Raw genomic sequence first — 72,089 nt, 5'->3', positions numbered from 1 at the left:
AAGCATTTCATACACACATATAGATATCACAATTGCATCACATCCTGCACACAACACATGTAAGGAATCTTACATTTTTATCATGTAAATAGTTCTTTGCATTATCATATTCATTTGCATTTCATACATTCACATTTGCATTGGCATAACATATTAAAAACATAAAAGAACAAAAAAAATATTGCATTTCATCATGTACATATTCGCATCCATATCACATACAACATAAAACATATAGAAGCATCACATAGGTACACATGCATATAGTTGCTGCAAGGATGAATCATCTCATATATATATATATATATATATATATATCTCAAAAAATCATAAATGTCATGATACAATGATGTCAAAATACATATGGCTACAACCAATCCTCGTGTCGCCCTGTCCGGACATAGGAACCCACTAATCACTCCTACCAACACTGACGGTAGTGCCAATATTATCCATGTCATGGTATCCCATGCCACGTGTCCAGCCTTCATCTCCAGTCTTGGATCCCAGAACACTCATCTTAGTGCATCCCTATCTTTGTCTCGATCATAGGGTATCAACTCCCCATCAATCGGTATCCTCAGAATCCTGTACACATCCTCTAAGGTGACTATCATCTCACCCATCGACAAATGAAAAATACAAGTGTTTGAGTGCCATCTCTCAGCTAAAGCTGTCAGCAATCTCATGTTCGCCTGAAACTCAGGCACATCCAGAATGAATCGCAGACCCATAACCTCAATCGTTGCTCTATCCTCAAAAGTCAGCTCCGGTCGTAAACTCTAAGTCGATGGGAATCTCTCCCGTGACTCCAGCATAGGTAGGTACTCCTGCAATCAAGCAAATCAGTCCGTGTCAGTCAAAGTGGCATTCCCTGTTCATCACAAAATGCTACTTTTTATCCTAAGTGTTTATGATACTCTATCCCAGTGACACTCACTGCTCATCACAAAGTGTTGTTGTTTATCCTAGTGGTACTCCCTATTCATCACAAAGTACTACATGTTTTGCACTCCCTGTTCACCACAAAGTGCTGCTCTTTTTAGTACTCCCTGTTCATCACAAAGTACTATATTTTGGTACTCACTGTTCATCACAAAGTGCCTCGATCCTATCCTAGGGCCTCTGCTTGAGTGTATCCTCTTGAGTAGTTTCCTAATTGGCAACATATGTTTTATCACATAATTGTCAATCCTAGCCCTATCTGCTATCCTAGTCTTCCCTAGAGGACCTGCTTGAGTGTATCCTCTTAGCAGCTTATCCAATCAACAACGTATGTTCATCACAGAACTACCGATTTGACCTTGAAGACATAAACGCACCTGCACAACACAGACGTGCTCGCATTTGACATAAATGCGCATGACACAGACACACTTTGACGTTTTTACCCCGCTTGACATTTTTTCTAGACATACCAAAAGCGCAATTATTGCACTACCTAACATGTATTTATGACAACAATTAATGCAACAAAGTACAAGGATGTTTTGTGATACTTACCGGCTCTCCTACATCTACTGGCCTTTGAAATCGGCGAACGCGATCGAATCTATGCACCAATGCCATCGCTGCTGACTGTTGCTGCTCTATTTTCTCTCTGCACTCTGATCTCTTGGATGTGTGGATGACAATGAGGATGTTTTCCCCTCGTGGTCTATCTTGTAGCCTAGCCCTACCCTAGCCCTATCCCTCATTTCCTAAGTCTGTCTTCTTTATCCCGTGACTCTGTCACTTTACCTAGTCAGTCCATTCTAGCCTTTCTTTCTTATTGAGAGATTGTCTGCGATCTTTTCAGACATTTTCATCCAATCTCTCGAGGGGGCATATCATTCCCATCTTGGGGCAACTTTGTATCAGTTCATATTATCTTCTTTGAAACAACGTGACAAGCTGCATTGTCTCAAAGAGGGGCAAAATGTAGACACCTAAAATTGTCATGTCTAATTAAATAAATATTTTATTTATTTAATTACTTTAGCCTAATTCTTCTATTAATTGAATAAATCTTTATTTATTTAATTAATTCATTTATCCTCTTCTAGCCTTATTTCTCATTTAAATAAATACATTTATTTATTTAAATTATCCTTTTCTTAAATTAAATAAATATCTTATTTATTTAATTGATCCTTATTCTTCTATTAATTAAATGAATCTTTATTTATTTAATTAATTCATTAACCTTTTCTACCCATGACACATGTCATTCATCTCTTAATTCCTACACTACCCACCCTCTTATTATTTTCTTATTTTCTCTACCTACCCTCTAATCATAGCCGACCTCTTTTACACCTCTCAATCTTATCTCTCCATTTCATATAGTGTCTTCTATATAAGAGGATACTTCCTTCATTATTAACCCTAATCAATCTATGCATCCTAATCAATTGATTACACTCACTATGCATTCAGCCCCAACTACGCTTTCGAACTTGCATATGCAATCAAGCCTACTTGCAACCACATTTCCGTTCTTTGTTGAGCTCTTGTGCACATATAAAATCTGAGAGCAAATATATCAAGCAAGATCAATGGAGATAGGAAGAATGAAGATCCAAACCCTATTGGACATGTGATGGTATAATCTTTGTGATTTCATTTGATTTGCATTGTCTTAGGTAATCTTCATATGTTATGGTGGATCTTTGTTGTTGTTAGGCTAGGGTTTTGTGGTTGAATCCATTTAGTCTTTCAATATTGTTAATCCACTTTCACCATAAACACATATTTTTTAAATTGCTTTGATATATTATGTATAACAAATTGCTATGGTTACAAATTGCTTTGATATGGTTGCAAATTGCTTTGATATATGATGTATAGCAGATTGCTATAACCGAATTTTTGTGCTATACTCTTGGATCCAATACTCATGATTTTGGATTTTAGATAGCATGCCTCGATAGATTACTTTGGACTATAGGTGTAGATTCATTGTGGTTTATGCTAAAAGAATTCAAACAATTGTACATAGTTTATGGGTAACTTCACTTAAGAAACTCACGTCTCATCTCAATTATGTTCAATTACATTGTCAATTTGAAGATTTGGTCAAGTTTGAGGTAGGAACTCAAATTACTCCTTTGTTTTTCAATTTAATTGATTTTAGTTTGTTGCAAATGAATTGAGTGAATGAAAGTATTCTTCCAATTTAAATTGAGTGAATTAAAGTATTCTTCCAATTTAAATCTCTCCATTTGGATGATTATATGATTTGTATGAACCAAATTAGGAAATTATGAGTATATATGAGGTTATGCTGTTCAATTCTATTTGGGATGTTGTAATGACAAATAGAGGGAGTATTGTATTGTTGATTTGATTAGAATCAAAAGGATATTCTTGCATTTTCATTTTATGCACTTTGAAATTTCAAGGTTTTTGAGGTCCATCAGTTAAGGGTGTTTGTCTTGGTCCCATAGACTATTTAGTCTCGTGGATTTCATTAAAATCCTTCATTCATTCATTCATCAATGGTAATTGGCCTCATGACTAGTTTTTGGTCCAAACTTGGGAATTATTGAAAAGTGGTATTTGATGATTTTGAGATAATATTATATTATGGAATCATGATAACATATATGTGAATTTTGATAAGGGATCAATTGGGATCCGTTCTCTTGGTGTTGTGCCCAATTGAGTATGTCTTGCTTATGTATGAAAATGACATTTTGCAATTGAGACAATTTGATGTATTTGAGATGTCTTGCATTTAGATATGGCACGAGTTTATACCTAGAGTGAGTCTAGGGAGTGGCTCCCACTTGTGTCCCTCGTCTGAAAGTGGTACACTTGGCATTCATGTTTGGAGATTGATGTAACTGAATGTAATTAATATGGTTTATGCTAACTTCACTTAAGTATATTATGGGCCCATAACCCATAGGTCCCAAGATCAATTTCATAACTAGAAAATAAGATATCTAAATGAGTTGAAATTTTTTAGGAGTAAACATGTGGGCATGTTTAACTATATAGGGGGAGAGATGACCTTTAAAATTTTATTTTTTTATACCAAAATTTAAATTCAAATACCCTAGTTACTTAAACAAAAGAAAGGTTGGTTATAATGCATATCAAGTGTTTTGTGGGTTATATCAAGTGTTGGTGGGTGGTCATAATGCATTTCTATTTTCTTTTAAGATGCTAGTAACATTATTTTTAGTACTATCTTTACCTATTGTACTTTGCTATTGGACTCGATCAACCCAATAACCTTGTACATGTGTTTCCTTTTATTAAAGAGGATATTAATGTAGTCTGGAATGCATGATTATCATCTTTGAATATATGTTGAATATATAATAACGAGTGACTACTTAGTATGAGATATATACATGTCATTCAATAGGTATATGTCATGTATTGACATAGGATGACACTTTATATGAGATTATCAATTTGGGATATACTTATAAGAAAGATGTGTATATATAGTAGATAAATTCATTTCATGTATATATATAGTAGATAAGTTTTGGTAGATCCCAAGAACAACTAACTTAGTTAAGGTAGATAAAGTCATTTCATCTCCCTGATTGGCTTTAAAGGCTCTTGTATTTGGGTTAGCTAATTCCCTATCAACACCATTTTTAATATGTTTACCAGTACTCAGTGGTTCATATAGTCCTCTTAGGAGTTGGACCATCTCGACCATGGTGCGCCTGATCATATTAGCTTGAAACCAGTGTGCCTCATATTAGCTTGAAACCTATGCCCCCTATTGGTAGCTGATGGGGATAGAATATCATTCGCTGCATATCAATGAGGTGTGCTTTACATCTAGATACTAATAATATTTTTTTTAAATAAATATCTGTCGGAATTATGACGGATACTAAACTTTGTACCGACGATGGAATCGTCAGACCAATATTATTCTCATTGGTGCAAAGTTGCAGGATTCCATCAAAATTTAGACCCCAACTAAAAAAACATCCGACAAGGATGCTATATGTCTGACGACACTTCCTTGTTGGATGGGTGTTGGTGCATATTAGTGTACTGACGAAAAAATCATCGGACATACAACATTCTCATCAGTGCAAAGTTTCAGACTTCCATCAAAATTCCGATGCAATCTAAACAAACATCCGATGAGGATGCTGTATGTTCGATGACTTTTTTAATTGGAAGAGCAATCATGCTTGCCATCGACATAGTGCATGGTGTCGTCATAATGACAAAGTTCAAAGGCATCGTTGGAAAGTCTGACGATGAGTTTTTGATGGCTACTTTTGTTGGCAGTTTGACGAAAAGTAGTCGCAATTCCGACAAACGATCGTCGAAAATTAGCCCTGAATCATGTACTAGTGAGAATTTATCGCACATAACCTTTGCCGATGATTTATCAGTCAATCCCATCATTTTCTTATCAGTAAGTGCACACAAGAGGGCTTCTCTATCTCTGCAATAATTTTCAATATTCTTGTCCAGGTGTGCAGGAGCAAGATTGCTAGATGCCAGATCATAAGGTGTGTAACCTTTCTTAGTGTTCTCCCAAATATCCTTGCCAAGACATCTAAGATGAGTCTCCATTTGAATTTTCCATATCCCATAATTTGTTCCATCAAGCTTAGGGATTTCTCTTCTAAAAATAGTTGCTAGTGGGTTTGAAGTGTTAGCTAGCATAGGATCTACCTCAAGTGGTTAAGCTTCTGCAAAAGAGGACCAAAGCTCTGATACCAATTGTTAGGATAACCGGTGAACAACTAAGAGGGGGGGGGGGGTGAATTGGTTGTTGATAGATTATATCAATTACTCCACTTTATAACCTTTAACTGGATCATATAAACATTAAGTACCCGAATAGCAGAAACAGATACCGGTAAGCAATAAAACTTAACAATAAAGCATATAATCAACACAATGCAACCATACCACATAACACCATGATTTGTATGTGGAAAAAATGGAAAGGGAAAAACCACGGTGGGAAGCCTACCCATAGTCAGATGATACTTCTGCAGAAAGTATGTGATACAATGAGGGGCCTACACATGCAAGAAGGCACACTGCCTAGAGCGTACTGCTCATTATAAAAGAGTCTCACTGACTATAGAGAGGTTATAAACGCCTCAAGATAAATGGACAACAATCCAAAAAATTGAACTGCCAGAGATAGAATCTACCATGCTTGATTACAGTCTCGGTTAAGATCAATACCGAAGGCCTTTGACCTCTTCCTTAATCCCAATTTGATCACCTATGGTCGATCGAATCTCCTTCGCATATGATATTATGTTTCATGACCATGAACATATTTTCATTCCCATAAATATGATCTACAATGAGATCTTACATCAGTTTATACCAACCCTAAGGCCTAAACCAATTAGGTCAGCCACCTAAAAGATATTACAATAAGATCATTACATATATTCATATTACAATGATTTGCCATGTCGAATTGACACCAAAACAACAATAACCAATCCATAAATCATCCCAGTAACATGTAGAGAACATGTTTACATGATACCAGTCCATAACCTAGATAGGCATCAGACCTAATTTGGTTCCACCACACCAAAGAAATTTCTTCAATCAGTTGAGGCACGATCAAAGAACATATTTAGCATCCTGAAAAATAATCTAGAAGCTGCACCAACACCACTTATGCATCCTGTCAAGATTTTTCAATGAAAGTTCTGCTAATTAAACCATAAACCCATGCTGATAAGGGTTTACAAGAGTGTACGATAGCATCCGAATACCAAGTCAATACCAACTGACCAAAACATGCTCCAGAAGCATGTAACACATTAAATCAAACATACTCCATTGATCCAAACATGTCGGAAGTGTCCAACAAATAGTCTCTTCTGCTGGTAATACTAGATCTTCTACCGGTAACCAAAACCTGTCTGCTGGTAACCAACCATAATAGCTAGTGTTGACATCAATGACAAAACATCAATGAAACACATAATCAATTCATCCATAATGCCAACAAAGATCACATGTATAAATAAGGAGTTGTTGTCATTGTTCATTTAAAAGTTTCCCCTAAACCCTTTTGGGGATGGCTCATCAAAACAATAAGGTTCAAGATGGAAGGTTAAGTAGACTTGTTTTTAATGTGTAAGATGTTGGATATTTCCATTGCTAGGACATGTTGTTATCATTGATGTCAACATATTTCTATATTTTGGTACTGTAGAGATTTCAGTGAGTTGATCAGGTTGGTTTATCTATTTGCTATGCTAAATCAACTAGAGACACTTCATTCTTTATTGAATTCATGATACTATGTGGCGACTTGATCGAGTTGTGGATTCCGGTATGGAGATTGGTTTTTCAGTCTTCAGTGTTGCGGTGTTATGGTATTTGTTCCGTTGTGCTCCAATATGATTATATCTTTGGTTGCAGATTTGGGAGAGTGTTTGGGAGGTTCATGTGTATCTACAATTCAAATGGTTAATGATTTGGTGCTCTGTAAGTTATCTTTATTGTCCTTGTTGCTTCTATTGAGTGTTCCTAAGTGTTAGCATGTTGATCGATGGAGATTTGATTAAGTAGTGTTGGTGAGCTATTGTGGATGGTTCTTACCTTCTTGTTGGTGTTTCCTAATCATGTCCTATTTGTTTTGGTGGCCCGCATTGATCATTGTGTATGTTATTGAAGATCTTATGGGTTTGGTGATATTCTTTGTATTATGTGGTATTTTCAATCGTGTAATGTGTTGCGGTTGATCTTGGTGAGATTTCTGGTGGTGATACGCATTCGTGGAGCTGATTTGGGTACATGCTATGTTATCTATGGCATTGTATTAGTTCGATGGCTGATTTATGTATCGTGTGATATAATTTTGTAATTAGGTGTCAAGGGTTGAGGTGACCTTGTAGTCAAGGTTGATGGTTTGTATAAATAGGTGTTATATTCATGTAATTAGGGTATGGGTCTTGTGTTTGCATTATCAGAAAGTGGTGTATGGTGTATTAAGTAGAGAGTGTTGCAAGGCAGACAAATGAGCTTAAGTGAAACTGTCATAAGGCATTAGGAGATGCTATTCTTTCAGTTCAACTTAACTAGATTGTAGTCTAAACATCATTGTAAGGTAGTGAACCTTCTCTGAGGGTTGTATCCTTCCAGGTTATCTTATTTTGAGCAATGAGCTCTAGGAAGTGTGTTTGAATGCATGTGCATTCCTCATTGTAATATTTACACATACTACTACAAAGTATCATCTTATTGTGGGTAGGTTCCCACCGTGGTTTTTCCCTTAACCAAGTTTTCTATGTCAAAATCTTGGTGTTATATGTGTTGTTGTTATTGTGTTTATCTTTATTCTTGCTGCAGTTGACCAGTTCTGAGATTGTGCTTAAATTATTTAATCCGTTGAAAACAGATTCACCCCCTCCTTGTCAGTTTTCCTTCATTGTTGTTGCCAACATAAGATACAACAGTCATGACATGAATACTATATAGAGAGAAAGGTTCAAGTCTACTATAGATTTAATAAAGCAACAAGCCTAGGACATATCTATCTATTGAACTTTGAGAGAATACAATCTTGCATATGATTTCGAAGTAGCTTGAATCTCACCAAGGGTATCCATGAGATCTTCACAAAATATAAGAAGCACAAAGTTATGCCACAATATTGAATACATCAAGAATGCAGCCATACAATGACTTCATGAAGAAAGGGAAATCATCATGATAACCTACAAAGAGTGGGCCTAATGAATTTATGAAAAAATTCTTGATCGATATTTCATCATTCTAACATCATGGATTTCTAAGATGAAGAGTTAGAAACCCTTGATCCAAATTCGAGATTGATTTGGTCGAACATCAACACAATGCACAAATTTTTGTGTGGCACACAAACCTCCCAAAAGGATTCTAGATTCAAATAGGTATATTTCACATTAGTGAAATAGTTACTCTCATCTGTTCTAAGCAATAAAACCCATATTTCTCATTTATTTTCTCTCTCTAACACTCTTGCACTCTTATCTCTCTTTCTCTCATATTCTTGTAGCAAAGATATTCTAGAATTTGTATGTGATCTCAAAACAACCAAGTCTTCTCCTAAGAACGGTCACACTGGAATCTCAAGAGAAGGTTCTTCCTGCATAATGCTCTTCTATCTCTCTTATCTCTCATATCTATTATATAGGAATAAAATGTATCTTATTGATCTCTAAATGCATTTACTACTATTTGCATTCAGTCTTTAGCAATAGGGGTTTTACTCCATTAAGAAGGGTTTATTTCTATTACACAATCTATTTATCTTTTTATCCAATCTATTGATCCAACTATCTCTGTGTTAAACTCAACCTAGGATTGAGAGAGCATGGCAAATCGGTTTTGATCAACTAAAAATTTATTCATTAGCAATTTAGTCTCAATCCTATCAACAATAATCAAAGATAAAACAATGAATCACCATGCATAAGAGAATACTAAATCTATGTGGAAAACACAAACTGGGAAATATCATGGTAAGAGTCAACTCACAATATATGAATAAGATTTAATATTATTTTAAGTCATTGCCAAGGAAGCACACTACTCCCTAAAGTACTTGTAGGCTAAGATGAACTATCATAGGAAAAGGTGTTAGAATCAGAGATCACTGAGAGGAGGGTGAATCAGTGATCCACCGGAAGTTAAAACCATAAACTTATTCTTTATCCACCGGTTAGCAATGCATAACAGAAAAGAAGATAAACATGTAACAATGAATACACAAAACCATAACACCAAAATTTTTACGTGGAAACTTGGAAAGAAAAAAACCACGGTGGGGTTGGAACCCACTATATTAATATACTATGGCCAAGAGTACATAAATATTACATAGATGGGGAATGTACTTGCATTTAGGCACACAACCTAGAGCTCACTGCTCAAATATAGTTGCCTGGAAGGCTACAACCTTTAGGGAAGTCTCATTGACTTACAATTAGTTTACAATGAGGAAATACAATGAAATGAACTCTTAATTAGCATCTGACTATGCAAGAATGAGTTCCGATTAAGCCCTGAATCTCTGTCTATCTTCGCTCTGCTGAATACTCTATTTTTGTCTCAGTAAGCTACCAGATTGAATGTGCATGTGAAAATATGCTTAATTGTACCAAAAATAATCACCACAACTCTAACACATTGAAAATCAATCGCAAATCGATCTTCTATATCCGTTCTTATCACTAAAGCAATCACCTTCAAGTCGGTTTGAATAAGTGTAATGTGCAGATTAAGTCAACTTCAATATTGAACAAAAAATAGCAACGGACCAAAATATTATAATTACATGCTTCCTAAAGGTCTTCCTAATCACTGAGATCACAAAAAAACCACCAAAAACACTTCAATCATCAGAAATTATTCTGGATCAAAACATTACTGAAATACCCTATTTTACCAGTTAACTATCTACCGGTTACCACCAACTTCTAGATAAGGTGAATTAAAAATGCTGGATCGAACTACTAAGAGGATTTTCCATCAATGAGAACCCTGAACAAACAATCAACCACCAAAAGTCACCTAAAATCACGGGATGAGTGTCAATTGCCAACAATCTCCCCCTTTGGCATTGATGGCAACACTTGTGAAAATGGCTAAGTGTTGAAACCTGTGAAACTTGTACACCGAAGGAAAGAATAAAATAATTCTAAGGCTCCCCCTTAGATAAACAATCCAAAAATATGCATCACCGAGCTGTACACTCTATACACAGTTAGCCTGTAGATTTTTCACCTCATCTCTCCCACTTTGACAACAATGCCAAATATGGGGTGCAACCCAAAATTGATATACAAATGATATATACTTTATAAATACTTGAATAGGTTAGCATAAGTGGTCTTCAAAAATCCTAGGTGGGTATCCCACCCATTCTTCAGGTTATCCAAAATTGTGATAAATACATTAAATATAGTAGCATAAATTTCTAACTCTCTCAAGTCTGATGGCACAGGCCAGACCATTTCCTTCATACAATCTGCCTTATTGCTCAGCATAGTATCTATCCGGATGGCAATCAGGCTCCAAAGTTCACTTACTTTCCTCAAAATTTTCTCCTTATCTTCTTGAAGGCCAAAGATCTAATCATTCAAAGCTATAATTTGTCCTTCAATGTTTCTGGTTAATGATACATTAGGGTCAAAAGATTGAGAAATGCTAGCAAGCTTCTCCTGACAAACACCTATCTAATTATCAATATCAATAGTAAATTTGGGCAAAATGAGACAAGATTTGTACAATTTATCGGCTTTTGACAATGTGTTAGAAATAGTTTGCAGCTACTTATTGAATGTAACCCTATCATCTTCAATCATTTTCAAGAAGGTTTTCTTTTTGAGAATCAAAATTGGTATTTACACTGTTAATCAATTGTAATAGTTTACCAGAGGGGCTATTATTCAGATCAATCTATGCATTGGAAGCTACCTTCTGTAAGACATCTATGAACATCAAAATTAGCTTTTTATCTTCACTTTTTGATTTTACTAGATCTTGACTAGCTTGTGCCTGAAGAGAAGAAACAACTATTATTTTTTCAGCCTGAGACATTTGAAACTGATATTGAATTGCGGAAAACTCCCTAGGCTTTGGGTATTTGCAGTGTCAATTTCCACAAGTATCAGAGTCTCCATTCGCTTACCCTTATCTCTATTTGGTTCATCTTGTTTCTCCTATTCCCTCTACTTGGTTTCAACTAGTCTAGATTTAACCTCTTTAGGTGCCTCTTGTGCACTAGTATCACCACTTGGTGCACCATCCTCTGTCTCCATTGATTTATCATTTTCAGGCTCAACTTCAACAGTATCCAAAACTTGTTGTTCCCCAACATCCTGAGTATACTCTTCTTTATTTGCATCATCTATTGGAGGATTTTCTGACTGAGTGGTATCATTTTGAGAGACACTTTCTACAAGCCGGTTCTCAATAAGAAACTTCTTCCAAATTTTACTAGTTTCTCTCCTTATTTCTCCAACTCGACCAACCATCAGACTGTTAACCCTGTTCTTGCTCCTAAATTCCTTTTTATTTGCCAACAAAATTAATCTATTAATTTCCTCTATAGTGATACTAGTGCACTGATTATCCAATTCACTCTCCTATATTTCTCTATCCATTCAGCTAGCAGATTTTCTCCTAGCATCAATTAGGCTGTACAAATATTTGGGAAGATATTTTTCTAATTTAATCAATGCTTTACTAAATACATCCATGTACAAAATTACAGCTTCCTCAATTTGTTAGGATTCCCACAAATACTGAGAGGGGGAGGTGAATCAGTATCTAACCGGTAATGAGATTTTCTTAACTTAAAACATGTAGAGCAAATTAGAACTGTGTACCAGTAAACAAAAAGTAATGCAATAAACAGAGATAAAAACAACCACATGAGAAACATACCATAACACAATATTTTAACGAGGGAATCCGGTGTGGGAAAAACCTCAGTGGGATTTGTGACCCACAATATTCACTTACTGGCCAATAAGAGAATATTACTGCTACAAGAGGGGCCTGCACATGCAGGAAGGCCAAGTGCCTAGAGCTCACTGCTTAATTAAAAAATGGGAAGTCTCACTGAATTACAAAATGGATTATATAAATCCAATGTCTTGTATTGCTTCAAAATAGCATCTACTATGCCAGATCCAGTACTGGTTTATAGCTTTGCTTCATACATAAACCCTTAACCTATAATTCGCATAATATGCCTGCCTTATTTCACTTAATTACATTCATCCATTCATACATCTATTCTTACAATGTTCTACAATGAACTCTCTTATATAAGATTCATTTTACAACTTGCCAAGTCGGCTTACAATGATTTTACAATAATAAACAAAATATATTAACAACAAAATTCCAGTCGGCTTATGTGCCGGTATGCTTCCTTTCACTGCCGGTGCCGGTGGTCTGTGTGCCGGTGTAGAATCTAACTTTGTTGGTGCCGGTGGATTGCCTTGCCGGTGTCATAGGATTGTAAGGTTGCCATCAATGACAAAACCTTCAATCACCTACAATGTCTCATTGGAGTGTGCATTTGCCAACAATCTCCCCCTTTGGCATTGATGGCAACACTCATGAGAAAAAATCAGAAGTGTATCCAAAAATTGAAGTCCAAAATTTTTTACCAAAAATGCGTGCTCCCCCTGAGCAGATGATCCCTAAGTTATTGGATTTTTCTCATACCACTACTCCCCCTTTGGCATCAATGACAAAGGTTGTAAAAGTCTCAATACAGTGTATTTTCCTGTTTCAACCTTGTAACCGGTTGGTTACAATCTAAAAAAGGTCTGCCAAAACCAGATTCAAGTTCTCAATGAACTTTTTACTGTCTTTTATTGTGGCCTCTGTTTGTTGTTTTGCCTATTGTTCTGTGGCACTATCTGCCGGTTTTCCTTCAGTGTTATCTGTGTTATTAGTTACTGGTGGCTCACTAGCCATATCTATCTTACCAGTTGTGTCCTTATCTACCACAATGTTGACCTTCTGAGTATCAACATCTATTGTATATAATACCTTAGAATTAGGATTTGTATCCTCTTGTGCTATATCCATACTCTCATTAGCCGGTTGATCTTCAATTGTTGTTACCGGTGGATTATCTTGAGATGGTGGGGGTAGATTATCTATTATTTTGATGCTTAGAGGTCCACCAACCTTTCCTTTTCCCTTATTCTTGTCTTTCTGATATACCTTGATTGGTTTGGGGTTTCTATATTCTTCCTGTTTTTCCTTCTCAACAAGGAATATATCCCATGCGTTAGTAGTTTCCTCTGCAACCTCATTTACTCTACCAACCATAAGTGCTACATGCTGGTGTGTAGTTGACAATACTATCTGGTTAGCCTCTGAGCTCATATCATCTATCTCCTTTGGGGATTTGAGAAAAGCCACCAATATTGTCATCCTTATTAGCTATTTCGGGAACTAACTGAAAAAATGGGCCTAGGGCGCTTGATTACTTCCACTACAGTAGGGTTTTCTATGATTTTAGGTACAGAAGAGGATGCCATGATTATATATACCTTTTTCTGCCTTTGGAAAGATTGATTACTGAATTGCTTTGCTCGAAATGCCTTAGCTCAGAAATTTTGCGCTCTTCGAATGTTTGAATGCTCGATGAAGTGGAATGGACCCAAAACCACTGATTTATAATGTTAATTTTGCCAACCACCATATTTAATGCTTGCTGATTAAGTAATCACTTAACATATCTGCCAGTATAGAAGTAATTTTAACTTCTTGCCATCAACCGAGGGAATAATAGCATGTTTCACATTTTTTTGCCAAACCCTCAAAGAAATTTTCTTTAGTTGGATGAAGATTCTCCTACCGGTGGAGTGTTGCTTTCTTCTGCGAGTGGAGTGTTACTTTGTTCTGCCGATGGAGGAATATTCCTATCAACATTTAGTTCTGATTTCCTGATCCATTGTTTTGAGAATTCCTTCTTTACTTCTTCAACCTTTTCTTTTCCTTTCAAACTACGACCTTTGTTGTTTACCGATGAGGACTTGCTTCTAAAAAATTTAGCAATATGCCCAATTTTGTTACATGCATAACAAGTCATATTATTTTTTTGAATAGGCTTTCCATAACCTCTGCCGGTTTGTGTTCTGCATTGATTAGATAAATGTCCAAATCTTTCACAAATATAACATCTCACATTCATTTTGCAATTTTCAAAATTATGACCAACTTTGTTGCATTTTGAACATTGATCGGTGGGTGTACTGGTATTATGATGATTTCTAGATCTACATTGATTTTCTCTATGACCATACTTGTTACAGTTAAAGCATTTGCCATTAAATTTATAAGCAGTAGGTTGTCTTACCGGTTTGCTATGGTCCTGTGTGTTTGCAGTAATGGAGCTTTCACCAGTTTCAAAGCCAAGACCATTAGTGTCACCATTAGGTTTCTTATTCTTCAATAAGTCACTAAGTTCTTCTAATCTTTTCTTGAATTTTTCTTTATGTTGATCTGTAGCAGCTAGTTCTCCTTCCAAGATACCTTTTTGTCTCATGAGTTCATTTGAGTCATTTTGTGCATCCATAGATCCATCTTCAACATATCATTTTCATAACTAAGTCTTGTGTTTTCATTTGCAACATCATTCAGTCTTCTAGTCAAGTCTTCTTCATTCTTCTTTCTATCTTCAATTTCTTTACGAAATCTCATAGTCATATCCTGCATTTCATTCTTTGTTGTCATGTTTTCTTGTTTCAGCTTATTCATCAGATCACTAAGAGTTTCCTTTTCATCATTCTCATTTTGCATCTTTTCACAAAGTTCTCTTCTCTTGTTTCTTGAAATAGTAAGATTTTCTTGAAGTGCTTGAATAATATCCTGAGCAGCCTTTAGATCATCTTCAAGTTTGATATTTTTCAATTTTTCTACATCATAGTCTGAGAGAGCTCCTTCTAGTTGCTTCATCAAGTTTTCCATCTCTACCAGTGTCAAGATCCTCCTCAAGCTGTTAGGATTTTGAAAATAGAGGACCAAGCTCTGATACCAATTGTTAGGATTCCCACAGATACTGATAGGGGGGGGGTGGTGAATTAGTATCTAATTGGTAATAAGATTTTCTTAACTTAAAACAAGTAGAGCAAATTAGAACTGTTTACCGGTAAACAGAAAGTAATGCAATAAACAGAGATTAAAACAACCACATGAAAAACACACCATAACACAATATTTTAATGAGGAAACCCAGTGTGGGAAAAACCTCGGTGGGATTTGTGACCCACAATATTCACTTACTGGCCAATAAGAGAATATTATTGCTACAAGAGGGGCCTGCACATGCAGGAAGGCCAAGTGCCTAGAGCTCACTACTCAATTACAAAATGGGAAGTCTCACTAACTTACAAAATGGATTATATAAATCCAATGTCTTGTACTACTTCAAAATAGCATCTACTATGCCAGATCCAGTACTATTTTATAGCTCTACTTCATACATAAACCCTTAACCTATAATTCACATAATAGGTCTGCCTTATTTCACTTAATTACATTCCTCCATTCATACATCTATTCTTACAATGTTCTACAATGAACTCTCTTATCTAAGAGTCATTTTACAACTTGCCAAGTTGGCTTACAATGGTTTTACAATAATAAACAAAATATATTAACAATAAAATTCATGTCGGCTTTTGTGTCGGTATGCTTCCTTTCACTGCTAGTGTCGGTGCTCTATGTGTCGGTGTAGAATCTAACTTTGTTGGTGCTGGTGGATTGCCTTGCCGGTGTCATAGGATTGTAAGGTTTCCATCAATGACAAAACCTTTAATCACCTACAATGTCTCATTAGAGTGTGCATTTGCCAACAATCTCCCCCTTTGCATTGATGGCAACACTCATGAGAAAAAATCAGAAGTGTATCCAAAAATTGTTACCAAAAATCCATGCTCCCCCTGAGCAGATGATCCCTAAGTTATTGGATGTTTCTCATACCACTACTCCCCCTTTGGCATCAATGACAAAGGTTGTCAAAGTCTCAATAGAGTGTAGTTTCCTATTTCAACCTTGTAACCGGTTGGTTACAATCTGAAAAAGGTCTGCCAAAACCAGATTCAAGTTCTCAATGAACTTTTTACTATCTTTTATTGCGGCTTCTGTTTGTTGTTTTGCCTGTTGTTCTGTGGCACTATCTACCGGTTTTCCTTTAGTGTTATCTGTGTTATTAGTTACTGGTGGCTCACTAGCCATATCTATCTTGCCGGTTGTGTCCTTATCTACGACAATGTTGACCTTCTGAGTATCAACATCTACTGTATATAATACCTCAGAATTAGGATTTGTATCCTCTTGTGATATATCCATACTCTCATCAGTCGGTTGATCTTCAGTTGTTGTTATCGGTGGAGTATCTTGAGATGGTGGGGGTAGATTATCTGTTATTTTGAAGCTTGGAGGTCCACCAACCTTTCCTTTTCCCTTATCCTTGTCTTTCTGATATACCTTGATTGGTTTGGGGTTTCTATATTCAACCTGTTTTCCCTTCTCAACAAGGAATATATCCCATGTGTTAGCAGTTTCCTCTGCAACCTCATTTATTCTACCAACCATAAGTGCTACATGCCGATGTGTAGTTGAGAATACTGTCCAGTTAGCCTTTGAGATCATATCATCTATCTCCTTTGGGGATTTGAGAAAATGCACCAATATTGTCATCCTTATTGGCTATTTTAGGAACTAAGTAAAAAACGGGCCTAGGGCGCTTGATTACTTCCACTATAGTAGGGTTTTCTATGAATTTAGGTACAGAAGAGGATGCCATGATTATAGATACCTTTTTCTGCCTTTGGAAAGATTGATTGCTGAATTGCTTTGGTTGAAATGCCTTAGCTCAAAATTTTTGTGCTCTTCGAATGTTTGAATTCTCGGTGAAGTGGAATGGAGCCAAAAACACTCATTTATGATGTTAATTTTGCAAACCACCATATTTAATGTTTGTCGGTTAAGTAATCACTTAACATATCTGCCGGTATAGAAGTAATTTTAACTTCTTACCATCAAACGAGGGAATAATAGCATGTTCACATTTGTTTGCCAAACCCTCAAAGAAATTTTCTTTAGTTGGATGAAGATTCTCCTGCCGATGGAGTGTTGCTTTCTTCTGCTGGTGGGGTGTTAATTTGTTCTGCCAGTGGAGGAGTATTCCTATCAACATTTAGTTCTGATTTCCTAATCCATTGTTTTGAGAATTCCTTCTTTACTTTTTCAACCTTTTCTTTTCCTTTCAAACTAGGACCTTTGTTGTTTACCGGTGAGGACTTGCTTCTACAAAATTTAGCAATATGCCCAATTTTGTTACATGCATAACAAGTCATATTATTTTTCTGAATAGGCTTTCCATAACATATGCCAGTTTGTGTTCTGCATTGATTAGATAAATGTCCAAATCTTTCACAAATATAACATCTCACATTCATTCTGCAATTTTCAGAATTATGACCAACTTTGTTGCATTTTGAACATTGACCGGTGGGTGTACTGGTATTATGATAATTTCTAGATCTACATTGATTTTCTCTATGACCATACTTGTTACAGTTAAAGTATTTGCCATTAAATTTATAAGCAGTAGGTTGTCTTACCAGTTTTCTATGATCTTGTGTGTTTGCAGTACCTGAGCTTTCACTTGTTTCAAAGCCAAGACCATTAGTGTCACCATTAGGTTTCTAATTCTTCAATAAGTCACCAAGTTCTTCTAAGCTTTTCTTTAATTTTTCTTTATGTTGATTTGCAGCAGCCAATTCTCCTTCCAAGATACCTTTTTGTCTCATGAGTTCATTTGAGTCATTTTGTGCATGCATTAGATCCGTCTTCAACATATCATTTTCATAACTAAGTCTTGTGTTTTCATTTGCAGCATCATTCAGTCATCTAGTCAAGTCTTCTTCATTCTTCTTTCTATCTTCAATTTCTTTACAAAATCTCATAGTCATATCCTGCATTTCATTCTTTGTTGTCATGTTTTCTTGTTTCAGCTTATTCATCAGATCACTAAGAGTTTCCTTTTCATCATTCTCATTTTGCATCTTTTCACAAAGTTCTCTTCTCTTGTTTCTTGAAATAGTAAGATTTTCTTGAAGTGCTTGAATAATATCCTGAGCAACCTTTAGATCATCTTCAAGTTTGATATTTTTCAATTTTTCTGCATCATAGTCTGAGAGAGTTCCTTCTAGTTGCTTTATCAAGTTTTCCATCTCTACCGATGTCAAGATCTTCCTCAAATTGTTAGGATTTTGAAAATAGAGGACCAGGTTCTGATACCAATTGTTAGGATTCCCATAGATACTGAGAGGGGGGGGGGGGTGAATCAGTATCTAACCGGTAATGAGATTTTCTTAACTTAAAACATGTAGAGCAAATTAGAACTATGTATCGATAAACAGAAAGTAATGCAATAAACAGAGATAAAAACAACCACATGAAAAACACACCATAACACAGTATTTTAATGAGGAAAACCGATGTGGGAAAAACCTCATGGGATTTGTGACCCACAATATTCACTTATTGGCCAATAAGAAAATATTACTGTTACAAGAGGGGCCTGCACATGCAGGAAGGCGAAGTGCCTAGAGCTCACTGCTCAATTACAAAATGGGAAGTCTCACTGACTTACAAAATGGATTATATAAATCCAATGTCTTGTACTGCTTCAAAATAGCATCTACTATGCTAGATCTAGTACTGGTTTATAGCTCTGCTTCATACATAAACCCTTAACCTATAATTTGCATAATGGGTCTTTTCACTTAATTACATTCCTCCATTCATACATCTATTCTTACAATGTTCTACAGTGAACTCTCTTATATAAGAGTCATTTTACAACTTGCCACGTTGGCTTACAATGATTTTACAATAATAAACAAAATATATTAACTATAAAATTCCTGTCGGCTTCTGTGTCGGTATGCTTCCTTTCACTGCCGGTGCCGGTGGTCTGTGTGTCGATGTAGAATCTAACTTTGTTGGTGCTGGAGGATTGCCTTGCCAGTGTCATAGGATTGTAAGGTTGGCATCAATGACAAAACCTTTAATCACCTACAATGTCTTATTGGAGTGTGCATTTGCCAACACAATTTGCCTTTGATTCTTATCATCCATATTTACATAATATACATAGATGTTCTTCAAATTTCCATCTTTAATTTCATCAATTAATTCTTGAGTAGACAAAGGTGGAATAATAGGATACTCTATTTTAGATGTTTTCATCTTTCTGGATTCTATAGCCTCATCCAAATTTGATTGTGTCTTCTTTCCTTTCTTGGGCTTGCCTGCCTATATAAGATCAGATCTCAACCTCTTCTCCTTTGGCTCTTCCTTCTCACCATCAGATTGGGGCTTCCGGATCACCCTAGCAAATTCTCCTTTCTTCGGTACCTTGTGAATGTCTGAATCAGATTCAGTCTTTGATTGCATCAGAGAGACTTCTACATACTCTCTTTGAGTCTTCTTCTTCTTTCCCAAAACACCTTTTCCCTTTGCAGATACACCAGAGGGTTTAGCTTCAGTAGGAGGTGTCTTCACTAGAGTGGGAGAAGGTCCTGTCACCTTTGTTGGAATCCAAGAACACTGAGAGGGGGGGTGAATTAGTGAAACTGCACACAAAATATTCCACTCGCTGACCAAATCGCATACCATCAATCTCTAGCTGATTCGCATCACAAATCGCATAACCACTGATTATGAAATCCATCGCTAAATGATCTCCCTTAAATACCCTTGTAACTTGTTCAACATGTTGGCCTCAAGATGAAAAATAAAATAAACTTGTCGGCTTTCGAATCACAAAGTATGATATGTATTATCCTGATGATCATATTTGATGTTGACCCACACGCTACCATAAATTCCTTCAAAGACATTATTGGGTCCCAAAATACCTTAACTAGATCCTATACTTAACTGGGTCCCAAGTATATGTTACCGATACCAAGACTAACTGGTTAACAAGAATAAAACAAAGTGTGTGTATACTGGTTGGCCCAATCTATGCAAAATGATAAGACAATGAATCTGGATGAGAAATACCAAAACCTAAAGATGAGTTACCATCAATGACAACCCTAAATGTAATTCACCTTACCAGATGAGTGTCAATTGCCAACAATCTCTCCCTTTGTCATTGATGGCAACACTCATGTGAAAAATGATATAATCTTTGAATCTACTCCCCCTTTCCTATACATCCATGAAGTTATATACATCTAGTGTACTCCTCCTGTGATATACATCCATTTTCACTGTACTCCTCCCCCTTTGACATCAATGACAAAGTGGGTGTCCACCAAAAATGCTGTACAAATATATACATACCGGTTCCTATACATTCTTCAAAATGTCAACATACAAAGTCTTTAAAAATGAAAAATATGTGTCCCAACCCTGCTTGAGAGAATCAAGAATGGAGGTCAATACATTCAAGAGACTGACATAATACTCAATTGCCTGGGATTTAGTGGGATCATCCTACTGCATGTTAGATATACATTCTGTTTTGTGACATAGCAAGTTATCTAGTTGGGGACCAATGAAATTTGGGAGCTCTGTTGCTCGCCTTATTGTGTTGTCCCTTTCCTTTTCTAACCTCAAAATCCGATCCATGACTGCCAAAACTAGACCTTCTAAAGAACTTGTTAAATTTGCTGTCAGATTATAAGAATTTGAAATTTGTAGCAGTTGATCTTTACAATCCAAAATTTGCTTGTCTATAGAGGTCGTAAGCTTAGAAAAATCTAGACAAGTCTTGTATACCTTTCCTCTTGCTAACGCATCATCAATAGATTGTAAGAAAGTTTGAATTTTGCCTTCTCTGATGCAATCATCACCAAAAAAGTCTGCTTCTGAGCCTCAACAAATTTGTCTTTAGCCTCATTTACAGAAATCTTAACCAAATACTCATATTGCTTAGGGATGTATTCAATTAACTCTTGCAATTTACCAGATGAGCTTGCGCTCTCCTTAGCCTAGAATTCTGGTACAAGCCGGTTCAAAACTTCAAAATTATTTTGAATTAATTCTCTATCCTTAGACTCTTCCTATGCCAATTCTTGAGTTGCTTGAGCCTAAAGTGTTGTAGTTGCCAAAATTTTCTCTACAAGTGACATCAAATGATAAGGCTTGTCAAAATGGATAGAAAATTGTGCCATTTTCCCTTTGGCTAAGGATGATGTGTTGATTGCCAAACTAGAAGTGAAGTCTGTCACTATTTATTTGCCTATGTCAGTCAGTGACTTATCTTGTGAAGCCTTGTGCACTGGTGGCTTCGCCACTTGGTGGCTCACTCACTATTACTGTATCATCTAAGACCTTATCCTCTATACCTTTGTCCTTCTCAACCTTTGTGTCTACATCCTATACATGGGATTCTGGAGGATTCTGAGTATCCTCAGCACCAAAATTGGACTCATTAGCCAGTTGTGTAGTAACTGGTGGAGTGCTAACCGGTGGATTGGTATCCACATTCTACTCATCTATTTTTACTGGTTCCTTGTCCCCTGGTAATTATATATTTTATGATTGAACAAAGCTGAGACTTAACTCATAACGAAGGCACAAAATAATTCTGACCCATATGTCAATGGTCTCCTTCCAGATCTCTTCATTTTTTTCTAACATCAAGTTATTAATCTAGTGTTTAGGATTGAATTTAGTTGAACTTGTCTTATTAATTAAATGTGCAATCTTTGGTGGAGTTATTGATGGACATAGATTGACCAATTCTATTTCCTTTATTTGTCGGTCCAAAGTTTGTGCATGTAATTTTCTGACCTCTAGCTTATCATACAATTCATTGGGCAAAATTTTCTCTAACTCAATCAAAGTCATACTAAAAGAATCAAGATATAAGCCAATTGCTTCCTCTAACTGCTTCTTGTCCTTATCATCAAAATCATCGTAGAATGTAGAAATGTTATCCAAATTACCATCATTAATGATCTGATCAATAATGTCCTGAGCATCTAATGTCCTCTTATTGATTCTTCTCTTGGCTTCTTATTTAGATTACTCATATACCTTAGGCTTCCTCTTATGTACAATTGTGATTTTGAGAGTCTTCCAAGGAGGCTCCATTTTGGGTTGTTTCTTCTATTCTTCCTTCTTTTCTCTCACAACCCTTGCAAAACCACTTTTCTTCTTTGGAGTTTGCCAGATTTCTTCTTTTGATTTCATCTCCTCTGAAGAAACAGTCCTGTACTATCTAGCCGGTTTCTGCTTTTTCTTTACTAGTTCCTTCAGCTTGGGGCTAGCAGGCTTACCAGATGGTGCTTCTAGTTGTTTTGATGACTTTGTTGTAACCGGGACCATATTAGGAGTGGCGTGAGCTGCCTTCTCACTTCTCTCTCCTCCTTCCTCTTCTTCTTCATCTCTTCCTTTCTCTGGGCCTCAAGGATTTTAACTTTTTGTTCAATTTTAGCCCTATCATGACCCTCACTGATTAATGTCTCAACTACAACCCTTGTCATCTTCTTTCTTATGATAGGTGCAACTTGTTCCTAATGAACTTTAAGACCCTTCTCCTAAGTTGTGCCAAATTTTTCTTTTTTCTCATCAATTTGAGCTTTCAATAAATTTTATGCATAAGCATTTAGTGTGGCCTCATCCACTTCATATCTCATCGACATGATCCAGACTGTTCTCGGCTGGACTGCCTCCATCATACATTTATCTTTATTAACCATAAAATAAATAGTATCTTTATATTTTTCTATAATTTCCTTTGGAATTCTAACTCTATTTTTCATTTCTTCTTGGAAAGTTTTGAAAAATGCCCATAGATTAGCCTTTTGTTGTTTGTCACCTTGCTGATCTAGTACTTGAGCTATTTGAGTAGCTACCGATCTATCAAAAGCCCATTTAATCTTCCCATATCATGATATCATATTCAAAAAATAAAATACCAAACATATGATGAAAGAACCATACTAGAATGTATCCTTCTTATCTTGCTTTATTTTTTGGAGATTGGTCATTAACTCCTTCAGCAGATGTCACACTGCAAAGGTCATAATGCACATCTTCATTCACCATCTAATATGCAATGAGGATGTTGGTTCTGAAGACAGAGTTCAATCGGTTTGACTGATAGACTTTGTAGCCAATCACCATCACTGCAAATTTTACATCAATATCTCTAATATCATCAACTCTGATCGATCTACCATCATAGATGGCATCTGTGAGTTTGCAAAGCTCTGTATTAGAAAGTTTTGACCTAGGCCCTGGAAAACCTCTAACCTTATGAAGGCATGCAATATTCTTGATGACTTCCTCAGTAATTTTATATGGCCGGTCCAACCACATGAATTCACCATGAATGTGGCTAAGAATATACCTAACCGATTCATCTTTGTTGAAAGTCAAAAAATCCATGAAGTGGGTAAAACCCTTCCTTTGTAAATGTGCATATTTCAGCTTGAATTGATTGTCAGTGATAAGGTGCTCAGTAAATACACAAGACATTTCATAACTTTCGATATCCTCAATGTCACAGTGAATATATGCCCTAATGTCTTCAATGTGAAGAACACCATGGCAAACATTAAAAAATGCTCCCAACGGATCATCCAAAAAATATTTGAAAGGATGTTTCTTAAATTACGGATGGGGATGCTCCTTAATTTCCACTACCAAAGGAGTTTCAACATTTGAAGGTGATGCCATGATAAATATCTAAGGTTTCTGCAAATGGTAAATACCTTAAGATCTTGTCAGATGATGAAATGCTTCCCAAATGTAGATTCTCGCATAAATTGCCTTTGGCTCTTGAAATTCTCTAGAAATCACTCTACATAATGCTTGATAGTTGTGTGAAGAAATGACTTAACATTTTCCCTTTTATCGTCATTAACCCTAATTTTCCAATGTCATAAATGCTACCAGAGAATCTGATTGGATCACATAATCTGCATATAGGTTCTGGTAAACACTTGAAATCGCCTGAGTATCCATCCACAATTAGAATTCCCTGACTATAGACCTAATCTAGGGTATTTGTATGATCTTCAATGGTTTTCCTACCCCTAAGGCAGAGTGCCTTAGTTACTGGATGAAGTTCCTACTTCTAGTACAAGACTTGATGGCTCTACCGATTGATCTTTTAGTGGAGTATCTGACATCCTAACTCATCTTCTCTCATGTTTCTTTCTGATATCTTCAACTTTTTTCTTTCCTTTTTCATCTACATTTCCATCAGCTACTAGTGGATTCTTTCTTCTGCAATACTTAGCAATATGTCCAATCTTGTTACATGCATAACAAACAATATTGTTCTTCTGAATTGTTTTTTTGTACCCTTGATTTCCTTAATTTCCTTTTGATCTGCATTGGTTAGCCATATGTCCAAATCTACTACATGCATGACATCTGAAATTTCCAAGACCGGTGTATAATGCATTATTCTGATTATTCTTATTTCCATACTGACTTGCTATATGACCATATTTATTGCAAACAAAGAATGTACCATTAAATTTGTGAGCATTAGGTTGTCTTACTGATGATTTATGGTTTCGGTTGTTGGCGTGATTCTTCTTCTGACCGGATGATTGATCTTGTTGTGCAATATGTGAGATTTCTCCTACTTCATATCCAAGACCTCTCTTGTCATTAGCATCTCTCTGACTCTTCAACAATTCATCAAGTCTTGCAGAGATAACTTTGAACTTGTCTTTGTACTTATTTGCAGTGGCTAAATCATCTCTCATGATTATGATCTGTCTCTCAAGTTCCTGTTCATTATTCTGGGATTGAATCAACTCAAGTTTCAACATGTCATTCTCATGTATTAGTCTCTTGCATTCATCAGATATGTCCTTTAATGCATGAGCTATGTTTTCTTCATTCTTCTTCTTGTCTTCAATCTCCTTGCACATTCTCATAGTTAGGGCTTGCATTTCATTCTTCAAGGTAGTATTCTCGTGAGTGAGTTTCTGACATTGATCTTTTCAGGCATCTTCCTCATCACTACTCTAATTTTGCTATTGATCATAGAGTCCTTCCTCTTAGCTTGAACAACTGATAGATTTCCTTGGAATGAAATGATGTTTTCTCTAGCTTGCCTTAGTTCATTCTTCAATTTATTGTTTTTCACCTGTTCATTATCAAGATCTTCAAGAGCAAGTTGAAGTTTTTGCTGCAAACCAGTTTCCATTGATTCCAAGTTCCAGATCTTCCTCAAGTTGTTAGACTTCTTCTGAGGAACTAGCTCTAATACCAATCATTGGAATCCAAGAACACTGAGGGGGGGTGGTGAATTAGTGTTTTACCAATAAATAAATTTCTGAACTTATTTCTTATAAACCGGTCAACAGAAAATAAAATAAAATTGCATAAACAAATCAACACATAAATCAACAATACCATAACACCAATATTTATACATGAAACCCTATAAAGGGAAAAAGCACGGTAGGGCTGATACCCACATTATCTATATACTTGATTAAGGTTTACAAATATTACATAGAGTGGATTGCACATGCAATCAGGCTCACTGCCTACAGCTCACTACTTAAGCAGAAGTCTCACTGACTTACACAACATTACACAATGATTTCATACAAAAATGAACTTATAAGATGCATCTAACCATACTGGATAAGTTTCGATTACAGCTCTGTCAACCTCCTCTAAACCAGTTTACTGATACTCTGTTTTGCTACTAGTTGGGATTACGCACGTGAAACTGTGCACAAAAGTTTCCACTCGCTGACCAAATCGCATGTTGTTCTTGATTTGTGATCTCCTTATCTTCTCCATAAAAATTTTCAAAGCCTCTATCACATATAGAGAGAACAACAAGAAAATAATAGTCTAAAACAACATTCAACAAGGTTTATACAAAAACCTTCTACACTTCAAGCTTATATCAAGCTTAGGTGGTTATACCTTTTGTAAATACTTTTCACAATTATGACATAAAATTCACAGAAAACCAGTGCCAACTTCTGCAAACCCTATCATCTTAAACATAACCAAACATAAAGGAAAGATTCATATTCATTTTGAATTGATCTCCAAGAAGGTCATGAAACTCAACAAGCTATATCCGTTCCTTATCTAGGCCTTAGAGTCACCTAGAACTAACTAAGAATTCTCATTAGGAAACTCACATACACATCATTACATTGACTTCACTAAATCTATATATGCCTTACATATATAAACTTTCACCTTATACATAGACCCGACCATCAAATTCAAACAGAATTATTGATTACCCATGAGAAGTTTTAAGTATATTTAATTTCCCTTGTTGAGAGAAATACCTAGAACATTCTTGTAAATTGCCTTGCAACTCATTCAATTAAACAATCCTAGATTATCCAATTAAACCTGTAAATCAATCACACATACAAAGAAGACAACATGAGTTAGGGATCAAATCGTTTGGATCTATATATTAATATCTTTCATCAAAATCTTACATAACTCAGAATGATTTCCAGAATATCAGAAAACCCTAAATATATTTTACCAGAGTTTCTTTACAAATTCTTGTGATGATTTCCTAAATAGTCCTGGTATCCATTTATAGAAAATATGGATGCAACAAGCTTCAAACTTTCCTAGGAAATTCTGTTATAACCATAATTCCCTCTCAAAAGAGGGTAACAATTCTTGCTAAAGGAAATAGGAGTAAAAACCAATCAGTTAACCAGATGGATAGAAGCCAAAATACTTCTCAGTATTCACAGGTTGAGTGCTAGGTGTCTTTAATTCCTCAAAAATCTAATTAGCCTGAAACAAGGAGTTACAAGAGCTAACCAGTTCCAACCTCCCTGGGGTTTGTTACAATGCTACAACATCAATTGATTATTCTTGAGCCTCTACTTCTTGCATCACATACTTATCCTTCCATTATTTGAACACGTCATCACTAGGCCAAGAGAAGCTAACAATTTTCTTCTTCAACTTATTTAATCTTTTCCAAGTGTTCCTTAACTGCTTAACTTTTGTCTCCAAAAAGCCATAATGTGACTTCATCTTTTCAATTTCTTCAATCGTTCAAATGAATAAAGATGTATCATCTGAATTGATGAGATCATTTATCCATTGTGACAATTTATGGCCTAATTTGCCAAGCCATACTTCTTCATCTTTTAACTTTCTTGTGCTAACAAAACGTCCAGGAAATAATTCAAACTTCTGGTTAGCATACTCCTTCCTATATAGGTTTGCTTTTCTCTCTAGACCAACTCTTCTCCCTACCAACCCAGACATACCTTTTACCAACTCACAAGTGGATTTAATAGTGGCATCAATATCTGCCTCTTCATGGGATGAGCACATAAGTTCCAAGTCCGCTTCCCTAGCCATCCATTTATTTAAAATTGGCTCCAGAGTAGCCTTGTCCTCCTTTAAATCAGTCAACATTCTCAAAACTCTTTTCATATATATATACACAATAGAAGTCCCTATTGTGTCAGCAAATTTTAAAATTGTCCCCTGACCTTTTCCTCATATTTACTTACAAAAATAGCCTGCGCCCGCTTCAATTTTTCCATTTCATCCTGGATAGTCTCAGTAGATTGGAAACCGGTAGTCATAGGGTAAAGGGGAAATTCAATTATTGGAATAGTAGATGGAGGCTCATCAAGGTAGAAGATTCACCTTTCTGATATTGCCCTACTATTTGATTCTTCAATTTTATAATTGTACTATCATTTTGAGCTATTTCAATTTTGGCTTCATTATAGGCTTTTAAGATTAACTCCAACTTCACCTAGAGATCAACCTTTTCCTTGGCCTCTTTCTCAGCTACAACCATATTGAATTTTGTGGATTCTAAAATTGTACTAGTAGTCTCCACCACCCCTGTATCCACTCTTTTCACACTCATGCCTCCAAGATAGCTGGACTCTGAGGAGTCTTTCCTCTTTTTGCTCTCCTCCCTTGTTAGTGACCACATGACTAAGGCAGCATGATAATGACTATAGGTCACTCCCTCCAGGGGTTTTATTTCCTTCCTTATTGCCTTGAGCACTAATGCATCTGATATATCCCATTCAAGAAGAATCAAAAATCAAGCTTCTACAATCATCTTCCTTCCTTTCTCTGGGGTAATAGTCTCAAATTCTGTCAACATTTCTTGCTTTATATCTGCCTCAACTGTATATGTATCTTTGTGAGGACATTCATTTTTTCTTTTCTCACATTTTGCCTTGAATTGGTCTATATTTTTTCTCCAAACAAACTACAAAAAGGACCCTGTTTTGACAAAACTATCATTTGCCAGAAACTCCTCACTAGCCTACTTAATGACAAGGTCCAGTTCTTTACCTATAAATTCCTCTACAGTTAGGTCCATTTGGGCACTTGCTAGTTCTTTAGGCATTCCTTCTTGCATCTCCTCATAAGTGAGAGCAATTGCCCCAAGACTTCCTAATTGCAACAGTTGCTCTGCTACTACATGTTCGTCTCCTACATGTGTTGGGGATGGGGAAGGAGAATACAAGGGTTCATCTATCTCCACTTTTGTCCCTATTTTCTGCCTTTTAGGGGAATTGGGGATCTCAACCACATCTTCTAATGCCCTTTTTTCTTTTGAAGTAGAAGGCTCCTCCCTTATCGGCATTAGTACATTGTACTTTGACTTTTTCTGCAATGCATATTTTCCTGGGGAGATCATCTTGGCATAGGAAGGGTTGGCTAAAACTAGTTTGGCCTTTTCAGGATTGGCTTTCATCACAGCCTCCTTCTTCTCCTTTAGGGTTTGCATTAAATCCTCACAATAATCTACCAAAAACTTAATCTTTTCCTCAAAAGGATGAAAAATAACCAGAGGATCATAACTGCTATCAAAATAGTGAATGAAATCCAAAGTTTTCTTAAAGGCTATCTATTTTTCCTTCCTAACTTCTTGCTCAGCTAAATTGAACTTGTTCCTTATTAAATCCTTAGGGAAGTGAAACTAGTGTGCTTTACCTTTACATATGGCCCTCTTCTTAAACATACCACTAAAGAAATCCTTTGAATCAACAAACCTTGCCACTGCAGTAGACAACCTGTATGGTCGAAAGAAATCATCAAAATGTGTCCAACCACCTTTGGTGATTACAAACTGATGTGCTATGGTAATAGTTGGGAAAATTGTTCCTTTCCCTCTATTTTTCAATTTTGCTTCTTGCAAACCTCCAATTTGCCTCAAGATCTCAACAATTCCCATCTTCAATGGGACTTGATAGGGGAGCAAATATGGAGTTCCTCTAAAACCATAAACTCTGAACACAATAGAGATAGGGTACAAATATATATCACCCCAGTTGTGCACAATTTTGATGTCTTCAACAAATTATTTAGGCCTAAGGAATTCAAGGAGAGTTTTAGGAATCCTAAGATTCTAAGCCTAGATGCAAAACATCTATCAAAATTTAAGTAACTTGCATCTTCTCTATCCCAAGACAAGATTGCGGTCCATAATTGAACAAGCATCTCCTCTCCATCCTTTTCCTTGAGCAGGTCTATTTCATTAGCAAAATATTCAACACCTTTGAATAAAAACATGTGCATGAGGAGAGAATACCATCCAAAAGGTCTGTCCACCTTAGCATTCTTTATCCCTATCAACCCCTCATGAATGGCATCAGTGAGATAATGTGCAAAATCAAAAGTCACTGCCAGAGATGGGTTCAAAATCTATGCTATCATGAGCATATAGTGGGCTAGCATAGTAATTTCCACATCTTCACCAAGAACCTAACATAAGGACCAATACATTCCTTTAGCCCTCAAAGTAAATAGGTTTAATGAGAAGGGTTCCATGGTGCTTGGGCCTACTACTGCCAGTCCTCCTATTTTGGCAAAGAATTCTTTCAAGGGGCCATTTATGAGGTGATCTCTCTATGCCTCATAGACCTTCACTAGCATTTCAAAATTGATGGGCTCTAGATAATTTGATACCTCATTGAGTCTAAAAACTCTCCTGAACTCATCATCATTTATTTCAATTAGAGACCCACCATTTACATTCTTCACAATCCTGGTGTCGGGATCATAATTATTTGCAATTTGGGTTAGCGGGTTCACGTCCATAAAAACTCCAGGGACTATAAGCTTCCCAACATCTAATTCCCATATGCTATTCATTGGAGCAGGGGAATTTCTCTAGCTAAACCCCACTTTGAAAATTCCCAAGTCCGCCATTCCTATCTGGGGATCCCTCAACCAATTCCCTTTATCATATAAACCATCACCAATTCTCAGGCGGGAAGATTTAGGCACTAATTCTTTTATTTTAGTTGAAGTATTAGTGGACCTAGTCAATTGCTCTAGAAAATTGTCACAAATGGCTCTCTCTTGATAACCAACCTTCCCCCTGAATTCTCTTTGCGGTGCCATCTGAAAATTATACTTATTTCAATGGAATTTCAAACAGATTATTTGAGAAATCAAACACCCAATGATACCAATCAAACTGTAATTGTCAACAATTGTAGAAACTTACTTGTTGTCTAAGAAAATTTGCTCTGTGCACTGGTTCCTCTACAAGATTCCTTGAATGCAAGCCAAAACTTCAACTCATGTAAGGATTTTTATGACAACTGAGCATTGATTAGAATCAATTAAGCCACATGCTTTGGCAATTAATTCATAAATTGAATTCAAATAAATGGCTCCAACAGACAATAAAATTTCTCTGTGTTCTGTCTTTTTGCTATTTCACGAAGGGTAACCATCGGGCACCTTCGCATTTCAAAACAATGCGCATCGTCAGATCATGCAAAACTTGCATGTTCTTTACCTTACCTGAGTCATCCTCTCTTATAATGGGCCCCACCATTCTTTTGTTGTTTCGTGAAGGGTAACCATCGTGCACCTTTGCTTGCAAAACAACGCACAACATCCGATCATCAACTAACTTCTCAACCTTTATTCTCCACTGTAACTGTTTGTCTTTACAACCGAGTGTAACTGCCACCGCTAGTGGGTTTTCGATGTTTCACAAAGGGTAACCATCTTGCACCTTCGCATTGTAAAACAACATGTGACATCCAATCAAGAACTAGATGCCCGACCTTTAGCTACTTTAGCCTTCAAAGTGGGCCCTTTGTGCAAATTCACTCATCTACAAACTTCGAGCAAATATCTCCATGTGTCCGTCACTTATTCACTCAAGAAATCTATCGGGCTCCACCTTCTAATCGCCACGTGTCTCACCAAACCATGGATTTCATCAACACTGCCACTTTATCGAACGGACCAACTGAAAATCCATTCAGAGCCATGCGTCCTATTGATAGATCACCCTCTGCTTCATTTGCATATCCAACAATCTTGCCACCTAATCTGCCACGTAACAACCAGTTCCTTTTCGCTATTTTGTGAAGGGTAACCATCGTACACCTTCGCATTGTGAAACAACGGCTATTGTTAGATCATCTTGGAGATGCTGAATCTTTACCTCAGGATTTGCTTACCTACCGGGCCTACCACCTTTTCGCTGTTTCGTGAAAGATAACTCTCGTGCTTCTTTGCATTGTGAAATGCTCATCGTCCAATCATCTCAAAGATGCTCGATCTTTAGTTTGGCTTTCCCATACGTACCTTTTTTGCTGTTTCATGAAGGGTAACCATCTTGCACCTTCGCATTGCGAAACAACGCGCATCGTCAGATCAACCGCAAGATGCTCGACCTTTATCTTGGGACCCGCTTACTTTCTCAGGCCCACCACCTTTTCACTACTTTGCGAAAGATAACTCTTGTGCTTCTTTGCATTGTGAAACAACACAAACCATTGGATCAACTGGAACTTGCATGAGCATTATGAAACCTGACAGACAAATAAAAGTGAAATAAAACTTAGGAAAAAGGGGATAAGACAAATAAAATGTTATAACCCGCCTAGGCAAAGACCCTAAAAAGGGACCCCCTTTCAAACAATGGACCGACCCTTCCACTTAAGTGGAAAAAGGTAACAAGGAAACATAAATGCAAGGCTTACAAGATGAAAAATTAAAATTGTAAAACCCTAAACCCTTAGAAAAATAACCCTTAGAGGCAAATGAAACACTGAAACCTTGCAGATTTTAGCGGATTGAAAGGAGAAAATCCCAACACTCAAAATACTGACAACATCGCATACCATCAATCTCTGACTGATTTGCATCACAAATCACATAACCACTAATTATGAAATCCATCGCTAAATGATCTTCATTAAATTCTTGTAACTTGTTCAACATGTTGACGTCAAGATGAAAAATAAAATAAACTTGTCACCTTTTGGATCACAAATTATGATATGCATTATCTCAATGAACATATTTGATGTTAGCCCACACACTACCATAAATTCCTTCAAAGACATTACCGGGTCCCAAAATACCTCAACTGGGTCCTATACATAACCGAGTCCCAAATATATATTACCGGTACCAATACTAACCGGTTAACAAGAATAAAGAAAAGTGTGTGTATACCGGTTGGCCCAATCTATGCAAAATGATAAGACAATGAATCTAGATGAGAAATACCAACACCTAAAGATGAGTTTCCATCAATGACAACCTTAAATGTAATCCACTTTACCAGATGAGTGTCAATTGCCATCAACCTTCACCTTCATGAGAGCAGGTACAGTCTTTTGTTTCTTTTCTTTTTTAACTGCATCCCTTGTTGCCGTAGCAGCTCTGACTCTCTCCCAGGGATGACCTTCTTTGACAAGAGTGTCTTCTACAATCTTTGCCACCTTCCTCTTCCTTGTTAGTTTGAAGAACCTATAATGCAAGTCCATTGATTTCTCCTTGCATGTTCCGAACCTCTCCTCCTTGGTGTCTTCTGGAGCATTCATCAAGTGTTGTGTATAAGTATCCAAGGTAGCCTCATCAACCTCATACCCCATTGGAATTATCTATATTGTCTGGGGTTGACCTACTTCCATCAGACATTCATCCTTGTTTACCATAAAGTAGATCGTCTCGTCATATTTCTTAACAATTTCCTTGGGGATACTCACTCTTTGTTTCATTTTATCCTGAAAAGTTTTAAAGAAAGCCCATAATGTAGTATTTTGATTGTATCTATTCTCAAGTCTATCAAGTCCTTTCTTTATTTGCTATGCAACAGGTCTATCATAAGACCAATGTACTCTGTCAAATCTGGGGATTTGGTTCATGAAATAGAGGGCTAGACAGATAATCAAAGATCCAAATTTAAAGACATGCTTCTTATCTTGTTTAATTTTCTTCAAACTTATCATTATCTCTTCCAAAAGAACACTGCACAGGTCATAATGACCATCTTTCTTGACCATTTTATAAGATGCATGGATATAAATGTTGGATATAGATTCCAGTCTGTTAGATTTATTGTTGGCAATTGGAGGAATTGATTATGTGTTACATTGATGTTTTGCCATTGATGGCAACACCGTCTATTTTGGTTGTTTACCAGTTTCCGCTAGGTTCCGATAGAGCGGTCAGATTGTGATATTGATCCAGTATGCTCCAGTTTGTGGAATTGGTTTGGATTTGTCATTCATGCTATTCAGATGTGTATCATGATCAGTTGGTTCAAGATTTGATGACTTAGGAGTTATCATTTGTTCTAGTAAGGCTTTTGGTCACTAGTAAGGATTTTACTGGTAGAGCTTTGTTGAAGATCTTTTGATGCACTTGATAAGTGGTGTTGGTGTGGCTTCTAGCTGGCTTTCAGGATGCTATTGGTTATCTTGTTCATGTTCCTGTTGATCAGTGGTGTTGCATTTAGGACCAGACCTAATGCTATCTTATTCTGCTAGGTTATGGACTGGTTTATGTAACGTGTTGGTGGATGATTCCAATGCGTTTCTAGTTGGATCTATTGATTGGATTATGTTGTTTGAGTCTTAGGCCAACTTTGTTGACCATTGGATTGCAGGTTTATTGTATTATCTTTTAGGTGGCCAACCTAATTGTTTAGGTCCTGGGCTGGTATAAATATGGTGTAAGATCTCTTTGTAGATCATGGGTTTTTGAGATATAGGATTATCTGTGTATGATAAGGTTGTAATAATATGCGGAGGTTCTGGTTGATCATAGGTGATCGAATTGGGTTGGTGGAAGAGGTTTACGATCTCTGGTGCTGAGCTTAACCAGAACTATATTTAGGCATAGGAGATGCTATTCTTGTAGTTTACTCTTCTTTCGGGATTGTAGTATAGATTTTTTTTGTATTCAGTGAGGCTCCTTTTGTGATGAGTAGTGCGCTCTAGGTTGTTGGCCTCCTGCATGTGCATGCCCCTCTTTTTGTAATCACATACTTACTGCAGAAGTATTATCTGACTATGGGTAGGCTTCCCACCATGGTTTTTCCCTTTATCGAGTTTTCCACATACAAATATTGGTGTTGTCTTTTGTGGATGGTTGGTAAATGTTATGTGGTTTATATTTGTGCTTAACTATTATATCTGATATTCTGGTATTTAGTTTATGTATTCCGGTAATAAGGTTTTAATGCTTAAATTTCTATAATCTGTTAACAACTAATTCACCCCTCTCTCAATTGTCCACTGGTTATCTAAGCTGTCTAAAAATTGGTATCAGAGCTTGGTCCTCTCTATAGAAGCTTAACCGCTTGAGGAAGATCCTATGGCATCTAATAGTTCAAGCTTATCAAGTTCATCTGCAGCTATTTTTTGGAGAGAAATTCCTAGGCTTGATGGAATAAATTATAGTATGGAAGATTCAGATGGAGACTCATCTGAGATGTCTTGGTAAGGATATTTGGGAGATGACTAAGAAGGGATATACACCTCATAATCCGACATCTGGAAATCCTCCTGTGATAGGCTTGGATAAGGACATTGAAAATGATTGTAGATCTAGAGAAGCCATTTTGTGTGCACTTTCTAATCAGCAAGTTATGGGACTAACTGACAAATCAACTGCAAATGCTATATGGGATAAATTGGAGACTCTGAATGAAGGTGAACCTACTATTAAAATTGCTAAAATTGATAGTTACCGAGTGAGATATGAGAACCTGAAAAAATGGAAGAAGATGAAAGGATTACTGCTTTTATGGAGAGAGTTAATGAAATTGTTTTGGAAATTCAGTGTTGTGGTGGATCTTTGAGCGAAGATGAAATAGTCTCTAAAGTATTGAGAGCTTTGACATTGTCTTATAAGATGAAGGATACTGCAATTAATGAGTTGAGAACAATGGAAAACACCTCTGTTAATAGGGATACCTTGGTTGGGAAGTTATCTGCTTTTGAGCTTGAGGAATTTGGTCCTTCTGGAGTTTCAAAATTTGAACCTTCTTTTCATGCATCTACATCATCTACCGACAAGAGTGCTTGGAAAGCCTTATATGCTAAGGAACTGGAGGAAATGAAGAAAGAAGATGAAGAGTTTGAGAAACTTGAAGACTTATTTTCTAGAAGAGTACCTAAAGGTTTGATAGGAAGTAAGTATGAAGGAAAATCATCTTTTATATGTTTTGCATGTAATAAGATAGGTCATTTTGCATCTAGATGTCCTGAAAGGAATTCGAGATTTGAGGAAAGAGCTAGAAGATATTTTAGGTATAACCATGATTATTAGAACAAGCATAAGTACATGAGGAACAACGACAAATCATGCTACTATGTGGATGAGGAAGGTGTGATTGATTCTAATGATGAACCAACACAAGATTCAGCTAGCGGATCCAGCAATGGAAAGGAATGGGTATTCTTGGCTATCAAGAAAGATGATCTGGTACCTAAAGAAAATACCCTTGATACTAAAGTTGAATACAAGGATGAATGGGTGATAGCCAGTGGATGTTCACATCATATGACTAGAGATAAAAGGAAGTTCTTATCTATGCAAGAATTTGATGGTGGTCTGGTTAGATTTGGAGATGACAAAGCATGCATGATCAAGGGAAGATGAACTATATCATTGGATGGTAAGCATGATAATGATAATGTTTATTATGTTTAAGGTTTAAGGCATAATATTTTGAGTGTAGGATAGTTGGTAGATAAGGGATTTTAGTTATAGTTCAAGGATGAAAAATTCAAGATTATCAACAGATTTGGATTAGAGATTGCAACCAGTACTCAAACTAAAGGTAACATCTTTCATTTGAACTCCGGTGAGAAGACATGTTTGATTGCACAAATTGATGAGAGTTGGGTATGGCATAAGAGTTTGTGTCATGTGAATTTTTATTGCATTATAAAGATCAGTTCTACTAAGGCAATTAGAGATATACCTAAGATTATGAATCCCTTTAACCAATATGTAAGGAATGTCAAATGGGAAAGCAAGTCAGAAATTCTTTTAAGAGTATACAAGACAAATATAATGATGTTCTTGATTTTATTCATACTGATTTGTGTGGTCTTGCTAGGATCAAAAGTTTTCAGGGTGATAGCTATTTTATGCTAATCATTGATGACTATTCTAGAATGATGTGGGTTACTTTTCTAAGGGAGAAATCTGAAGCATTTGAAAAGTTTAAAATCTTTGAAGATAAAGTTGAGATAGAGACAGGATTGAAGATTAAAAGCTTAAGGTCAGATCAGGGTGGAGAATTCACATCCACTGAATTTAACAGTTATTGTGAAAAGAGTGGGATAAGGAGATAGTTATCTGCACCTCACACACCTCAGCAGAATGGAGTTATGGAAAGGAAGAATATAACTATCCTAGATGCGGCTAGAACTATGATGATGGAAGCTAATCTGCCTCATACCTATAGGAGAGAAGCTGTGAGCACGACGTTATACACATTCAACAGAGTTCAAATCAAAGGAGACACTAGTAAGACACCTTATGAGTTATGGTTTGGTCATACACCTATAGTTAAGTATTTCAAAATCTTTGGTAGTAAATGCTATATCAAAAGAGATGATTCCATTGGAAAGTTTGATCCTAGATGTGATGAAGGGATATTTCTTGGTTATTCTAATGAAATCAAAGCATATATATGTTATAACAAAAGATTACAGAGAATTATGGAGAGCACTACTATCAAGGTGGATGAGATGAACATAAGTCAAATCCGAACTTATGAGAGAGAACTGGTAGTGGAAATGATCATAACTAAACTGGTAGCACCTACACCAGAACAAAATGTTGAACTAGTTACTCTTGCAGAATCATAAAATTCAACTGTAACTGGAGATCAGAGCAAATGGACAAAAAATCAGAAGACTCCTAAGTATGTTAGGTTAAATCATTCAGAAGATTAGATCATTGGAGACAAGAATAAAGGAGTGATGACAAGAAGAAGGTTGGCAGTTGATGAGGTATGTTAAATTTCTCAAATTGAACCGACATCAGTAATTGAAGAATTTAAAGATGAATGTTGGATGAAAGATATGAAAGAGGAATTACATCAAATAGAAAAGAATAATACATGGACTTTAGTTCCTCGGCCTAAAAATTAGAATGTTATTGGGACTAAATGGGTTTTTAGGAATAAATTGAATGAAGATGGACAATTTTTGAGGAATAAGGTTAGATTGGTTTGTAAAAGATATTCTTAGAAGGAAGAAATTGATTATGATGAGACTTTTGCTCCAGTAGCTAGGATTGAAGCTATGAGATTATTTCTTGCTTATGCTGCCCATAAGAACTACAAGGTTTATTAGATGGATGTTAAGTGTGCATTTATGAATGGAGATCTTGAAGAGGAAGTTTACATTGAGTAGCCTGATGTATTTTCACTTTTAGATGACAAAAACATGGTTTGTAGGTTAAGGAAATATTTATATGGATTGAAACAAGCCTCTAGAGCTTGGTATGCAAGATTGGATAAAAATATTTTGTAGCTTGGTTTCACTAAAGGTAATGCTAACAATAATTTATATTAGAAGATCACTGATGATGATATATTGATTGTTTAAGTCTTTATTGATGATATCATTTTTGGAGGTGAGGATAAGTTATGTATGGAATTCTCTGATAATATGAAGAATGAATTTGAGATGTCTATGATTGGGGAGATGAAAATTTTCTTAGGTTTGCAGATTACTTAGACTGATAAAGGCGTTTTCATCTATTAAACTAAGTATGCTAGGGAGTTGTTGAAGAAATTTGGTATGGAAAATTCTAAACCGGTTGGTACTCCTATGGTTACAAGTGAGAAATTGACTAAGATAGATGCATCAACACTGGTAAATCCTACAATGTAAAAGTCTATGATTGGAGGTTTGTTATATCTGACTCAGACTAGACTAGATATAATGAATAAAGTTTGTATTGTATCAAGATATCAGAGTGATCCTAGAGAGAATAATGAGAGTGCAGTGAAAAGGATTTTCAAGGAACAACTGAATATGGTTTGTGGTATCCTAAAGATTATGGTTTTACACTATGTGCATATATAGATGCAGATTGGGCTGGAGATGTTGATGACCGAAAGAGCACATTTGGTGGAGCTTTCTTTCTTGGAAAGAAACTTGTTTCATGGATCAACAAGAAGCAATCATGTACCTCTTTTTCTACTACTGAAGCTGAGTATGTTGTTGATGCTACTAACTGTACATAAGTTCTATGGACGAAGAAAATGTTGAAGGATATAAGGGTGGATTGTAATGAACCGATAGTTATTCACTATGTTAACTATGTTGCTATTGACATATCAAATAATCTAGTATTTGATTCTAAGACAAAGCGCATATCTATCAAGTACAACGTTTTGAAGGAGAAGGTGAAAGCAAATGAAGTTAGACTGGTTTATGTGAACACTAAAGAGAAGATTGCAGATATATTCACTAAACCTTTTCTTAAGGAATAATTGAGTACTTCAGAGATAGATTGGGGGTTTCTACCCCTTTGGTAGAGACCATAGTGATGTTGATTGGCATCAGTTCGGTATGCATTTACAAAGATACTATTCATTTTGGATTTATGTGTTGGCGCTACTACTGAGGGGGAGTAGTCAGCTATGTGGTTCAGTGGATTTATGATTTTTCTTTGATGTTTATGTCACATTTTTGGCATTGATGTCAAAGGGCGAGAGATATATGTGAAAAAAAAAGCTTAACATAATATCAATCAAGGAGAGAGATCAAAGCTTAAAAGGGATACCATTCACAGGGGGAGTTTGTTAACTTTATTGTAATATCATCTTATCAGAGATTGTTGGCTATCTTCCTTTGGGGGAGGCTTGTTTGGCATTTCTAGGCACTTAGATATTTTTCACATCTAGTGTTGCCATCAATGCCAAAGGGAGAGATTGTTGGCAACTGGAGGAATTGATTATGTATATTGCATTGATGTTTTGTCATTGATAGCAATACCAACTATTTTGGTTGTTTATCGGTTTTCAGTAGGTTCCAGTAGAGTGGTTGGATTATGATATTGATCTGGTATGCTTTGGTTTTTCAAATTGGTTTGGATCTGTCATTCATGCTATTCAGATGTGTATCATGATTAGTTAGTTCAGGATTTGATGACCTAGGAACTATCATTTGTTCTAGTAATCCTTTTAGTCACCGGTAAGGGTTTTACCGATAGATCTTTGTTAAGGATATTTTGATATACTTGATAAGCGGTGTTGGTGTGGCTTCTAGATGGCTTTCAGGATGTTGTTGGTTATCTTGTTTGTATTCCTATTGATCAGTGGTGTTGCATTTAGGACCAGACCTAATGCTATCTTATTCTGCCAGATTATGGACCTGTTTATGTAACATGTTCGTGGATGATCCCAATGCATTTTTGGTTGGATCTATTGATTGGATTATGTTATTTAGGTCTTAGGCTAGCTTAGTTGATCATTGGATTGTAGGATTATTATATTATATTTTAGGTGGCCGACCTAATTATTTAGGTCTCGGGTTGGTATAAATATGGTGTAAGATCTCTTTGTAGATCGTGGGTTTTTTGATATAGGATTATCTATGTGTGAATAAGGTTATAATCATATGCAAAGGTTTTGGTCAATCATAGGTGATCGAATTGGGTTGGTGGAAGAGGTTTAAGACCTCTGGTACTGGGCTTAACCAGAACTGTATTCAGGCATAGGAGATTCTATTCTTGTAGTTCACTTTCTTTCTAGATTGTAGTTTGGATTTATTTTGTAGTCAGTGAGGCTCCTTTTGTGATGAGCAGTGCGCTCTAGGCTATTGGCCTTCCTGCATGTGCAGGCCATCTTTTTGTAATCACATACTTACTACAAAAGTATTATCTAACTATGGGTAGGCTTCCCACTGTGGTTTTTTCCTTTACCAGGTTTTCCACGTACAACTATTGGTGTTATCTTTTGTGGATGGTTGGTAAATGTTCTTTGGTTTATATTTGTGCTTAATTGTTATATCTTCTATTTTGGTATTTGGTTTATGTATTCCGGTAATAAGGTTTTAATGCCTAAAGTTATATAATTTATTGACAACTGATTCACCCTCCCTCTCTGTTGTCCATCGGTTATCTGAGTTTTCTAACATTGATACACCTTGTAACCAATAACCATTGCGGAAAAGTTAACATCATCCTCTTTTATTATGCTGATCTTCATCGATCGACCATCAAACTCTTCACTAGTTAGTTTGTTCACGATAGGGTTTGTTAACTTTTGTAACCCTGGCTTCTCACTGATTTGATTCAAGTAGGTTATTGCCCTAATGGCATCAACAATTATCTTGTACGATTGGTCTAGCCACATGAATTCAGCGTGGATCCTTCTCAACATATATCTTACCTATTCCTTCTCATCAAAAGACAAAAAGTTTACAAATTGGGTGAAACCCTTTCTTTGCAACTTCACAAATTTTGGCTTGGGATTGTTGATCTCATCCATGATCCTGTCAATGTATAAATCCAGGATGTCCTTAGAGTCGATTTCTTTAATTTTGTAGTGAATGTAGTCTCGAATATCATTGACGTGCAAAACACCATGTAGAATGAAAGAAAATGCTCCAACCGAGTCATCTTCCATGGATTTGTAGGGGTGTTTCTTAAATACAGTATGGGTCCTATCCTTAACCTCAACCACAAATTGAGTAGCAATGAAAGATGTAGATGCCATTTCAAAATCTCAAAAAATCACTTAGAAAAATGCCCTTCAAGAAATACCTTAACCAACTGATGGATGCGCTAGATCACTTCGCCAGATTGCTTTTAGCTTGCTAAGTGCCTGGAAAATTTGATCACCTTTTTGTTCAGCTTGAAAACACTATTATCAAATTGAAAATTGATTCTTGTATTTGCCCTTTTAACTTTCCAACCCTAATTTCACTTTGAAATAAATGCACCTCAAATATTCAACTGGATGCCCTATTCCACTATTGGATGTCAAAATCAGCCATCTGAATTCCAGATATCAACTGAAGTTCAATTCATATCATCTTTAATCCATCAAATATATATCTCATCAAGGGGTACTACAAGATTTGAATTGGTTTGCCCCCCCTAAGGCCAAAAGCCCTAGTTACCAGATGAAGATTTTTCACCAGATTCAGGCACATATCCATTAGCTGTCCTATATTTATCCTTCTTTACCCACATCTTCTTATGGTGATCTCTGATCTCATCAAACTTTACCTTTTCCTTTTCAACTGATTTGTTCTTGTCATCCAGAGCACTATTTTTGCTTCTGCAAAATTTTGCAATATGACCAGTTTTGTTGCATGCTCTGCAAACAACATTATTCTTCATGGGTTTGAAGTTCATTTGATTCTATCCTATCCTACACTGATTAGAGATATGTCCAAACATTCCACAAACATACCATCTTTTGTTTCTGAAATTTATTCATTACTGCTCTACACACATTTGACTTGTGTCCAAAATTATTGCATATGAAACACTCACTAGTAAAGGTAGGTACATTGTTCATCATATTGTTATTCTTCATCATTCCATTATTCATCTTACTTCTACACTGACTCGCCATATGACCAGCCTTGTTGCAAGTAAAACATCTACCATTGAATTTATGGGAATTACGTTGTCTTAGCAAAGGATTCTTGCTCTTCTTCTGATCAGGTTATGCATTGCCTTGTCCAGATTTGGAGGATTCAACTTTCTCAAATCCTAGGCCTTGCATATCTTTTCCATGTGTCTAAGTTTCCATCATCTCATCAATCCTTGTTGAACTAGCTTTGAATTTGTCTTTGTATTCATTGGTAGTAGCAAGTTCTTTTTTTTTCTTTAAAACTATGCCTAGTAAACTTTTTAACGTGACCGGTGACGCTGGCACGACACGCCCTTCGGCTCCACATGAACGCTTTTGACTTGGAGATATGAACCAGTGAGGCTACAAATGGGGGACCTCATCCCCACACTTCACTTGTTCAAATCCGCAAGCACAATGACCCAGCGAAGGCACAAGGCCTTGCCAGCATAGTGGCCCAACATGGATTTGAACCTTGGTGGCCGCTTCACCAATGAAGTGTTTTAACCGCGACACTACATTTTCTAAGACATTGGTAGTAGCAAGTTCATCCCTCAAGGTAGCAATCTATTTTTCAAGATCTTGACCATTTTTCCTTGATTGTGTTAATTCAAGAATTAATTGATCATTCTCATAGGTAAGCTTGAAGCATTCATCATCTCTTTCCTTCAGTGTTTGTGACAGATTCTCTTCATTCTTCTTCTGATCCTCAATCTCCTTAGTCAGTCTCATCACAATGGATTGCATCTCATTCTTCAAAGCAACATTCTCTCTCTCAAGCTTGTTAACCTTACCAACTTTGTCCTGGAGTTCCATGATCTGATATTCTTTCTCCTTCAAATTTTCCATTAATTCCTTCCTCTTTTCTCTATAGATACTTGCTTGATCCATTAGCTCACTAATGAATTCATCAGCAGCATTCAAATTCTTCTTCAAGGTACAAACCTCACTTTTAGCTGCATCAAGATCCTCAAGTGCCACATTGAGTTATCTTTGAAAATTAGAATCCATTGAATCGGTCTCCCAAATCTTCCTCCAATAGTTAAGCTTCCTCAAAGGAACTAGGATATGGTACCAATGGTTAGAATCAGAGATCACTGAGATGAGGGGGGGGGGGGGTGAATCAGTGATCTACCAGAAGTTAAAACCATAAACTTATTCTTTATCCACTGGTTAGCAATGCATAACAGAAAAGAAGATAAACATGCAACAAGGAATACACAAATCCACAACACCAAAATTTTTATGTGGAAACCCAAAAAGGGAAAAACCACAGTGGGGCTGGAACCCACAATATTCATATACTATGGCCAGGAGTACATAAATATTACATAGTTGGCGAATGCACTTGCATTTAGGCACACTGCCTAGACATGACTTCTCAAATATAGTTGCCTGGAAGGCTACAACCTTCATGGAAGTCTCACTAACTTACAATTTGTTTACAATGAGGAAATAAAATGAAATGAACTCTTAATTAGCATTTGACTATGCAAGAATAACTTCTGATTAACCTCTGAATCTCTGACTGTCTTCTCTCTATTGAATACTCTATTTCTGTCTCAGTCAGCTACTGGATTTAATGCGCACGTGAAACTACATTTAATTGCACCAAAATGAATCACCACAACTCTAACACACTAAGAATGAACCGCCAAATCGATCTTATATATCCGGTCTTATCACAAAAGTAATCACCTTCAAGTCGGCTTCAATAAGTGTAATGTGTAGATTAAGTTGACTTCAATCTTGAACAAAAACATAGCACCAAACCAAAAGATTATAATAACATGCTTTGTAAAGGTCTTCCCAATCACCAAGATCACAAAAATAATCACCAAAAACACTGCAATCATCAGAAATCATTCCGGATCAAAACATTACTGAAATACCTGTTTTACCAGTTAACTGTCTATCAGTTACCACCAACTTCTGGATAAGATGAATTACGACTGCTAGATCGAACCACCAAGAGGAGTTGACATCAATGACCACCCTGAACAAACAATCAACCACCAAAAGTCACCTGAAATCACCGGATGAGTGTCAATTGCCAACAAAAGGTGCAAGGGACTTGTAGGCTGAGCTGCACTGCCTCAAGGAAAGATACAAAACTTGTAGAGAGTAATCATTATATTTAAGAAAGGTAAATGAACATATGAATAAAAATGAATAGGATATTAACAATATGACCTCAAACAATCTCCAAGTATGAAGCTATCCTTGAATCTCCATCTCATGCAACCAGCTTCACAATAATCACCACCCACTTCTTCTGCCTCAAATTTGCATCATTGACTCTATAAATGATACGATCATGTAAGAATAGAATACATTTTTATTCACACACTCATCTAGACTATTAGCATTGATTTTATCTTACTATATATACCATCTTCTTTATTACAAATATCAACTAGGTCATCTAGAGCAAAGGACAAACATAGGTCCTATCAAGTCAGACACCAAAACATAAATATTGTGAAGGTGGTCTAATCAAAGAGATATATAGGACCTAAATATTATATCAATTCTTTCTAAGTTATTTTAAAACAATTCACGTGCTATCACACATCCTCTAGGTTTGACAATAAGGTAATGTTTAGGTAAATCAAGTAACACATAACTAATCAACCCAAAACATATCTTCCAGATAAACAAGCCCAATGCAGTTCCTCACACACTAAGGTAGGACACAAAATATATGCAATACAACCATCAAAACAAGTGAAGATTCCCAAGAGTGCATTGCAACCAAAAGAATAACTTCTGTTGGCCAAATCAAAGAAGTTATCATGAAACACACATTTTAGACACAATGTACCATTCAATAGATCTTCCATCATCATCTAGGGCATGTAGGGACATTCCTCGAACATCAAAAATCATTCCCAATAACTTCTTTCTCCTTTCCATTTCAAGAACATACTGGAACAACACAATTAATACAAAACACTTCATTGAGGAGAGCTAGTGATACCAGTCATGTAAAAAACACCATTATCACCTCTTGCAGACATTACCAACATATAAAATTGACCTGAGACACATAAAATATGTTACGAACATGTCCTCCAAGACACAACACTTGAAAGATCAATGTAGAGAATTATTCAGAACAATTCTGACAAACAACCAAACTATTAACAAACTATAGTGACCAACCACATCAGTTGCAGCACCAAGGACCTAAAATGATAGGAGTGCAATATCCACAGAGCATGAACATTAAGTTGAAGTTTACAAGACCATATCTTCTCACGCAAAATTATATTCATAAGGTCAATATCTCCATTCTATTTCCATGCAAATAATTCTCATCTTAATATCTCAAACCATTAATATCATCATCTGTCAACTCATCATACAAAGTGTACACATCAAACATGAAGAAGGTGGACATCCATAAAACATTTGCAACCAATGCTGATTTGTTCCCTATCTCAATTACAACAATTGACAATTAGCTACCAACATCATAACTACTTTAATAATTACAATAATTATCTATCGAACCAATCTCCATATCATGAATGACAACACAAGACTAATAAAATATAATGTCAAAAATAAGAAGGTTGACATCAATGACAACACATATTTCCAAAAATCTCCCCCTTTTTCATTGATGACAACACTTACTGATTTATGCATAATGCAAAGTCCTCTCCTTCCATATCTACATTCTCTCCCCCTTTCACTAACTTATCTAATATCTATCCCCCTTGGACAAACATCAAGGAAAATGGATGCATGCCTTTACTTGATTTTGCATTCATATTATTTTGCATTGTCTCTGATTTACATTCTTTTATTTCAACAACAACTAACCAACTATCTACTCCCCTTGAAAGCAACAATTAGCGTCAGTCTAGCAGAAAAAATGACACATTTAAATTCTTCTCCTTGATAGATGCACCAACTTATGCATCTACTTAGAAGGAGGGGCAATAACATCTAGCTTTCATCTAAGATACTCAAAGGTATCTTTTGAAAGTGCTTTAGTGAATATATCTGCAATCTAATCTTTAATGGGCACATACTCCAATCTAACTTCATTCTTTGTAGCTTTCTCCCTTAGATAATGATACTAGATAGAAATGTGTTTGGTTCTTGAATGCATAACTGGATTCTTTGAAATGTCTATGACACCTGTATTATCACACACAATGGTAAAGGTCATCATATTTCACCTTAAAATCTTTCAATGTCTACTTCATCTACATCACCTGAGTGTAGAAGGATACTACATCAATGTATTCTGCCTCTAGAGTGGATAAGGAAATTGAATCTTGCCTCTTACTGAACTTAGAGGTAACTCAATAGCCATAAGACTCTTATACACAACCTTTATCTAACACACCTCATATGTAGGAGATACAATACAAGAAACCGTCAAATGGTATTACAAAACCATGGGCTAAAACCACCCAATAAAGTAGGACTGACCTTATCTCCAATCTAGATGCCCTATGATGTGTCAAAACACGCACCACCATGTGCTCCTCCCTTTTACAGCTCATTTATGTGTCCGATGCAATTTTATATTTCCTATTACAGGAGTCCAAACTTTTGAAGGCCATAACTTGTGAACCAGGTGTTCGATTAATGAACTGTTTGATGCCCTAGAAATATCACAAAGTTCTCTATCACCTTGTAACCCACTATGCTAGTTACACCCACTTTATAGGGCATTTAGAAGGGTCTAAAGTCATCAAAATTAATTTTAAACCTTTCATTGCACCCTTCAAAAACAAAAACTTTTATATCTTCAAAACTAGCTGTGATCTTGTGACAAAAATTTACCAGCATGCATATCTAGCTAATCCAAAGCTTTGGGGAGAATTTTGCACCATTTTGTGCTCAAATGAAAAATTTACTATAACTATTAACATCATGTAAATACAAGGTTGAGACACCATTTTCCCCAAATTCCCTCACTTGTTGAACACCTTGCAAGAGAAAAGGGAGTATCTACACAATAAATTAATTTATAGGAGCCATGAGGCCCACAGACTCTGAACACCATCTGAACTTCTCTATTCTCACAACCTTAATTAAAAAATCTAGAATATTCATCAAAGTCTCTACCTTAAATAGATTTTCCTTGCCATCTTCAACCATATCTCTGACAAAATGGTACTGAACATCAATATGTTTGGCCCAGGCATTAAATGTTAGGTTTTTACCTAGGAAGATCACACTCTGAGTGTCACAATAAATTGTCACTACAACTTGTTTTATTCCAATATCTGAACATAATATTTTAAGCCAAATGTCTTCTTTACAAGTATGAGTAGCTACCATATACTCTGCTTCTGTAGTGGACAAATCAACCACAACCTATCGCTTACCCATTCAACTAATTGCACCACCAAATAAAGTAAATATATAAGAATTGGTGGATCTTCTGCTATCAATGTTAGTTGCCCAGTCTGAATCTGCATAACCATGAATATCAAAGAAAATCATGTCTCCAACCAAATTACCATAATAACACAAAAAATACTCTAAGGTACCCTTCAAATATCTAAAGACTCTTTTGATTTCATCCCAATAATATCTACCGAGATTAGACATATATTTGGAAAGAACTCCCACTTCTTGGGCAATGCTTGGTCTAGTACAGACCATATCATACATCAAACTTCCAACTGCACTCTAGTAAGGCACTTTTCTCATGTCTTCCATCTTTGATGAAGATGTAGGACAATTTGAAAAAGATAGTTTCATTTCAACTGTAAAAGAAACACACAATGGTCTGCAATCCTATATGTCGACCTCTATAAAACTAAATTCACATACTTACTCTAGCCTAGCCATAGCTTTTGGTTTACTCAATCTCTTCTCATTTCCATCCTAAGAATGTGTTTTTTTGCACCAAAATCTTTCATTTCAAATTTAGTAGTAAGCTAAGACTTTAGTTCTGAAATCATACCTTTCCCTTTACCAATGAATAACATATCATCAACAAATAATGAAATGTATAGGAAGTGATCACCATCAGATTTATAATAAACATAGTGATATGATTTAGAATGCTCAAATACCAAACTCAACACATATGTATCAAACTTGTGGTACCACATCCTAGGAATTTGTTTGAGGCCATACAAAGATTTCTTCAATTTACTGACCAAATTACTTTTACCTTTCACAACATAGTGCTCTAGCTGTGTCATATAAATATCCTCCTCCAAATCACCATGAAGGAACTTTTAGTAATTTTCACATCCATTTTCTCAACCTCTAAATCATAAGAAACAACATTAGAAAGAAAAAATCTAATGGATGCCATTTTTGCAACAGGAGAAAATATCTCACCATAACCAACACCCTCAACCTAAGAGTATCCTTTTGCAATGAACCTTGCTTTGTACTTCTCAATGATTCCATCTAAACCAATATTTTTCTTGAACACCCATTTACAACCAACAGGATTTCATCTTTCAGGCAATGGTACAAGATCCCATGTATCATTCTTTTTCAAAGCTATCATTTCTTCTTTGATAGCAATCTTCTAGTATTTTGCATCATTCATACCTAATGCCTCTTCTACAGATCTATGCTCATCCACATTAGTATTCAAAGAAAAATACATCTCCAATCATCAGGTGAATACCTTTCAGGTGGTTGTTTGTGTCTTGTACACCTTTGAACAAGCTGAGTTGGAGGTTCTTCCTCCTCTTTTGAAGATTCAGAGCTAGATGAGCTCTCATCAACTTCTTTCCTATCAAGTGGTCTCAATTCAACTCTTTCAAGCGTAGAATGGGAATTGAATCACATCTTCTTGTTTAGTCTATTATAGTTACAATATAATAGAAGGAGACTTAATTTCTCTAAAAATAAGACTTCTACTATGAATTACCTTTTGTGCAATAGGGTCCCAGAGCTTGTATCTTTTCACACCATAACTGTAACCAATGAAGATACATTTTTCATCGCCTTGTTCTCCAACTTTGTTCACTTCTTCTTTGGCACATGTGCATATGCCTCACAACAAAAAACTCTAAGATGTCTCAATGAAGGCTTGTGGCCTGAACATGATTCCTATTGGAAATGTTAAAAATTGGTTTTAATTGTGCCCTACCTGCATGTTGAAACATAGGGTTTAGGGTTTTCAAAAAAGAAGGGTTTTATGCCTATCAAGTTTCTCCCTTTTGTTTTCCTTGGGCTATGTTATATTTTGAAAATGAATTGCGTTTGTTAGTGCTCATGTTTTAAGTCATCGACAGAAGGGTTCTTCATCCTTTGTTTACCAACCTCGCAGATTAGGAATCACCGATCATAGTAGGTTTTTTAATTTTTCATTATGTTCCTAAGTATCGCAAAAATCCCCATGATAAAATGGTTTTAGAATCCCCTAGTAAGGTCCCCTTGCATGATCACTTTACCCATAGAATGTTACCACGTGGTAATTTATTCACTTAAGTCTTCCTTGTGTTTTGAAGGCCAGGGGATTCTGGGATGTGTATGCAGGCCTTTCCCCGCCATCCCTTAGGTTGTAAAGTTGTAACTTCTAAAGGCCGCTGGATTGCAGGATGTGCTCCAAGGATGAAGTGTGCACCACAAAGATTATCAATTAAGTAGAAGAATGTGCTGCAGGATGGCAGGATTGTGGAAAATGATGCCTTGCTTCCCTATGAGGGGCTGCAAGTAAGGAAAGTATTGCTGTGGGGTAGCCGGAACTAATAAAGTATTGACCTCGTCATCCCGTGATGGCAGAAACAATGAGCAAAGGACTTCGCAGGATGACTTCTTCGGACAAAGAAATCCTACCCTGCTATCTTGCAGGGGGGGGATGTGAAAGACAATAAAGAGGAAAGCGGAGGAGTCATGCATCATGGGAAAATGAGGAAGTCCCTGAGCCCCAGAGAGGGAGTTCCCTGTGGGACTAATAGGCACCCAAAGAGTGTGGTGCAGGGTTGCGGGGTAAAGCATTTTTGCTCTCCCTGCTATTCCGCAGGTGTCTTGGAAATAAAAGGCAAGCACTGTGGGATGGAGAAACAAAGAGAAACATTGAGGCCCTACTATCTTGTAGGGTGTGTAATGATAGAAAGGAGACATTGTGGGAAGCTAAGGCAACAAGGGAATAGTGATTCCCGCTATCCCGTGCCAAGGTAAAGGTTACCTTGAGGCCCTCATGGGATACCAAATGATAACAAAGTATGAGGATCTCACTATCCTGCATGGGTACATTTTTCATAGGTATGGCAAAAAATGAAGACTCAAACTATCTAGGGTAGTAGATTAATAAAGAAAGGGAGCCATACCAGTGGTCAGAGATGTCAATGTGAGATTAGGGCCATCCATTGGAAGATAAATGGTCATGTTTAAATCTTGAATCCACCATCTCTCAAAAGCTCGCACAAATGAACTAATGGTGATTCATTTGAGAAAATAAAGGCAAAATTCGAAGTGTATTTTCACTTCACCCTGCGATCAGAGAGAAAAGCAAAGAGAAAAAGGATGAACCAAAGTGATTAGAAGTGCTTCTTAGACTATCTACAACACCCACTTACATTGAAAACTACAAGTTGAGCCTCTGCATCTTCCTTAGCACTTTAATAGAGTAGTTTAGAGGTATTTGCCCATGAATTTGATAGTTGTTTCCCTCAGATTACAAGAATAGGTTCGTTTGCATAGGGTTTATTATTTTGAACATAACAATGGCATCCCTAACTGAAAATGTTGCCCCTAATACATCTCAAGAGTCTTCCCAAGATGGAACAGAGCCTGCCCAGCCTGAAATTACCCATGCCATTCCTTTAGCAATTATTCCACCTATCCTTGCTATTGCTAACAAACCTGCAAAGGAGAAGAACCCTCCAATTGCTGCTCAAAGTCCTCAAGTTGAATCAAGCAATCCTCCTTAGCAAAAATCTAAAAATCCAAAAAGGAAGAGTGTTGTTAGGAGGATTGTTGTCAAATCCTCTGATAGAGAGCCTTCTGAGGAACCCAACTCTACTCCCAAGGCCAGAAGACCAACCAAAAAGAGGAGAAAGACTACACCCAAGGAGCCATTAGCCCAATCCTTTGTACAAATGGTCCCAATTAAAGATAACCCACAGGAAGAGGGGTCTAACCCTCAAGAGGAAGCTCCAAAACCTAAGAAGAGAAGATCTCATGCAAAGAAGCTTGCATTTGCAGTAACAACATTATCTAAGCAAACTATTGAAAATAGAGCCCTCTCCCTCTTCCCTTGAAAACCCATCAAAATCTCATAAAGAGAAGGCAAAGGAGGCCCCATCTTCTTTTGTGCCAGCTAAAATAGTAGAAGAACTCACCCAAGAATTGGAAGAAAAGTTGGAGGTCGAAGAGGAAAGGAAGAAGAAGGAGCTCTGCAGTCTCAGCCAAAACCTTCTGGAAATGTTCAAAGGCTCCAACATGATGGAAAATTTCAAGAGCAATTTTGGAGACAAAAGCTCCCAATGCAAGGATGCCCACACCACTGAGAGAGGGTGGGATATCTTCCCTTTCTTTTATGGAAATAGAGACAAAGCTGCTCCAGTCTCAAACCCCTAGAACCTTAAATTGGGGAATATTGTTGTCCCCAATGTGTTTATAGAACCATTGTTGACTAGAGAGCTGGTCTGGCATTACCATCCTAAGAGCATGACGGTGAAGGATGGCAATGGATCCATTCTGCTGGATGTAAGAAAGGAGGCCATTGTGGAATGTTTTGACCTAGATATGAGTGCATTGACTAAAATCAACAAGGTTAGGTTGTTGGGAGAGTATGCAGCTAGGATAAGGCTTTACAGTGGAAAGATTTTTCCCTTGTATTTGAAGAAAATATACAAAAATGCCATGGGGTATCTTTTTGATTAAAAAAAGGAGCCATTTGAGATTAAACTCTTTGGAGATTATTTTTTTAGGACCTATTATGCCATATGTCAAGTGATGGGGGAGGACTATGGTCTAACTAAGATCCCAACTAAGTATTTAGTCATGGCAACAAGAATTCAATTTTGGAAACCAATGAATTATATGATTTTGTTTCATACTTAGAGGACCAACTGCATGATGGGCTAGTAGTAGCTAGGGATCAGAGGGAAAATCTGAAATTCAAACATTATTCTTTGATATGCCACATGTTGCTATTTCAAAACATGACAAGATGGAGTGATGCTTTGAAAATAAAGAAATGCAACCCAAGGACAAGGGAAAGGTAGCTAGTCCAAAGATGTACTCTGATCTAGGATAAAGGTTATAGATTCGCACACTACAAAGTCTTCAGTGATTGTTTTGTCATGAAGGTCCCGAGGATGATGGGAGTCAGAATGCCAAGGCTACCCCTTCACATTATAAAGATTTTAAGAATGAAAGATGCCCAGACTAAGAATATTGGATAACCCGAAGGGGCATTCTCTCATAATTTTGGTGACTTTTTCTTCTATTCTTATTGTATAATAATTAGAATCTATGGGTACCCTTAGCCCCCTCATTTTCTCCCATTGACAGTCCTCTCAAGACTCACCTTTATTGAATTCATGGGAAAAAGGTTATGGATAGAGCAGGAGATGGTCTGAGTTGTAAGGAAGGGAAAACACCTCCCTAGGACTATAGTTTTTGAGGATCTCTCTGTGGGCTCCAACACACTTGAGTAGGTGCAAGGTTTCATAAAAAACAATTACAAGCTCACAGTTGGTCGAGACATAAATTTTGGTCTTGAGGGATATATGAATGATTTGAGACCTCAGAGGCTCAAGGTCAAGGGTTACTCTCATCAATTCAATGAGAAGGAGGATTACATGAGAAATATTGGCCCCGTTGAAGCTGACCAAATGAAAGAAAAGTGGGATTATTTAAAAAAATTGGAGAAGGAAAGAAGGGAAAAGGATCCAAGTTTCAAGGGTTTTTGTTCTAATATGCAAAGTGAACTTGGAAGGATGATAAGCGTGATAAAAAATTATGATTATATACTTGCATCTGAGTTGAAAAGAAGGACATGGCAATGGGTAGAAGAACAAGAAGAGGAGGAAGAGGAAGAGAGGCCATCTTATGTGCCTTCAGAATTAAAGGGGAAGGTAATTCTTACATGATAATCTTCATAGGTTGCTCCCTCATAGCCTACACCATCACATGAAGCCCCTACATCAGAACCAGTAAGAAAAGTAGATAAGGGGAAGGTAAAAATTTGTGATTTTGTTGTGGTCATTGAACCAAATTTTGATACTAACATTAGACCACCCTCTCCCCCAAGAGATACTTTTGAGGAGGATGAAGCAACAAAAATTCTTGTGGACCTTGATATGTCTTTAATCTTAAGCGCCATCCTAGTTGAAGAAACAATATATGATGGGGTGATTGCTTCCAAGCAATTCATGTCTGATGATGATTTTTTCAACATCTTGAAGTTTAATTCATTCTGGATGAGGGAAAAGCTGAAAGATCTTCTTGAATAATAACTTCAAAATTTTGACAAAGAAAGCATTAGGTGCACCCCTCAAGAGGGGAGAGAGATTGTAGAAAAAGTGACATTTTGCTTGTCCCGAGATGGGACCTGGAGAAGATTTTCCTCCTTGACTAGGTCATGAAGAAAAAGGACCCCATTTATGCTCAAGAATTTGGCGAGCATGGATCAGGGGTGAATCCAAGTATAAAGTCTTTTCCAATTTGGTGAAGGGTCCCTAGTAAAAAGAAACCAATGGTGTTATTTAGGGTAAAATAAAGGGTCAAAAATGCAATAATCAAGACTCTTGTTGACACATCATCTGTGGAGGCATCAATAATCTCTTTCCATGCTACACATTTTGCAAAGTTGGAAGCATAGGAGGAGGCCAAAAACCATGAAATTTTGTGAAATAGGCATGTAGCCCTAAACCAAGACCATGGCAGACCATTCATTGAAAATCTAAGGTTGAAAAAGGATTTGGATGAGAGAGACAGAGGGACTATAATAGGGCTTAAACCTAAGGATCTTGAAAAATTAAAGGAAGAGCTCCAAAAGGCAAAGGATGAGGCCAACAAGAATTATTTTGAGATTAGGAAGGCTTCAATTTTACAAGTGTCAAATAAAGTTATTAAGAAATTGAGCGAGGTCAACACCTCATATTCTTTGACTTCACAACTCCATAGCCAGCTGGATGGAATTCTTTCATTTTTTCAGCCAATCAGGGCCACTTGGATGCCTAAGGGTCAAGATTTAAAAGAGGTCATGCTGGTAGTTAAAAATGTGGCCTCTCCACCCCAATTTATAGGGGTGACTTGGAAGAATTATAATTTATTAAATAAAGAATTACCTAACATTGAGGATGAGAAAAAGGAATTGGTTAAAATGTTTGATTCTTTCCAAGGATTGAAAAACTGGGATATCCCCACAATTTTGACAAGTGAAGGACAAATTAGAGCCTAGAAGAGTGGAAGAAAGGCTTCCAGGATGTCATAAATGTTGTTTCGACTTCCTTGGCTACTGTTCCAGTCCAAAGTGATTCATATTATAATATCATTGATAAGATTATGGAGGTGGATTTCATGTACCATAGATTCACTTTGGAGGCCGCAACTCTGCCAGCTCACAAAACAAGGGAAGCAATAAATAAGTTGCAGAGTTTGAGGGGTTCCTCTTGGCCATTGGACAAGATAGAAGCCCTACATAGAAAAATCGCTCCTTGGAAGAGGAGCAACTTGAGGGATAAGACTATTATTTTTTCTTATATTTTGTTACTTTGAATTTTGTGTAGGTTTTTGATTTTGAGAAGAATTGATAAAAGTGTTCAATCATCAAAGACAGTTCTCCAGGTTACCTGCTGCCTGACGCCAAGGTGTACTTTAGATCTTGACAGAAGCATGTGTTAAAGTACCAATAAAGGGGTGGTTTTGTAAACTTGCAGTCTAAAGAATCCAAGATGATGCCCTCTTAGATCCTCTGCATTTAATGCATTAGAGAAGTGTGCATGCAGGGTGACAAGGACAAAAGGCCTTAGGGCAGATTGTAATGCATTGTAATTCTGACATGTGTCTTCTTGGCCCGAGGCTTGTTTTTCTCCCTTGTGTTAAAAAAGGGAATTCATGGCCAAGAAGAAGGATTCAAAATTTTTGCTTAATATGTACTAGGATAGCTTCAAAGCAATTTAATGACAGTTAGCCTTTTGCAGGTTTATTGAGCACAACAATTTATCATGAATTTATCAATTTTATTCTGAAAATCAATAAAGACAATATTCATTTTCTTTCTCATATCTCTTGTATTGTGTTGTTCAACTTGTCTTCTCTAATGGAGAATGTGTATGTCTTGATAGGTTTCATTTCAAGTAAAATGAATTAAATTTTGTCTTGAATACTGCAACATTTGTGTGAGAGATATTTTGAGGAAGTTGTGGATACATAATCAATCTGAACATTTTAAGCAAGTCTTAAATGTTTTTTATTGGGTCTTGATGTTGATACCATGATATTGTTTGTCTTTCAGCCTGTTATTTGACTCTGTATTCCCCTTGAATAGGAACTAGTCATACTTTTCTAAAGTCTAGGATCATTTCAACATTCTTATTTCACCTTTTATATTTCATTTTTTAGTTTTTCTGCATTAGGAGTAGAATAGATTAGAGCCAAGTTTCAATGCAAGTAAAGTGATGTAATGTAAGGTTCAAGCCAAAATTAGTAGTTCATCATACTTTCCTTGGTATATTTTCATTGAAAGCATCTGCTATGCACTGCAATGTCTGTTAATATAAAGTTAAAATACTATAAAACATTGCAATAGGGGTACCCACCTAGTGAAAGGAAAGAATAGTGCAGAAACGCCTTCCTAATGTCAATTAACCGGGAAGATCATGCAAGAATGTAGTTTAAAACTTTTATAGAATGTTAAGAATAACATAGACAAAACACATAGAATCAACACAAAGACAGAACACCAAGAATTACATGGGAAAACCCTTTCAGGAAAAAAACCCACCACCAACAGTTGAAATACTTTATTTTCAGTAAATGAATTTACAATAAAGTTTCAGTCTGGAACTACAGGTATTTGTTCTCAGATTCTCATAAACTGGACACTACAATCGGATCCCGGATATCATTTTTTCACCATAGTTATCCAATGGCTACATATATCAGATTGTCATTAGTTCATTTGAGCAACTGCACCAATGGTTTGAAGTCTAACCATCTGCATCGGTCTGCATTCATGAGAAACACAATATCCCATATGCACTAGGAAGTCAGGTCGGTTCGTATTCATATACATCGACAAGACCATCTTCAGTGTCCAAGTGTTTATCTTTTGGACTCCGGTTCAAGCACACACCCATAGTTAGTGTCTACTCCAATTGCTCGACCTCTAGCTCACATCTTTGCCAGTCTATCATAGACTCACCACCGGAATGAAGCTCTTCTTTGTCGTTGGGTCACGATGGAAAGTCTAATGAGAAATTTCCCATCACGACCTAGCGACCACCATCAGATCTTGTATGATCACCATCCAATCATTTGCAATCTACTCGGCCTTTAACTCGCCTTAGCCACTCTCCTGCTGGGTCCCACCACTTGGTCGCCATGTCACGAGGGATAACATTTAGGGCACCTCACAACCTTGGTACAACAACAACCACTGATAGTCCCAAAATTTTACTCCATTGTTGGTCTTCCTCGGATCTACTATTGGATCTTCTCGATTTACATGACCCTTATCTCACCTAGGCCGCTCATGTAATGCCCCGCCAGGAAACCCCTAAGGGTTTAAGTTAAAATCACTCGATTAGAGTGTAAATAATTTTATTTTTTTTAATAATAATTAAGAGCGGTAATGAAAAGTTACAAAATTAAGATAATTAGGAGTTATCTAAAACTTAGATACCACAGCAGAAGGCTAAATCAACCTAAGGAGTTTCCCAACACGATTACGTAACCTTACTCCCAACTCAACACGCGTCAATTGATCCAGTAAGCTGGATAACTTAATTACGAGATAATGCATAAGACTTGATTATACATATGTTCAATGATTTGACATCTTATAATTTTAGGAAGTGTTCATTTACTTTGGGTGGTTAAGAGGCCATTGTGAGGTTATTTATTCAATGCACTTTAATTCATAATTTCATTAGGAGGCCTCCCAAAAAGGTTCAAGCGTTTAATATAACGAAGTTCATTCATTTGGGTTTTAAGATAACCACCCACATTTGGTATTTTTATTAAGTATTAAAAGTATGGTTAATAAGATGAGATACATTCATTAAGGATTAAACTACAATTAATAGAGTGAGGTCCCTTCATTTGATTTCATGCATAGCCAACCAATGAGTTGTAGTTCTTTTATGAAAGATAAAATGTGAGCAGCCATAGAATTCAGTGAAGTTTTAATAATGCTAATAGATGGCTAAATTCATTAAGGTGAAAATGTATTAGGACACATGAGTTATTCCTTTAAATTAAAATATAGTTAGCAAGATGATATTCAACATTATAGGATTAAAATACAAGTTCATAGTGACGTTCTTTCATTAGGATTAGAATATAACCATCTTATTGCATGTCACTCCTTTTAGTTAAATGAAGTTAATATGAAAGATACATTTACTAAGATGGAGATATAAACAACTATACAAATACTTCCCATTTTAGTTCAATTTTAGCAATCATAAAGGGATTCTTTTATTAACGTTACAATTATGGATAAATGGTCGAGTTAACCCAATCTTCAAGTTAATTTTGGTAAGGATTATTGTCAAGATTAAAATGTGAAATAACTAAACAAATTCATCCAATGCAGTGAAACATAGTTAACATGGCGTTACTCATTTAAGAAGATAAAAGTAATTACCTATATGACGTTCATTCTTTAGATTTCAACTTAGAAATTATAACATTAATTCTAACTTTGTTTCCCACAATCATTTGTTCAATTTACATGCTTAATAACAAGTTAATCCAATGATGTAATCTAGCAAGATTCTTTCCACTATTACTACTTTTAATTCACATTATCAAAATACTTTTTCCATAATCTTAATTACAATCTCCCACGAACCTGATTACTACATTTGTCAAGATGAATAATTTTATGCACTTAGATTTAAATTCATTAATTTCCCATCACACACTTATGAATAGCAACCATACATGATAACTTAAAGCATGAAACAAAGGAGCTAAAACATCGCATAACATAGATATGATCTTGGAGTTCACCCCTAAAGGGCTACATCTCCGGGTCTGCTCAACTGCAAGACCCCTCTGGCATTTAATATAGTTAGGAATACATAATTAATATGTCTGTTACATTTTTGCCACTTAGGCGATCACAACCAAAATACAAATGACCACTTTGATCCACAAATCCTAATTGACTTCCACGTAGAGGCAGAACCAACTGAGCATACTAAAAAGGAAATACAAGGTTCATTGCCCAATAGTACTCTATCTAGAGGCCTAAGACTTAACAGGTGCCCCACTTTCAACAACAGGTTCCAGACAAATACATCAAGGTTTGCCATCACTTTAGCAAAGAAAATACAGAACTTAAACTTACAAACTTTCCAATTCGATACGTTACCAAACTCCCATCCATTCTTCTAGCATATCAAGGAAGTAATAGCAAAATATACGAAGGTAATCTAGATTCATCTTTTCATACTCTCCTATACTTTAGTTTTCATTTCTAAAATTTCCGAAACATCTTAATTAATCAAATCGAAAGACAATTCTTATTTCAAGGAATAAAAAAAACAACATCTTATTAAAATATATATTTCATAGTGTTAACAATAGTGTTATATTTCAAAGGCTTCAAATAAAGGCATTATTGGATCTCCTTACCAAAGATTACCTTTCCTATTAAAATGAGAACCAAATTTAAACATTCGTTGGTATAAATTTAATAGCCGAAGATCAATAAATTATAATTAATTTACAACTTGAAACGAAGTATGCAATCTCCATTATATATATATATATTTTAGCAACTAAAATCTAAATTTATAAAACATAGATCTTCTACAAATTCATTATAAACTCCCTTTTTTTTTTTTTTTTTCTACAAATACCCCATGGCATTTTTTTATTTATTTTTGTTTATAAACACTAATATTATAATATATATATTTTTTTTGTTTAAAAAAAAAATATATAAAAAAAAACACATAAAACAATTTCCATATTTTATTCTGGAACCCTACCTGTGGGCCCCACCTCCCATCTCAGGAGTGGTTGGAACCCACACGCGGGTCCCTGCGGCCCACAGCGTGGACGCAGATCCCTGCGAAACCACACTGTGGTCGCAGGTTCCCTGCGGCCCACAACGTGGACGCAGGTCCCTGCGAGCCACACTGTGGTTGCAGGTCTCCCTGCGGCCCACAGTGTAGACGCAGGGTTCCCTGCGGCCCACGTTGTGGACGCAGGTCCCTGCGGCCCACATTGTGGTCGCAGGTAGACTGCGAGCTACGGCGGCGCCACGGGGAAGGGGACAGGTTGAGCTTCGGCTCCCCCCCCTGAAACCCTAAAATTTACCCTTTTTTTTGTTTAAATTTTTTTTGTATAAATTTTTTTTCTACTCAGTCTAGTTTCGTCCCAAACCAAATTTTACTTTTTTTTTTTTTAAATAAACACAAAATGAAATAACTAACTCACATAAATCCTCATACCCTTTTTTTTTTTTTCCACAGCCACAAATATTTTCCAGATTATTTAAGCAATAGATTTGAGGAAGGTTTTTTTTCTTCTTTCCAAAAAGCCCAAGAAACCATGGTCAATCTTAAACCAAGAACAACCAAGCCTTCAACAAAACTAAAAACTAAATCTTAAGAACACTCATGGGTAGTATTCCTTTCTATTTTTCTAGCATTTCATGGAGGACATAACAATAAACAAAAGGGTAGATTGGAATCCTACCTCCAAACGCATTCCGGGAAGAGATTTTTGACGAAGAGCTCCACCTGCAACTCCAAGCCAATCTCCCATTTTTCCCCAAAAAAAAGCTCCCCCATCTCCATTTTTTTTTCCCAAAAAACAAGCTCTCAAGAAAGAACCCCCCCAAAAAACATTTCAAAACTAGGTTAAAATGAGAAACCCTCTTTTTGCCCCAATTTTCAATTTCGAATTTAAGCATTTATTTATTTTTATTTTTTGAAAATAAAAGGAACATGAAAGTGGAAATCATTATTTTCCACTACTCAACAAATCTAACTTGTTTTATTCTAATTAAAATTTACATGCTTCTATTTCTTATTTAATTCTAATTTTCATCTCTCTAAATATCAATTTAGGCCTACATTTATATTTTGAACTGTTAACAAGGGTGAGGTATTTAAATTAATTTAAATTTCAAAAATCAATCCTTTATACTATATCAATTTTGCAAGTAAAAAGAATAATTTCCTTTTAATTAATAAAATCTACCCTTTCTGTTCCAAAATGCGAAAATGATAAATTTTATTTCTATTTCCCAAATGATTTTAAATCTTTCCTTTCTAAGATGCATAACTCATTAAATTCGTTATTATTAAAATTAGCTATTAAATTGACTCGCTATAACATAATAAGTGACCTTTTTAAATAAATGACTAATCTAATGAAAGAGTCCTATTTATTCTAATTTCTCAACTACAAATGCGTAAATGAGCACATTAATCCAAGTTAAATACCTTAAGCTTGCTACAATAATGATTAAAGCGATCTCTTTAAATTAACGATTAATCATATAAAAGAAAACTACCTATTTTAAATTTTCTACATTACTAATGCATACTTCTACTCATTAAATTGAATTAAATACTTAGGGTAACAAACTCCACTTACCCCGCGCATGGCACGCAAACTGAGGAAGTCCACCAAATCACACGACACACAATCCAATGAAAAAAAAGCCCCACGAACCACACATGATGCTCACCTGACCATGGCTAAGGCAAGACGAGAGTTTTATGACCCCCAATTCCGAATTCTGAGGACGGAGGAGGTTTACTCACACCTGCAATTCCCAAAGAAGATAAACCTCGCCCTAGGCGGTGTTGTACCTGCAATCTCCTGCACCCATGAATTCATGCAAGCATACATATACATATACATATTAAATGAGGGCGTTAGCTCGAGATTTATCACAAGAGTTAGGAAACAATTACATTTACACAAGAATCGATGCAAGAGCACAATAATAAGTATGCACAATTATCTACATTATCTAAACTACACATTGCATCATGGTTAACCTACCATTCAAGAATGCCACATAGGAAGTCAATCAAGGTCAAACGGGTTTACAAGTCCGACTAGGGTAGGGGCATTACATTCTCCCCCCCTGGGCTCCGACTTACTCCTGGAAGTCGCAAAGCTAAACGGAAGTCCTGCAACCCTTATTAGCCCTTAAACTCAATTATCAATTATCAATTTGCACAACCAACAATTTTGCCATCATCTTAGAACATTGATCATAAATCCTCTGTGAATGTCATTATCCATTAATAGAAGGCATCTAACATCATTCACATCTTAAGATATTCTAGAATTTACACACAACCATAGTAGAGAACAAGACTTTTTTTTTTTCCTTTTTATTACACCAAATTTAAGCAATTTAAAATATATAGACACAGTTACCACACTCATTTATCAAACATGACAAGAAAATATGCTCTCAAGGTCAATTTCTTTCACCAATTCATCTCTTTCACAAAAATTTACCGCATAGAACTAGCTTCACATATCAATTTTTACAACCAAGTCAACTTTCGACAAATAAGAGCAACGTAAGAACTCAATTGTTTACACTTTTTAGACATACAAGAACCTTTCCAATGACTATGCCCATTTAATCCATGATTACACATAATATCCATCCACAAGACTGGTTTGCACAACACAATAGGCCACATGTGAGCATCTCTAATGCTCGGTCAAAGGTAACATATATGATCCACATCTCTATGCCTGCTCTCAGAATAGACACATGTTCAACAAATGTCCAACATCTCACTCGAGGGCTTGATGGTGCTAGGGTACACCATAGCGGTGCTACCTTCCATACAAGTCCCTCGTGAATATCCCTTGTTGTGTAAGGTGTTTAGCCTCCAAGAGATAGTCACCACTCATAGGTAGGTAGTGGATCCTAGCTGTCTCACAGCCTCACATACCTCCATGCTCAAGGTTCCCTGCGTCTACTTCCTCGTATACACTCATCCAAGACCGTCTCCTACGTTCTTGGAGAGGAATTCACATTGCAACACAAGACCAACATACGAAAACAACAAGGATAAACCAGTTTAGCCACCAAAGCACAAAGAATAAAGATAATAATTGTCAATTCCAACAATAAAACAAGAAAATAATTTCCAGATTTGCAACATCAAATCAAGTGAGATCAAGTTTGCAAGATTGTGGCTAAACTGTCAAGGTCAAAGTAAAATAAATTTCTGGTCCACAAGGAAATAAATAAATAAATGAAAGAAAATCACAAGTGCACATTAAATCACTACGTGACTAGTAGCTAGCCACCAATGAGGAAGGAAGGAACAATCATCTAGCTATCATAGAAGCTCATCATGTGGTGTGGCCAAGTCACACATCTGCATGGCATGGCAGTGTGCACCTCGACATCACCCCACATCACATCGTCACGTGGCATGGCTCTACCCTATACCTAGCGGTAGGCCGCATGGAAATGTCTACTACATCCCGCATCGTGTCTCAGCACGGCATGGCAATACTCCAAGCGGACAAGGCACGCAATGGACGTATCCCGCATGGCAGTGTACCCCGTGGATAAGGCATGCGCCGGTCACACCCCGCATAGCGATGTTCCTCTCAAGATACTCGTCGTAAGTCAGAGGTATACATGGCTAAGGTCTACCCACAAGTCTACCAACACTAGTCAGTTGGCAACTTATGTAAGAAAATAACACGCCTCTCATGAAGACAAGGCAAAAGATGCTCCAATAAAATCCATCCATATGCTCATGAACAGTCATCTAAGTGCTCAAAATAAAGGGTAGGAATTAGGCTGGCACACATGAACCTCGTAAATCGGTTCATCACAAGGGGAAGTATTGAGTACACCTATGTTACAGTTTCATTACAAAACTATATTTTTCCTCAAAATAGGGAAGCTAAAGTCGCTTCGCGTCGACATTACTCGTACGCTGTTCATACTATTCAAGGAATGGTGACTTCTACTACTACCCCTTCACATACTGACTTATCAACAACCCGTGGGTTGGCACTCAGTAAGGAAACAAATAAGCAACATCACATAGATAGGTATGGTTTCCCATACTCATAAGCAAACACATTCCCCATGGTTGATTACTTCACCATCCCATGGGCACATAGAACAAGTACGGGTTTTCTCACAACACACACAGAATAGCACCATTACTGGTTTAGTCACATTTACGGGGAGTACTTTACATTATGCTAACATATACTTAAGGGAAGTTTTAATTATGCTTTACTCATGAATCACTAAACAAAGTTTACTCTAGATACACATTCTGAAATTCTCAACAATCCAATTTTACACAAAGAAATTACATCTTTATGATATCTTCTCAATCTTCCCTAAGCGTTTTCATTCACATTACTAACTATGCAATTTCCTTTTTTTTTCCAAGGCGAAAAACTTTCCTCTTTCAATTAGAAGCCAAAGCAACATACAATTTCATATGCATTGTAACAAAATTTCTTTCAAATCACTACATTCTAAATGGTATTTCAAAAACAACAATTCCTATATTTTAGGCAAGAGGAGAGAGAGAGTTGGAAACTCAACTATTTCCTATAAGTACACAAGAATTTCAAGATCACACCATATGCTCGGATATAAGTTTATCATTTTAGTTGCATGGTTTTCATTTCGCTATCTTTTAGGAAGGTGCCAAAGCATCCCAACATGACATTTCTAATCATTATAGTTGCACTATAATGTTCTAGTTTTCCGATCAAGAATTCAAGACAAACAACCTTTTTTTTTTTGTAATACAAGTCGTCTTGAGAACAATCACTATTCGTAATACAATACAATACAATAATACATCAAATCTAACATTGAAAATTCATAATACGACAAGGAGGTAAATGAAGAGCTATCTGCTAGATTTTACACATTTAATGCATACAGATTAACGATTCTTTCATTTCCTCTTTTTGAAACATAATAAAACAATTATCTATATCCAAAGCAAGTTAAATGGTGCATCACTTAATAGGTCCTAAATTACACTAGTTGAATAAGAACTTAAAACCATCCTTTGAGGAACACATTAATACACTCCTGAAGCTACTACAACATGTCCTCTTTTGGTATTCCTTTCACAACAAGCAATTTTCACAAAATCAACTATGCGCATTTTAATGCACCTTACTTAAGATGGAATTTAATTATATTACTCCTACCAAGCACATGGAGAACCCTTAAAGCAAACATACAATTTTCTATCATTAACCAAAAATTAACTCCCAAACCAATCCCTTTCACAATTGAACACACAAAAACGTTATGAGGCTCACACAAGGGCTCAAGAAATATCTTCCTTTCACTTGCAATAAGAAAACTTAAATAAAAGATAACTACACATATCAATTTGTAGTCACATAAATCAGTCCACTTAATTAAATGAATACTTAGTATTTATTTGATTATTTAACCATCAATTAATAATTAATTAAATTAATATTTAATTAATTCATTTTAACCCTCTTCTCCTATTAATTAAATAAATTATTCAATTTATTTGATTTAATTCACTTAACCAAATTCAGACCATTAATTAAATAAATAAATCATATTTATTTAATTAAATACTCTCTCACATTTAAATAAATTAATATTTATTTAAATCCCCCAAAATCCCACCTCTCACATTTAAATAAATTAATATTTATTTAAATCCCCCAAAATCCCACCTCTCACATTTAAATAAATAAATCATTTATTTAAATCACCTTTATCCTCCACCCACTTGTATTTTCCTACAAAAGCAAGTTGCACAATTATTTTAAATCAATAATTTATTTAAATCACCTTTATCCTCCACCCACTTGTATTTTCCTACAAAAGCAAGTTGCACAACTATTTTAAATAAATTATTTATTTAAAATCCTATTTATCCTCACCCACTTGAAACCTTTAATGGTTTCCCTTAAAGTATTCAAACTTGATGGCTTTAAAGTCTTCAAACTTGATGGCTTCCTTCTATAGTCTTCTTAAGACTTTAATGGTTTTCCTTAAAGTCTTCAAGCCTTTAATGGTTCCCCTCAAAGTCTTCAAGAATTTTAATGCTTTATCTTCCTTTTTTTTCATTTAAATAAATTAATATTTATTTGAATATTTATCCAAATACAACTTGCACACATTTATTGAAATAAATGAATTTTTATTTTAAATAAAATCCTATTTTCCCTCACCCACCAAATCCACTTGCAAAATCTAATCCCCTTCTAGATTCTTCTAACCCCTTCCTAATTAGCCTAATCCATCCCCTAATTATTGTCACATTCCTAAGCAAAATGGAGTCACTTCTCAAAGCCTAAAAGTCTTTGATAACCATTAAAGGCTTCCAACCTTCAACCACTAAATGTCTCAAAGTCTTGGATAACCTTTGAAAGCTTCCAACCTTCAACCACTTAATCCACAAAGTCTTCAAAAACCATTAATGGTTACCTCAAACCCTCCCACATGGTTAAAACATTTGTTTTGACTCAACCTCTATCCAACCCAAGGGTCTCATCAAGCCTTTAATGCTTTGACCATGATTATCTCTTAATCATTTGCACAAAGGTTTATCCTTGCATTAACTCCTAATCCAGTGGGTAATCCTAATTTAGGCTTGACCCTTACCTTCTAGATAACCATGAGGTCTCCTCAGGCATTTAATGCCTCCAACCTCTTCTCTCAACCCAATCTTATGTTGACACTTGTCACCATTTCATTGGTGCAAATTGTGCACATGGATCCCCAACTTTCAAGCTTGACCCTTGATTAAACCTTTCAATCCTGGCCATCCATTGCTCCATTTTTCCTATAAATAGAGCCCATTCCTTCATAATCCAGATCCTGAAAACTTGTATGCATTTAGGCTATAGACATTTTAGAGAGCATTTAGCATAGCATAACTAAAATCTTGTCTTTTTGGTAAAATCAATCATTTTAGCATCAATAGCATAGTATTTAGCTTTTCATTTCATATTTGAAGCTTATTATTACGTCTCAATCCTCCATAAGCATCCATAGTGCAAAAAGCTACTGAGAGCTACACTCATTTGGGACTTGGAGAGGAGAGGAACAAGGGAGGAGCAACTATGAGCATCTTGATTAGCTATTTCATTCTATGTTTATATGCTTTCTATTTCATGCTTAATATCTCTCTTGATATGCCTGTTTAGGATAATCTTTTGTTGCTAACACTAACGTTTATTTCTTGTGCTCTTGTGTGTGTTGCCATCAAACGGATTTTCTAATCCTTTTTGCAGAGCATCATTTGGTGAACCCGACGTGAATCCAACACGCAAAGTCTTAAAAACCTTGCATTCCTCATGGTCATATCATACTCACATTTAGTTGCATCTTGCATTAAACATTTAGTTGCATCTTGCATTAAATATTTAGTTGCATCTTGCATTAAACATTTAGTTATATCGGGTATTAAACATTCATGTCATTTTTAAATAGTTCGTTTTCTTGACATTTAGTTTTCATTAAAATCATTTGCATCATTGCATCAATCATAAATAATTAGATTCATTCATGGGATCGAATTGTCTTTGGTTGTTTTAAATCATTTACTAGGTATTTCATCCAGTGTAAATTATCCATTATCATTTTATCATCTTTTCATCATTTATCATTTGTATACATTTCTTTATAGTTAAAAGGTGCATTCATTCATTACTAAGTATCTTATTATGCTCATTGTAAGATTCATTCACATTGCATTCATTATCATTACATTAAGGTGCAGTTATTATACCCATTAGTTATAGTATCATCCCATTATCATTTGTACTTACAAACATATTTAAAAACATTTAGATTCATAAGACCATTTGTTTACAAAACATTGGTTCATACCATCTCATATATCCATTTTATATATGCATTCATTTTAAACACACCATCATATAATCACTTGTACTTTACATTTGTTTATCCATCTACATTCATATAAACATTTGTACTTTACATTCATCTAAACACATCTAGATGCATATCCATACATAAAAACATTCATCTAACTATTGCATTAACATCATCACATAAATCATCACATCATTAACATTATCTCATCATTATATCGCAATAGGACACACCATACATCCTGTTCATAAATCATCATAAGCATACATCATCATCATGGCATTCCATACATAAAGCATTACATCACAAATCAAATACATCATATACATCTAAAACCTGCATTCATATGTCAGTATACAACATCATAAAACATCATAAAAACATGCATAAAAGAAACATCTCATCAAATGCATACAGGAACACATATACATCTAAGCAATAAATCATCATCATGCATAAACATCCATCCATAATCACATGCATATCATCACAACTATGGGATCTCCTCATATATATCATCTCACATATATCAGAGTACAATGAAGTCTACAAAATCGGCTATCAAGAGCCATCCAAGATACAGTCCAAAAATAGACAATGATACAATACATATATGCAAAAATGCTCTCTCAAATGCCACTCTGGTCAGATGCTGTACCTGCACCACCCCTACCTACTCCACCACTGGTACCGGCCCCACCTGATCCATCTCTCCATGGAGGCCTCATCGAACCCCCACTCCCTCCTGCATCTCCTGATCTATCCCGCCTCAAAGGACCCATCACTCCCCCACTGCTCTGCATTCTTTGTGATCGTTCGGATCTCGACTGCCGCATCTGGGTATAACTGAGAGCTCGCTGACTAAATGGCACTACCTGCTCATATAAACCTCGCCAGTACTCTATCTCAGCCTGTGCTCGCCCAAACTGCCTCATAATCTCCCCAGTAGGACCCTGTGCTCTTACTCCAGTCTGCACTCTCTCCTGTAGCTCCGCCAATCTCTCCACTGCAGTATCTCTCTCCCGCAGCACCACTGTCAGCTCTGACTCACGCGCAAATAGCTGCACATCCCTAGTTGCTACCTCCACCTCTAATCTCTCTACCTGGATCTGCAAATAACCTATCATATGCTCCCGCAGATCCCCTGTAGCTCCCTCCCACATGGTTAAAACATTTGTTTTGACTCAACCTCTATCTAACCCAAGGGTATCATCAAGCCTTTAATGCTTTGACCATGATTATCTCTTAATCATTTGCATAAAGGTTTATCCTTGCATTAACTCCTAATCCAGTGGGTAATCCTAATTTAGGCTTGACCCTTACCTTCTAGATAACCATGAGGTCTCCTCAAGCATTTAATGCCTCCAACCTCTTCTCTCAACCCAATCTTATGTTGACACTTGTCACCATTTCATTGGTGCAAATTGTGCACATGGATCCCCAACTTTCAAGCTTGACCCTTGATTAAACCTTTCAATCCTGGCCATCCATTGCTCCATTTTTCCTATAAATAGAGCCCATTCCTTCATAATCCAGATCCTGAAAACTTGTATGCATTTAGGCTATAGACATTTTAGAGAGCATTTAGCATAGCATAACTAAAATCTTGTCTTTTTGGTAAAATCAATCATTTTAGCATCAATAGCATAGTATTTAGCTTTTCATTTCATATTTGAAACTTAATATTAAATCTCAATCCTCCATAAGCATCCATAGTGCAAAAAGCTGCTGAGAGCTACACTCATTTGGGACTTGGAGAGGAGAGGAACAAGGGAGGAGCAACTATGAGCATCTTGATTAGCTATTTCATTCTATGTTTATATGATTTCTATTTCATGCTTAATATCTCTCTTGATATGCCTGTTTAGGATAATCTTTTGTTGCTAACACTAACGTTTGTTTCTTGTGCTCTTGTGTGTGTTGCCATCAAACAGATTTTCTAATCCTTTTTGCAGAGCATCATTTGGTGAACCCGACGTGAATCCAACGCCAAAAAGATCAACTTTTTTTTTTTTTTTTTTAACCAATAACATGTTTGAATGTTGAAAATGTCACACAGGTTGCGCTTTTGACACTGTTTTGGTGCGTTTGACATTATTTTGGCGCTATTCACCCTGTTTCAGTGCTTTTCCCTTCTTTGTCTTTCCCTTTCTTTTAGTGCGTTTGTGTTAAATAGTGCCTCTGTTCAAACGCAGACTAGCGCTATTGTAACAAAACGTTGTACAAATCACCTTGTAACCAAAAAAAACAAACAAAAAAATAAAATAAAATTAGGCTTGTAGAAGCCCACCAAATAGGCGGATTTTACTAACTATTTTTCTCTTTTGTGCAGATTTAAATTAGATTAAAAAGTAGATTTATATTTTTTACTAACTTGTTTTTTGAAGTTGGTTTTAAAAATGAATTCACTTTTTATTTTGGTTTAAAATTAACTTCACATTTCAAATTTGGGCTTTTAAAAAAAGAATCACACATTTGTTTGGGGCTCTTAAAAAGAATTTCATTGTTCCAAGGTAAAAAGAACCACAAACTTACACAAAAACAACTTTTTTTTTTTTTTTTTTTTTTTGCAAGTTAGGAAACAAACTTCGTTTTGGTGCTTAAAATCAACAAGGCAAATTTTATTTCTTGCATCAAGATAAAACTCACAATCCACACTTCCATTTTTGGTGCAAATAAAATTCACAATCAACTTGTCTCATTTTTAAAGCAATTTTACTTCAAGCAAACGTGTTTTTCATTAAGTTGACCAGGATTTTCACATTCTAGTTTACTCAAACAATTGCCTTTGAAAATTAAAAAGAACACCATGATTGTTGGAGCAACATCTCCAAATAGTTAGATCACATTGCAATGGTAGATTAAAAAGAACAAGTGTTTTTTGTGCTTGGCACACTTGTGCAAAGAGTTGGTCGAGTGGTCCTACTTCTAACACACACTATCCTCTCCCTTGGCTTTCGTGGTCCTAGGTGCAAGAGAAAAGTGTTAGTAACACTCAAAATTTTATCTTTTTAAGAGAGGCCTGCCAAGAGACACATCACTCTTGGGAACGACCTTGAGCGGTAAATCCTTCGAGCCGCTATAGAAATCAGGTGTGAGCGAAAGCTGTAGCTTTGGGTATAGCTGTTCCTACAGTGTAACTGACCGAAAGGACAAATGGGCCCCACCACCAGTTACAAGGCTCTTAAGTGAGTCACTGCAGAATGAACTTATGTCCAAAAACATCGAACATGACTAAACATCTTTAAGTAGTAGCCCACCTGTTCTATTGATTGAGGATATTTGAGATATAATTTAGTGCAAGAGCATAGATGGTTTTGCTCCCAAGATACTCACCATACATATTTCCTTGAGTAGAAACATAGCTTTTTGAAAAGTCACTTGTGGCTTGATAAAAGTGGTGACTCCCCCATCATAGGGATCATCTATTTGTTATGCTCATGCAAGACTTAGTATATCACATCCTTACCTGCCACGGCGGGATTCATAAGGTATGTAGTACCAAAGTCGAAGAAATATCAAGATGTGGGCTAAATTTATCACAACTGGCCATTTGACCTTAGGGATAAAAAGTGTTTGAAGTGTGTTCATTTTAAAGACCAAGTGCAAATTGAGCCGACTTCAGGCTTTGGAAATACACCTTAAAATACATCTAAAGGAAGGGTCAAAAACAAGTCCAAGGATTGGGTTGATCTAGACCCATACTCATTTGTGCCTTTGAGGCTACATTCTTGTGTTTGTGTGCTTGCTTTGTTTTCTTGTCAAAGAAAAATCAGAAAATCAATCCCAAAAACAAAGTATTCATCCAACATCTGTCAACACAACCAAAAATACCAAAAACAAAGTGCAAACAACAAAGAGACAAATTTTATGACCATTCTTCACATCTTGCGAAAGAAGAAGTGTCATCAAAATATCAACTTGAAAAGAAGACCATTGAGCTCAAAGGCTTTAATCAAAAGGAGGAAATTCTTCTATATCAATCGACAAATCTTTGTCTCCCATAGAGTCTTTCTACATCGCATGCGTCTATACCTTCAAGGTAAAACAAACGAGTTTGATTCAGAATCATTGAACCGCAGAGCTTTTATGCAATATAGAGCTCTGAGTTATCACAAAAATCAAGGAGGAAAGATTAATCCCAATTTCTTCCCAAACATCTGTATCACCTACAACACAGCTCGAGAAGTGCCACCAACGCCTGAAAGGGAAGAAGAAGAGTTTGTCCCATTTATGACACAAAGTTTTTATTGGAAGTTGAAAACATTTTCATCCATCATCTCACTCATACATCATCACTTCATCATCAATCCATCCCAACTCTCAAAACATTAAGAGGTTCTTGTCCCAAGTTCTCTTTTAGATATTGCTTGAAATCAAACACATCACATCACTTTTTAGATTGTTTCTACATCTAGGATAAGCTCATCCTAAGAGACACATCTACGCAGGGTAAAACTAGTTCATGAGTGAATCCTCTCATTACTAGGTAGTCAAAATCTGTAACACATCTCAGATTTCTCTACACCTTATCACATCCAAACTCCTCAAAACAAACAAGCAATTCAAAGAAAGAATTTCGGTTACATCTACCTTAGAGTGCTAGAGATCTACATACAACACAAATCACCAACCATCAATCTTTCATTTCATCACCAACTCATCATCATCTTCAATCAACTTCAAAACAAACTTGCAAACAAAATGGCTCAAACCCGATCACGATCAAGGCAACGAGAAATA

Source organism: Cryptomeria japonica, chromosome 9 (genome assembly GCF_030272615.1).
Source record: "Cryptomeria japonica chromosome 9, Sugi_1.0, whole genome shotgun sequence".
Taxonomy (NCBI): Eukaryota; Viridiplantae; Streptophyta; class Pinopsida; order Cupressales; family Cupressaceae; genus Cryptomeria; species Cryptomeria japonica.
Note: the sequence above shows the minus strand (reverse complement) of the source record.